This window comes from Emys orbicularis, chromosome 1 (genome assembly GCF_028017835.1).
Source record: "Emys orbicularis isolate rEmyOrb1 chromosome 1, rEmyOrb1.hap1, whole genome shotgun sequence".
In the NCBI taxonomy this organism is placed as follows: Eukaryota; Metazoa; Chordata; order Testudines; family Emydidae; genus Emys; species Emys orbicularis.
The window spans coordinates 61,602,507-61,674,595 of NC_088683.1; the positions used below are offsets into that span (position 1 = coordinate 61,602,507).

General features: G+C 40.8%; 2 protein-coding genes across 6 annotated transcripts; one reads left to right on the forward strand and one right to left on the reverse strand.

The window, feature by feature from the left end:
• Nucleotides 1-2,543: 2,543 nt before the first annotated feature.
• RPAP3 (RNA polymerase II associated protein 3) lies at nt 2,544-41,021 on the reverse strand. The gene is made up of 17 exons (XM_065405587.1): nt 40,932-41,021; nt 34,103-34,261; nt 32,208-32,348; nt 29,274-29,396; nt 25,060-25,187; nt 23,681-23,802; nt 23,166-23,236; nt 21,662-21,796; nt 20,261-20,388; nt 18,878-18,999; nt 16,070-16,140; nt 15,826-15,942; nt 13,680-13,891; nt 11,299-11,494; nt 10,345-10,442; nt 6,461-6,561; nt 2,544-3,622 (listed from the first exon to the last, which is right to left on the reverse strand). The coding sequence occupies exons 2-17, from the start codon at nt 34,253-34,255 to the stop codon at nt 3,531-3,533; spliced, it is 2,010 nt and encodes a 669-aa protein (XP_065261659.1). The 5' UTR covers nt 34,256-34,261; nt 40,932-41,021; the 3' UTR covers nt 2,544-3,530.
• Nucleotides 41,022-41,240: 219 nt separating this feature from the next.
• Nucleotides 41,241-55,735, forward strand: ATP23 (ATP23 metallopeptidase and ATP synthase assembly factor homolog). 5 transcript variants are annotated; one of them, XM_065414603.1, is made up of 8 exons: nt 41,241-41,459; nt 41,843-41,918; nt 42,799-42,968; nt 43,990-44,035; nt 44,139-44,220; nt 48,092-48,229; nt 50,344-50,427; nt 55,195-55,735. In XM_065414603.1, the coding sequence occupies exons 1-8, from the start codon at nt 41,258-41,260 to the stop codon at nt 55,396-55,398; spliced, it is 1,002 nt and encodes a 333-aa protein (XP_065270675.1). In that variant the 5' UTR covers nt 41,241-41,257; the 3' UTR covers nt 55,399-55,735. The 5 variants fall into 5 exon arrangements, with proteins under 5 accessions (XP_065270675.1, XP_065270643.1, XP_065270658.1 ...); XM_065414586.1 differs by lacking the exon at nt 42,799-42,968 and having other exon boundaries at nt 41,349-41,431; XM_065414578.1 differs by lacking the exon at nt 42,799-42,968 and having other exon boundaries at nt 41,374-41,459.
• Nucleotides 55,736-72,089: the final 16,354 nt, after the last annotated feature.

Here is a 72,089-nt window from a genome sequence, read left to right on the forward strand (position 1 = left end):
TTTAAAATGTTAATTAAGCATTCCTATTTAAGGAATTATTGGTAAGTTGCTAGGCAGGAAGCACGCAGCATCATGGTTACCATCCACCACGCTTCTAATTAGATTAAATAAGTGATTGAGAAGGTTAGCAGATTCGGAACAAAATTGGTGGGAGACGTTATTGAGATGGTCCCCCACAGCACTGGAGATTTAATTTGGCCTTACATTTAATTGTGGTGATTCTAATGTTTCAGGTGGCATTGGTTGTTGTGCATCCAGTACTGATATGCTGGATTCGGAGGAAGATCGATCGGTTGCAAAGCCAGCGGTTCTATAGACCACAGGTACGCCCTGAAGATATGTACATGAAGTCGGGTCCTTAACAAGGCAAAGTCAGGAGTGAAACCGGAGAGTGTCAGCAAGAAGATTTTTGCTCATATATGTAAAGGCCTTAATATTAAAAATATATCACCTTTAAGGAGAGGAATGTTGCGCTGTATTTGAGGGGTGTGTATACCCCAGAATGTGGTTAAGCTAACTGCAAGCATATTACATGCATTCAGCCACCCTACAATAATGAAATAGAACACCACCTAGTTAAGGGTTAATTTGGAGACAGGCTTTCAGAAGCAAGGTCATATCTAGCTGGCAGTTTTCTGCTAATCAGAACAGGAGGTGACAGACAAGAAAAACAACTGAGACTGAAAACTTTGGTGGTTGGAAAACCTTGAGTCTAGACACCTTGGATATTAAAAGTTTATTGAAAGTTTTAGAAAAGTGATGACATAGTAGGGATTATTATGACCTATGTGTTTTATAGAAGTTAGTTATAAAAGATTAGCTAATAGAGAGTACTTTGGAGCAGTCCTCGGAAGCCAACTTGAGAGAGGTTTTTCCTGACACTCTTTCTTCCCAGTGGGTGAGCAATTGGCCACTACGAACCTGCTGTTAATTACTCCAGATATTAGGCAAATATCTGGGATATTCTAAACCTATTGCTTATGTTTGTGTGTGCTTGAATCTAATAAACTGCAGTTTTAGATAGAGTACGCTTACTTGCATAAATCTTATCAGATGGAATTGCAGTGTTCCTATTGATTTATTCCTAACACTGCCTGGAGTGAAAGTTAAGTTGCCCCTGTTGGGGGTTCTGAAGACCCCAGGTAACCGCATGACTACCCAGGGCTAATTAAATAGCCTTTATCCAGACCCAAATTGTCTTCATGGTTGCTGATTTATGGAAGGTGCATGAGCGTTCTATCCTATGCAGCTGCAGAGGCTTCTTGCAATTTCAGCAGGTAACTTCACCTTTAGTAGTGGCCACATAGTGGGACTGAAGTCTTCCTAGGCCATTCAGTCAGGGATGAAATTTTAATGATGTCACATAGCTTAGAAATTGAACTAAGCCAGAAAGAAGATAACTGGAGGTATAGGTTCTCTCTCATAAGACCCAGCAAGGCAACCTTCTGCCACAGGGCTAGGGTTTTTCCCTCCTCACTGTGAAGTGGGTCACCACCACAACACCATACCCCAGCTGTTACCTGCTAGTCTCTCTCTAGTGCATTATACTACATAATGATACATTGTCCAGCATTTCTTACATAGAATACAGCAATATTATTGCCCACAGGGCTTGTCTACAGGGGGAAATGGCCTGGAATAGATATTTCACAATAGCTCCTCATATGGACTCTTATTGTCCTAAGAATGCCTTTGTGCAATTTAACTCAATCCATTTTAGTGACAAATAAGAGTGTCCACACAGGGAGTTGAGGAATAGCAATTGTGTTTTAAATTCATACTCTAGCTTATTTCACAATAGATAAGCCCACAATGTTGCCCACATTTCTTTCACAAAACGAAAAACACATTTGCCAAAGCTTGACCAACCCTGGCAACAGGACTCCTTGTAAAGTTAAAGGGTTGTACAGCTACAGTACACCATGAAGACATTGGTGTGACAGATTCCAGTTAATGCTTTTGATCTATTGCTATAACCTGAATATCTAGTAGGTAGCAAGAATGCAGCAAAAGAGAACAAAAAACCCTCACAAACAAAGAAGCAAAACTCCACATCTCAGCTCTATCCATCTTGTTGTTCTTAGGTTTTATTGGTTTGTTAGCTGTTCTGCATTTTTACAAAAAGTAACTTAAAACACTGAGGTTGAAAAATCAAGAATTAAGTTTGCCTGTACAACCTGAATGTGGACCTCTTGTGTGTAGGCATTAGGATAAAGGGTGGGATTTTCAAAAGCATCTAAGGGTATGTCTACACTGCCGCGCTAGTTCGGCGGCTGGGGATCGAAGTTCCGGGTTCGATTTATCGCGTCTGGTGTGGACGCGATAAATCAAACCAGGAAGTGCTCGCCGTCGACTGCGGTACTCCAGCTAGACGAGAGGAGTACCGCGGAGTCGACGGGGAGCCTGCCTGCCGCGTGTGGACCGCGTCTGAACCGCGGTAAGTTCGAAGTAAGGTATGTCGAATTCAGCTACGTTATTCACGTAGCTGAATTTGCGTACCTTACTTCGACTTGGGGGGTAAGTGTAGACCAAGCCACAGTGACTTAAGAGCACAAGTCCCATTGAAAGGGTGTGGCAATTAAGACCTTTTTTCGATAGAAGAAGAAATCTCAATAGTAATTAGTTAAAACTCAATATAAAAAGAAATACTGCATAGCTACCAGCTTGTAAAGGAGATGGATTAATAGGACTGTTAAGAATTGTGCTCTCTGTGTGGTGCAATATACATTCATATTTTTATATATTTTCATTCTGCCACAGGTACAATTCAGGGTCTTAGTGACTATTTTAAAAATCTTACATTGTCTGGAACCTAGTTATTTAAGAGAGATTCCTTTTGTACTACTGCAATGGTTGAGGTTCACTGGGGTATCTCAGCTGTCAGTGCCTAGAACTCAGCTTTAGGGCAATCTCAGCTAAAGAAATTAGGAATTTACTGGCCATCAGACCCCAAGTTTGCTGAGCATCAGATGAAGTTTTCATATTGTCCTGAGTGGAATCTATTTAAAGATAAGTAACAATTTAGCTTATCTGAGAAATGCAAGTTCATTAAGTAGTACATTTTATGTTAAAATAAATTATACCAGACAATTTTGATATTTTGAATTAAACACTGTTAAGTTTATTTCCCAAAATAAAATTAATGCTGATCTTTTAATAATCATCAAGTTACCAAATTATTCTTACCAAAACCCATGTTTATAAATAATTAACTTTATTTCTGAATAACTGTCCGGCTACAGCCGTTAGCCTGCCACTCAATCTACTCAAGTGGACTCTTAAAACTGGGGAGAGTCCTCCTGGTGCCCCAAGGTTCTGAAATAATGGGCACAATTGCAGAATCGGGACATAAGCCATTATCCTTTCTAGGCACTTGCCATTTGGTTTTGTCTGGTATAAGGATTTCATTGTCTACATAAATGCAACTTTATGGATGTAACTCTTTCACTGACTTCAGTACAAGTAGCTCAGAGAAGAGGTGCGGAATCAGACTAGTTTACATATATAAATACGTAACATCAGTAATCTCATTAATACTGAACACCATATTTCTTCTTCAACTCTTCAACAGAATTATCCTCCAATCCTGACTGGTTCATGTGACTGAACAATACATGTGCAGCTGTAAGAGAAGATAAAAATTAATATGACTTTCCATTTTTAGACTTTCAGACACACTTTTTAAAATGTGTGATTTTAAGGTTACAGACAAACTGTTATAGAACATAAATATGTCCTGTCTTAAAACTGTCAATACATTTAATATGTCATTTGGATTTGATAGAAGAAGAAATCTCAATAATAATTAGTTAAAACTCAATATTCTGTCTATAAGAAACTGAAAACAAAACAAAACAAAACCCCACAAATGGCAACAGCCACCATTTTTGTTTTGGTGTGTTATACAATGACTAAAGGTCCTTTTACAGCAAGTAGTTAGCCAAAAAAACCCATAATTCCTCAGGTGCATATTCCTGATGACAAAAACAGAAAAACAAACAAGACACAAATTATCTTTTCTTTATGCTATTAAAAAGAGAAGGTTAAAAAGTTTGTGCCAGATAGACAAAATTGGCATAAAAATAAAGTTGTTTATTCAAATTTATAAGCTGTAATGAAGAAAAATATACTGAAGTAAAAAAGTAGAAAAAAATGAATAGTTTCAAAACATGAAAATGTCTTTTACAACGAAACTATTTGTCCAAGAGGCTCATATTTGTTTTTTATTATAAAGAAAGAGTGGTAGCTGTAATGAAGCTCAGCTATATGCAGTAATTTCCAAATTTATTTTTTAAAATGTCCATTTAGCAGCGATAGATGTCGTAAGGCACCAAACAGCTTGTGCGCACAAAACTGGTGGTCTCAGTCCAGGTCTGAAGTAGACAAACATTCAAATGACAAACACACACCTCAATGGGCCGTATGAAAGGAGGGTCAAGGCACAAAGAATAAAACTCCTGTGAACTAACTGTGGTGGTCCTTCAAGAACAGTGCTGACACATACTGGCAGAACACTTTAGAGAAGCTTGCATTGTCTCTGCTTAAATGTGTTCTGTGGTAAACAGAAGAGGTCAATCTCTAGGACTGAGAAATCTAGCACATACATGAACACTAATTAAAAATAAAAAATCAACTGAAAAAATAGATGTCAAAACAATTACAATGTATGACAAATGTTCAAAAGATGTTAAGAGGGATCCAACAGAATCTGAATCATGTAGCAAGTGTGAAAACAACCAATATTAAAAAAAATAAATTTACTAACAAGAGTATTAGGGCAAAATTCTCAAGGTGGGTCACAGCCCTTTGCACCACTCAAGTGGTGCAGAGGGATCATAAAGTAGCTGCATATGCCCAGAGATGTCCCAGAAGTACAGGAACTCTGTTGGAGTATGTGTGCTTTCACAGGCCCTGCACCATACATCCCACAGCAGAACCTAGAGGGTCTAAAATGGTGGGAGAACAGAGGTGCGTCAGGGGCACGGAGGAGCTCCATCATGGCAATTATCCATTGGCAGGGTATATCATATTAGTGACTCTTTTCCAATGGCACGAGTTAAAACTGCCACGAAGCAACTCTAAGTTGCATCAGAGCTGGGGCCAGCCATGCAAATCAGGGAGCTGTTTCAACCCACCAACCTTCTCCCGTGCCAAGACAGAATCAAGCCTTTAGTGCCTTGATATTACAGTGATGGGTAAAATGCAAAGGTAGCAGCATTAGAACCTGAGTTTGACTCTACAACATTTTGAAAATTTTCTTCCCAAATTTGATTTAGTGAGAATCAGATATGACATCATGCATTTTGGTACTATATTGTGCTCAATTATAATTGCAGCTACTAGGGTTTGTACACAACATTGCTATTGAAAAAGGTAGTTATAACCAGCATGTCTTTTCTGGCTGTTAGTTTGAGTTTGAAGGAGATCCTAAAAACAGTCTCTGAGCAGCACATTTAAAACAGCTGATTTGAGCAAGTGTTCATGTCATTTAAAATTATTTAGATGGAATTTCAAGTAATCTATAATAAATCATTTACATTTCAATGACATTCAAAATGTTGTCCTAAAAGATATGCTCTAGGAATTATTTTGGGGAAGTTCCATGGCCTGTGTTATACCGAAGGTCAGGCTAGATGATCACAGTGGTTCCTTCCAGGCTTAAAATCTATGAAGAATAATTTGTTTTGGGAGGGTCCTTCAAGCCCTGCACAGTACCCCAAGGATTTGTCCCCATTTCTTCCTTTATTTTTCCCACTTACAAAAGCCCTAAATAAACTGATCTCCCAGCCAAGGAGGATATGATTTGCCTGGAACCTGTCAGCTCCACAATTGCACAGGCAAGAATGGTCACTACACAGTGGTGGAAAATTTCCCTTCTCAGGCCTGGTCCACACTAACCCCCCACTTCGAACTAAGGTACGCAACTTCAGCTACGTTAATAACGTTAATAACGTAGCTGAAGTCGAAGTACCTTAGTTCGAACTTACCGCCGGTCCAGACGCGGCAGGCAGGCTCCCCCGTCGATGCCGTGTACTCCTCTCGCCGAGCTGGAGTACCGGCGTCGACGGCGAGCACTTCCGGGATCGATTTATCGCGTCTAGACAAGACGCAATAAATCGATCCCAGAAGATCGATTGCTTACCGCCGGAACCGGAGGTAAGTATAGACCTACCCTCAGAGTGGTTGAGTTCACTGCTCAACCACTCTGATCCACATATCTCCCCCTCCACCACCCACCCCCAACCTCCCAAAAAAGAATCAAACTGGAGACCTTTTTAGAAGCACTTAGTTAAAGCAGCCTCTGAAGTGTAAATAAATAAGATTTCATGTGTATTTCCATTACTGGTTGTAAACTGAGTTGATACTGAAGTTCATTGTATCTGACTGAAATGAGACCTATGCCAAGATCCAAGTTTGAAAAAATAAAATAAAAAATGATCCAGCTTTACTTTGTACTTACTTTTTTTCTCCAAGTCTGACATAAACATCACTGCCATATCAAATCTTTTTAATTCAGATAGCCTCTGGAGAATTTCAAGGATGAGAGATGGTTTCTCTTTCCTAAAATAGCAGATTATTAAATATATATGAAAATAACTACCTCTGATTAGAAAGATCCAATAGCTACAAGCAGGATTATGGAACTCAGAAAATTCAAGCAACAGGAACAGATGAACTCAAACAAACAAACAAACAGTCTGTATACAAATATTTTTAGTACTAGAGAACAAAGGTAAAAAAATACAGAAAGGAGGAGGAAAGTTGACAAGGTGTAAAACATTTAATCATGCACTAGTTATTGCTATTCTAAATATCAAATCATACTTTTCAGTACCCAAAAGGTTGGTGCTTGTGGTGTGTGTTTCTTTCATAACCTTTCCATAACCACAACACCTTTCTGAGTTGTTATTCTTAGCTCATAATAATGAAGAGAAAAATCAAATTCCTCGTTTCCAACCAAAAATGGAAGCAACAGATAATGTCACTTAAAAACACCATCTCTGGCTTTCCTAAGGAAGCACATGTTCATACAAACTATGTCAAATAAACTGCCTTAGTAGTAAGAAATCCATTTGATTCGCCACTTTTGACATCTACAGATCATGATCTATTGCAGGGGTCGGCAACCTACGGCACACGTGCCAAACACAGCATGTGAGCCGATTTTGAGTGGCACTCAGCTTCCTGCCATGGTCCCAGCCCCCAGCCCCACTGCTCTCCCCTGCGGGGGCAGGAGGCAGAAGCTTGGTTCTGCAGCAGCCAAGCTTCCCCCCTCCCCCGCTTCTTCCCCCAGCGTGGTGCTTTCCTGCCCCGCCTCCTCTCCGTCCCTAGCCAATCAGCTGATGGCCCTAGTGAGGGGGAGGGGGAAGAGCGGCAGCCTGCACACAGCTCCACTGAGGAGGCAGAGAGAGGTAGGGACGGAGCCTGGGGAAAGGGGGTGGAACAGGGCATATCCCTTCCAGCCCCCTGCCATGAGCCACTCAGGCAAGGGGCTGGGAGCACCCCCACGAGCCGAGCACCCCATCCCTCTGCCCTGAACCCCACACACACACTCAGCCTTCTGCCCTGCACCCCCATACCCCAATCCCTCTGCCCTGAACCCCCCACACCCCAACACACACCCAGCCTTCTGCCCTCCACCCCCGCAGCCCCATCCCTCTGCCCTGCACCCCCCCACACTCAGCCTTCTGCCCTGCACCCCCATACTCCCAGCCCTCTGCCCTGAACCCCCTCCCCCAGCCCTGACCCCGAAACACCCACCCCCAGGTCTGGGGTCCCGGCCGAGGCCTACTCAGCCCGCTGCCGGCCTAGGTGAACAGAACCCCAGGCTGGCAGCGAGCTGAGCAGGCTGGTGGTGTAAGATCAGCATTTTAATTTAATTTTAAATGACGCTTCTTAAACATTTTGAAAACCTTGTTTACTTTACATACAATAGTTTAGTTATATAATATAGACTTACAGAAAGAGACCTAAAAACGTTAAAATGTATTACCGGCACGTGAAACCTTAAATTAGAGTGAATAAATGAAGACTCGGCACACCGCTTCTGAAAGGTTGCCTACCCCTGATCTATTGATTAGTGCAGGGGTCGGCAACCTATGGCACGCGTGCCAAAGACGGCATGCGAGCCGATTTTTAATGGCATGCTGCTGCCTGCCGGGGTCCGGCTCAGCCCGCTGCCGAACCCCGGCAGCAGGCTGAGCCGGACCCCGGCAGGCAGCAGTGTGCCATTAAAAATCCTGCCCGACCCAGCCTGCTCTTCTCCGCCCCCCGCTCTCTCTGGCAGGGCCAGGGGGCAGAAGCAAGCTTGCTCCTGCCGGCTGCTGCTGTACCGCAGGCTCCGCTGGCAGCCAAGCTTCCCCCCGCCTCTTCCCCCAGCGTGGTGCAGGGAGTCCCGCCTCCTCTCCCTCCCTGCCGCCAATGGCCCTTGCGAGGGAGGGGAGAAGAGCAGCCCCAGCGCCCTCACTGCTCAGACCGGTAAGGAGGCGGGGAAGGGAGGCAGGAGCGGGGCCTTGGGGAAGGGGGGTAGGAGCAGGGCGTATCCCTCCAGCCCCCTGCCGTGAGCCGCTCAGGGCAGGGGGCTGGGAGCACCCCCCTGATCCCAGCCCACTCTCCCCCCCCCAACCCTCTGCCCTGACCCCTGCACCCTCCACACATACCCAGCCCCCCATACCCCATTCCCTGACTCTTGCATCCCCCACATCCCCACCCCCCACCCTGAGCAGCAGGTTGGCAGCTGGCTGAGCGGGGCCGGCAGCTGGGACCCCAGCTGGCAAGGGGCTGGCAGCCAGAACCCCAGACCGGCAGCAGGCTGAGCGGGGCAGGCAGCCGGGACCCTGGGTGTCAGGAGCCAGTGGACGGAACCCCAGACCGGCAGCGGGCTGAGCCGCTCAGCCCGCTGCCGGTCTGGGGTTCTGGCTGCCGGCCCCTTGCCAGCCGGGGTTCCGGCCGCAGGCCCTGCTCAGCCCGCTGCCGGCCTAGGTGAACGGAACCCCACGCCCACAGCAGGCTGAGCAGGGTTAAGATTAGCATTTTAATTTAATTTTAAATGAAGCTTCTTAAACATTTTGAAAACCTTGTTTACTTTACATACAACAGTAGTTTAGTATTATATATAGACTTATAGAGAGAGACCTTCTAAAAAACGTTTAAATGTATTACCGGCATGCGAAACCTTAAATTAAAGTGAATAAATGAAGACTTGGCACACCACTTCTGAAAGGTTGCCGACCCCTGCATTAGTGTATGCAAATCCAGAGGGTTTCAGGAGGAAAGTAAAGTAATGATATTTTTAATGGGAACCTAGTAATTTGATTGTGAGGATTTACATAGTGATGCATGATTGCTGTCATTTTCAGCAGTATGGAAAAATCTCATGATTTTTTTTTTTTTGGACAGTGAGAGCATGTGAGACCACCTGCCTTCCTCTTTCACTACCAAGGACTACAAATGATCTTTTTTCTTTATACCTCACATTCCCCTCCTTTTTAAAACTGGTTTAACTTTCTGCTCTCATCAAATTCACTCTCTAGAAGCCATGCACATAGTAACACTGAATGTAGGACATGCCTCTTCGGGTGTGGTGATTCACCCTTATGATTTGTTATTGGTTGGACAATACTTGCTACCGGCCTATAGCCTGGCCCCTTTAATTTACACTTGCTATTCTGCATAATAGAAAACCATAACATATTTTTAGAGCTCAGATTAATTAATACGCTGTTCATAATGAGCAGAATTTTAGCCTCAAATAATGCAGCACTGAAATATCTCAGAAATAACTGCCAAGTGCTTTCTATTTTCTTAATATTAAGATTTTAATTCCCATACACATGCTTGCTACTTTTAAGTGTTCTGTTACAGAATACAAGCATATAATTAAAGGGGAAAAAAATAAAAACTAAGACACTGAAGGCATCACAATGAAGATAGCATAAAATAATGGAATTTCTTAGTTGTTTGCTCTTCTTTGAGCTACATTTCATTGTTTTAAAAATGAATTCTGTGCTCATGGAATGTGCTATCTTTCCAATAGAAACAAATCACTTCACATAGGCCACCAAGTAGTCAATCAGTGGCCAGTAATGACACAATCTGAATTTAAACCAATGACTTAACGCAAAAGGCTTTTTATTTCATTACCAATTTTCTCCTAGCTAATCCTTCTGAAATATTCTTCTGTACTAAGAATTAATTTCTTGAGGAATACATTTAGATAACTACATCCTGATAAGCCAGTGTTATATACTATAGACAGTTTGTTCGGTAAACTAAACAGAAAAAGCCTCTGTTGGCAGCAAGCAATATAAAACCCTAGGATAATGAGTGAGGAAATGAACTTACTCAATGTAAAAGTCTTGCAGAATTTTCAAAATCTGGTTAAATACATCTGGATCTAAGGATTTTTGGAACAGCTTAGGGTAAAGCGAAGGCTCTATTTGCTTTGGAAGAATAAAAAATACTGTTATTTACAGACAAAAAATATTATTCAATTGTGAAAACTGAAACTAGTAATTTTAAGTTCTCCTAGCAGGATCCATTCCCTTCCACATATTTTTATAGTGCCTACCAACATCATGGGTACTCCTGGAAATAAGTTAAAAAAAATTACAAGAATAGGTTTTGGTCTATTATGCATACGGCCTTCTACATTCTGTTGAAAAGATAGCTGTAGTTACAAGGAAATATATTTTTCTTCTTAGAGCTACTCATTTTATTTTATTTACTTGTACCTTTTTGCAAGTGATTGTTAAAGGTTTTTAAAAAAATGTAGATTAACCCTTGGTAACAAGGAGGAACTAAAATTACTTTTTTCCTTCAAAAATATTGAATTAAAATATACATTAAAGTAGTTTGAGGCACTTTAAAATATCTATACAACCTATACAGGAATAAGAATGCTGTATTCTTCAATGCTACAGCTCCAATCCAGTAAACACACATGTGAGTAACTGGAGTTCAATGTGGATACCAAGATGTGTGTTTACATAATTTGGGCCTAAATTAGAAGGAAGGGATTTAAAAAAAAAAAAAAAAAAAAAAAAAAAATAGGGCATCTTTCCTAGACTTATACTGTAAATGTCAAATAAAACAAAATCAAGCACAGAATGAAAATTATTTTCACATGGAGTCAAAGCTCCTAGTTTCATGGGAAAGGGGTTTAAATTAAAATAAAGATACTGCCATTTGTGCACTGTTAAATCATTCCAGATACAATTTCCCAATCCACCAACGTAAAAGGGCACTATTTCTTTAATTATTTCTACAGTTGCAGTCACAGAATACTACTTCTCTTACCTTTAGGTACATGTACATCTTATCCGGGCAGCCTTTCATTTTTCTGAAATCAGATTCAAGCTGGAATGAATTTGCAGGGATTGCAGGGACATCAGATGTAGATGCAGGAAGTAATGTTTTTTCTTTTTCTAGATGATTTCTCAGACTGGACGATTGAGGTGTAGCTGATGGCATATCTTTCATACTGGTAGGAGGTCTAAAACATGTGTTTAATTATACATTTTAAAATAAAAATTCTGGCCATTTCATAAAGGAGTCTTAGTTGGAGCTATTGGGTGCCATCTCTTTTGCAAACCTGAGCCTTAATAAATATCCTCACTTTCAAGGTTTTAGTAATATTTTGTATAAAAAGCAATTATTTTCTTCAGACAAAAATATTCCTAAGCTTTGAAATAAAAGCAAACAAACATTTAAATGGAGCTAATTAAATGTTTTTTTAAAATATGATTTTACTGGTCAATGTAAATGACTTTCCAGTCCTGTAAAAAAGTATATGCTACATATTTACTATATTTCCAGAAACAACTGTTTTTAGAGCACAAAAAACTTCTACCATTCAATATATATCAGCATTACAGAAATTCTTTCCCCCACAGCTGCAAGAATAAGAAAATAAGTTTTCTTTGCAATTTCATAATGCAAAACAATAAGCATGTCAAATGTGAAAACATTTTCAACACTGATTACAGTGCAGCCATTTGTTCTCCTATAATTTATTTGTCATTTCAATCAGTATATTTTTAGAGGTTAGAACATGGCTGTAAAAATGTACTTTTGCCCTAAAAACACTACAAACTGAATCCATTCAGCTGTTCAGGGGAGGAAAAAAAAGAACTAAATTTTTCCAGACAGTTTTCCAGTTAGTAAAAACCACGTTAAAAAGGCGAGGAATACCATATTAATATTCTCTGACAGTTCAAAGAGCCTGGGAAATTAGCTTAAACAGCCAATCAAGGATTCCCAACACCTAGGTGTAGGGAGCTATCTCCATTGGTTCTATATCACCCAGCCCAGCACACACCCATTTTAGGAGTCATCCCAGGGATGATTCCAGCCAACGTAATGACTCTGTCACAGGCTCGCTGGCGTTTTAAGGGGAGTTGGGCTCAGCCTAGTCGAGACAGGTCAGCTACCCTCTCCTTCCAGCTGATCCTGATCAGCTAGGGAGCAAATAGTCCTGTTAGTCCCAGCTGAGAAGGGGTTACGGGATGACCCCAAAGGGTTGCAAGAGCTTGGTTGGGGGAGGCGGGCTGATTCCTCTAGTAGACTCTGGAGAAGGGTAGCTCCCAGACAGACAGCCTGGTGGACTGAGGGTTTCAGGAAGGAGACTGGTTCCTATGACTGACCCTGGAAGCAGGGAAGCGCCCTGAGAGTCAGTGCTCTGTGGAGAGTGGGAAAGACCTGAGAGTTTAGGCCAAGAAGGGTGGAGAACCCTTCTGTTATGCTGCACTTGGGATTACTGTTTACATTCGTTACCAGTACCTTGCCGGGTAAAGCTGATGAAGACTACTCCCTGGGAGAAAACTGAGGCATGGTGAATAGTGCTGTGGTGGGCCACAAGGGGGTGCTGTGGAGTCTGACCCTGCCACAGACTCCTTGGGAGCTCTTACCAGTCAACAGAGCTTAGAGCAGACACGAGGCACCTGGCTGCCTCCACAATTGGAGAAGTGGTGGTAAAATGCTTTAATACCTCCCCTCCCTGGGTGTGCAGAGCAGACCTCTAGCACTCCTGAGAATCTGCCCTAAAATTCCCAACTGACCTTCTATAAGTGAGATAAGATGTAGTGCATAGGAAATGTAGCATATTTTCTACATCAAGATTACATAACTTTCCTCAGATATTTGGAATACTTGAGCAAAAAACAATCCAAGTTAACAACTTGTCCACCTGTATCTAAAAGGCTCATATTTGTTTTTTGGGGGGAGGAGGGGAGAGAATAGCTCAGTGGTTTGAGAATTGGCATGCTAAACCCAGGATTGTGAGTTCAATCCTTGAGGGGGCCATTTAGGGAACTGGGGTAAAAATCTGTCTGGGGATTGGTCCTGCTTTGAGCAGGGGGTTGGACTAGATGACCTCCTGAGGTCCCTTCCAACCCTGATATTCTATGATTCTATGTTTCAGAAGTCTCTCTCCCTCTCACACACACATACATTCTGTGAACCTGTGTTTCTAAAGTAAATCTTCAAACAAGGTATATACAGCTACAAGACTATTTAATAAAAACAATACAGTAGTTACATTTTCAAATTTCAATTACAACTACATTTAAGCAAGGTTTTTTGGTGCAATATTCCAAGCATATAATAATTTGAGAAGGATTACATACCCACCCACATTTGCTTATCAAATCCGAGAACACCAAAGAATTTATTATACTCACTGGAAGGCTGGTATATCACTGATTTCTTCTATTTTCAACTGTTTTGCTCTAGGAATATCAGATGTGGTTAAGAGGTCATCTTGACTTAGATTCTTTGTTGTTTCTACGCTTGTAGAATTAATCCAATTATTGACTAGAGTAGTAGTGTTAGGCACATCAATATTCTGCATCTCATCATCTACTTCTTCAATGAATATTCTTCTCAAAGGTTTCTAAATAGAACAAACACTTAAGGTTAGTGGGATACTCTTCTTTATTCTTTGTAAAGACTACAAATAAAAGATTATTGTTTACAATGGACTAGAACCCCAGAGCCACCATGTTAGTGTGCGCTGGTGTCCAGTGCAGATACTTTACAATAAAAATATACAGTGTTTACATATTTATTATAATTTGTGACTTTAAAACTCATCATAAAATGAAAAATATTCTCTCTCATTTGGCCTTTTCCCTGCTACCATTTTACTTTATTCGTCTGTATCATGGGGCATTCTCACCTCAAAGTCATTCCATTTCTATATTCTGTTCTCCCAGACAACTAAAAGATAAAAAAAAACCAACAACAATACTTCTTCTGAGAGGCCCTTTAGTCTTTCAATTTAGGATCTATGATATTTGGTCAGTCCATTAGTCAATCAAATTTTGTATCCTGACTTCAAAAGAAAGATGTAGCAATGAGATTTGACTAGCTTTATTTTGCTATATAAATATACTACAATATAAATAAAATATAAATAACTACAAATGGGTCTGTGGTCACATTTAAAATCCAGCCATACTATTTGACTAAATGACATCCTGAGGCACTGAATTCCATAGTTTACCTACCCATTGTTACTGAAATAATTTGTTTTATTTGTTCCTGTTTTGTTAATAATTACTTTGATCCCTGCCTGATCTCCAACAATTGCAGGCATCATATTACAGGCCCTCCACAGGACCTGAGGGTCTTTTACCAGCCACCCAAATGAAGGGTGAATTCCATCCACTGAATGTAATCTTTTGGGAGCAGAGTGTGTTATGCATATTTGCAAGGCTATATACAATTATTAGTAATCTGACTCAAGTTCAAACAGCCAATTAATCTGTTAAAGGGAAGAACAGAAGAATGCAAAAGATTCTGGGGCAGATTCTCTGTCATGACTGAGATCTGCTTAGCACAGTGAAGAGGCCATCAGGGAACCAGTTATGACTTTCCAGCCCCCAGCTGCGGCCCAGCTGCGGCCCAGCCCCACCTTAGGTTAGAACAGTGTGAGTTGCTCTAACAGCTATGCTAGCTAGCAACAATCTCCAAAGAACAGTCCTCCATCTTGGGATAGGCAGAGTGCAATCCATTATGGACACAACCCATCCTGCCCCATGTCAGGAGAGGTGTAGGGTCTCCACTGGGGAGATACAGGTGGTTTCTGTTCTCTTTGTACTGCAAGATCAGTGAAAAGGGAGCAGAGTAGGACAGTACATTTGTAAGTGTCAATAAATGTCTAACATTAATAGAACCATGAAGGACAAATTAATCTATATTTAGTATCTCCAGTTAGTGCAGCTTTAAGCTGAAAATTAGCATGTCAATAATGCTACAGCTGATATAACCAAGTGTAATTTAACATTATAGAGGATATATTCTATTACATTTGTATTATACAATATCTTTTAATTGGATGTAATTAATCCAATGCTTATTTTTAAAATTTAAAGTAAAGGACATTATTTTCTACCTAACTTTAGTCTGTTACCAATTTTGGTTTATATTACAATTAATGGACTCAAGAAACAAAACTGTTTGGAAGTTATTTATTAAATTAAGAGAAAATGTATTTGTTAAACATTAGTGTGCTTTGCACTGTACAAGATACAGTAAATACTCTCTGTGTCCCAGGGAATTTACCTTATATTTATAAGAAAAAGAAAAGAATTAAAATGTATGAATAGTGCAAGTCTAATGCATGCTGAAATCTGTATCTGCAAATTACATTTATTATCTTAATATATATTTAAATAAGGCATTTTTACACTAAAAGCGTGCATGCCAAATATCAGTTTACATTTACAACACAACAGGTAAGAAAGGAGTTAAATGTTGAACTCCACTACTTCTCCATGCCCCTCTATATTTTCAAGATGTTTTCCCCAATTCTCTCCCACTTACAGTTGATCTAAGATGTAAGGGTTTATCAATGGGCTGCACCAGGTTTCGTATTTCTGTTTCTTCTGCGGATGGTTCAGGACATTCCTGGTAAGTCCACAGCCCTTTCTCAACTAATTCCTTAAAGATAATTGTTCAGATAATTAAAATTAAGGTTAGTTATGAAATTCATTACATTTATACATATAATCTAAGCACAGAAATATTCTGTTAATAAACTGCAACATATTGTCACAAATATACATACATTCTGTATTTTGGTTAGTTCATTTATTGCTTGTTTATTGCCAGGTTCCAACTTCAAAACTGTTTCAAAATCTAAGTGAATAAAAAAACATGAGAAAAAAATGTATAAGTTTCAAGTTGAAGTATTTCTGGTCTTTTTCTTTTTTTTATTAAACTATCTGTTTTTCCCCAAAGGTAACCGCCTCCAAAATAATTAGTTTACAAGTAAATTAGGGCTGTCAGGTGATTAAAAAAAATTAATAGCGCTGTTAAACAATAATAGACTACCATTTATTTCAATATTTTTGGATGTTTTCTACATTTTCTAATATATTGATTTCAATTACAACACAGAATACAAAGTGTACAGTGCTCACTTTATATTTATTTATTTTTGATTACAAATATTTGCACTGTAAAAAACAAGAAATAGTTTTTTTCAATTCTCCTAATACAAGTACTGTAGTGCAATCTCTTTATCATGCAAGTTGAACTTACAAATGTAGAATTATGTACAAAAAAATAACTGCATTCAAAAATAAAACAACATAAAACTTTAGAGCCTACAAGTCCACTGAGTCCTACTTCAGCCAATCGCTCAGACAAACAAGTTTGCAGGCGATAATGTTGCCTGCTTCTTGCTTACAAGGTCACCTGAAAATGAGAACAGGCGTTCGCATGGCACTGTTGTAGCCGGCGTCACAAGACATTTACGTGCCAGATGCGCTAAAGATTCAAATGTCCCTTCATGCTTCAACCACCATTCCAGAGGACATGTGTCCATGCTGATGATGGGTTCAGCTCGATAATGAACCAAAGCAGAGCGGACCAACGCATGTTCATATTCATCATCTGAGTCAGATGCCACCAGCAGAAGGTTGATTTTCTTTTCTGGTAGTTTGGGTTCTATAGTTTCTGCATCGGAGTGTTGCTCTTTTAAGACTTCTGAAAGCACGCTCCACCCCTCATCCCTTTCAGATTGCAGACGGCACTTCAGATTCTTAAACCTTCGGTCGAGTGCTGTAGCTATTTTTATAAATCTCACATTGGTACCTTCTTTGTGTTTTGTCAAATCTACTGTTAAAATGTTCTTAAAACAACATGTTGTGGGTCATCATCCAAGACTGCTATAACATGAAATATATGGCAGAATGCAGGTAAAACAGAACAGGGGACATACAATTCTCCCCCAAAGAGTTCAGTCACAAATTTAATGAACACTTTTTTTTTTTTTTAACTAGCATCATCAGCATAGAAGCACGTCCTCTGGAATGGTAGACGAAGCATGAAGGGGCATACAAATGTTTAGCATATCTGGCACGTAAATACCTTGCAATGCTGGCTACAAAAGCGGCATGCGAACGCCTGTTCTCACCTTCAGGTAATATTGTAAATAAGAAGCGAGCAGCAGCATCTTCCGTAAATGTAAACAAACTTGTTTCTCTTAGCGATTGGCTGAACAAGGAGAAGGACTGAATGGACTTGTAGGTTCTAAAGTTTTATATTGTTTTGTTTTTGAGTGCAACTATGTAACAAACAAAAAAATCTATATTTGTAAGTTACACTTTCACGATAAAGAGATTGCACTACAGTACTTGTATGATGTGAATTGAAAAATACCATTTATTTTATCATTTTTACAGTGCAAATATTTGTAATAAAAATAATAATATAAAGTGAGCACTGTACACTTTGTATTCTATGTTGTAACAGAAATGAATATATTTGAAAATGTAGAAAACATCCAAAAAATTTCAGTGGGTATTCTATTGTTTACCAGTGCGATTAATCGCAATTAACTTTTTTGAGTTAATCGTGTGAGTTAACTGTTTGAATTTAAATTAGAAAAATATAAAGCTAGACTATTTCCTAGTAGCTAATAATATGTAATATAAGAAAATTTGTATAACTAGGTGGGAAAAAGACATTTTATGTTAAAATAAGACTTATTATGAAAGCATCAGTAACAGTTCCATATTTAAGATTGACTGGCATGTTATACTTAAACAGGAACTACAAATGCATAATTAGTGCACCCAAACAGCCATAACTCTGTCCTGTAGTGATACCACAAGGCAGCAGGGCTGAGAAAAAAAAATATTTTTACCTAAAATGGAACTATAAATACTAAAATGCTTTAATTATAATTATGTGGTTATTGCATGGTGTCAGTACAGAGACTTAAGGTTGTTTAGGTGCCTTAACTGTGCATTTCCATACCTTTAACATGTTTGGATTTCTTTTAAATTTAATCTTAACTCTGAATTACCTAGTTTTATCATATTTGTTTCTGGAACAGTTACACTATTCCTGTGATGTATTTTCCTCTAAATTACTGTTCTCAAACTAGACTCCATCTTAATGTAGTTTTTGGCTAGAGATAATACTAAAAACACATGCTGAAGCTTGAAAATTAGGTTGGTTTAATGATCACTATGGTATCAGTCTTCATATCTCCCACTCTCCCAATATTCACATCCCATGCTGTTGAGCCCTAATTTCTTGCAGGAATCCAAACCTAGAATCCTTCTACAACACTCTTTAAATAATACATTCCATTGCAATCTTTAGAGAGATAATTTTATCTGTTCAAATGAGTAAGGGGTGGTAGGTGAAATAAATCTTCAATTTGGCCTACCAATGCAAAAAATTAGAGATTTGACATTCATGGTACCAAAAAAGTGCTCTTCCTAGAAGTTGTGCCCCAATATACTGGAAATGCCAATAAATTGGTGTAATTGTTTATTGGGTGTTTAAAGAATCAGGACTAAATAAATCTACATATGGTACCTAACCCATCACAAATATTTGCTTGCATACAAAGTCTCACCTTGCATAGCTTCTTTTAGCTTTCCTAGTGCTGCTCTGGCAGTCCCTCTTCTGGCAAAAGCTTTAGAATAGGAAACATCTAGTAATACAGCTTGTGTGCAGTCTGCTTCTGCCTCCTCATATCTCAGCAGAAAATAAATTTTAAAAGATTAGTATAATAATCATGTAATGAAAACACAGTTTTCAATATTTAAAAAAAAATAGTTTCTCCAAGGTATAAACATTTGGACCAAAGGCTTAATATCCGGATGCCTAAAATTAAGTCCTTAAATCCATATTTAGACCCCAATAGAAGTGGCATAGTTTTTAGAAGTGTTGAGCATCCCCAGCTCCCGTTAAGTCAATGGGAGGTTCAAGAGCTCAGTACACCTTTGAAAGTCAGTCCTCTTTTATTAAGTGATTAAATATCAATCTAAGGGTTTAATTTTATGCACCTAGGTTTGAAAATGTTAGCCTTAGTTTTTGTTACATCCAGTGACACATCACAGATCTAAATTCCCAGCTTTTGTCAGAGTCTGTCTACAATATTAGTTTATTTCTAGACTTTTTTTTTTATACAACAAACTACAGAGTTTTTAGAAAGCAATATTTTTCCAAATAAGCATAATCTAACAGACTTATTAAAAACATTTATATTATATACTTTAATCTATTGGTTCTGTACCTGAATTTTGTGACAGCCACACAGAAGAACAGATACTACATGGAAAGAGCCTTTACAAATGGTAGAAACTTTTGTCTCATTTGACTGTAAAATTCAATTCCAGAGACAAGTATGCGTGTCTATTGTTACTGGGACTTCTTGGTTTACTCAAACAGCAAACAACAACAAAAACCCAACTACCTTTCTACGTCCATTACTGAAAAGAGTTTGTATGGTTAAAAAAATATTTGTTTTTATAGACTGCTTATAACCATTCCTTCAGAAGTTTGAAATCTGAATCAATTTCTTTAGCAAAATTAGCTCTCTTCCATCCTATATGAGACATCTAGCAACTTGCTATCTTTTTGTCATACATAAGCAGCATTGATCCGGGTCCTTTGAAGAGGCGAGTATAGTTGCACAGAACTTTAAAAAGTAAGAAAAACTGGACTGGTTAAATTGTGAGAAAATGATTCAAGGTTCATTGTGGTTTCAACCTAACCCTATTTTTCTCTCTTTCAAAATGTTTTCATTAAAAATTAATCACAACATGACATATGCATATATTAAAGGAGACATTGAAAAGAACAACTGAACATTTGTTTGCGTATATTTTATACTGAATTCTAAGAAGAGTGTAGAATGAATGGCAGTAACAGTTTGAATTTAAATGAAACTGATGTATCATTTTTTGTTCCCAATTTACAAAGAATAGAGAAGCATACACTCAACACCACTTACTTCTGAATCTTTAGATAGGCCATAGCTCTGTTAGCTGGCAGAAGTGCATTGGTGCCATCTGCTGCTATACCACGTGTATAACATTCAATTGCTGCTTCATATTTTCCCTCTTTGAAATATCCATTTCCCTGATATATTTGGATGGAAAAATTGTGCAATATTAAGAAAGTTCTGATAGACATTAGATATACTAGTGAGCATTTAAAAAATACTAATAAGGCGAGTCACATTAATAAGTGATGCACTTTAAAATTTGCTAGAAATGAGAAGTACTTTACTACATTAAATGGAAGACATTTTGTAGCCAGATTACATTCCATTGCAATTTTAGAGAGATAATTTTATCTGTTCAAATGAATAAGGGGTGGTAGGTGAAATAAATCTTCAATTTGGCCTACCAATGCAAAAAATTAGAGATTTGACATTCATGGTGCCTACTTAGTTTTCATATATAGAAATAACACACTGGAAAAACTGTCAAACATGGATTAACTTTTTAACCTTACCACTACTCAAATATTCTTCACAAAATTAATTTCTCACAACAGACCAGCGCCATGGGATGAGATGATTATATTTAATAGAATACACACACACACACATATATATATACCCACTAAAATAATAGTTTTTTATATAAATATAAATAAAAATGAAAAATAAGTGATGTAGTGATACTATTCTAAGTTGCAAATTTAAAAAAAAATGTTTTACTACATTTACATTACTACATTTCATATAGAAAGTTCTTTAAAAAGAGTATAAACTTAAAGGACTCAATCACTGCTCAGATAAGGGTGGTGGTGTGCAGTTTATTTGTCAGATTCCTGCTCTTCGGAAGAAGACTAGAAGAAATAAAATCTAGAATAAAAAATAATGCATATGGCAAAACATTCTATTGCATTACGGTAGAAACCTACATCTATGATGCATTTTTTTTCCAGATAGTTATAGGACATCAGCTATAGAAAAGCTTACGGAGTTACTTCAAGATTATATGGCTCCATATAACCCAACTGTAACCTATAGTACCACCTGTTGCAGAAATAAGTGAGAAGGAAGGAAATTTATAAGCACAGAGGAAAAACAAAAGCAGACAGATTTCAGCATAAGGAATCCTTAGCAATAGTTTATTATGACTTAGCTGAAAGAAAAGACAAGAGTTCATCTTTCTCTAGGTAGGCCCTCTAACTCATCTTCTTCAGATCGCAAAATGCTTTGTCAATGCACAATTTCTCCCCCTGACTATAGAAGTCTGTATCTCTAGTTATTATGGCTATTCTGAAAAAAATATACCTGGCACCACTGTTGCTTGCACAGTAAAATTATAGTATACTATTACTTATCTCGAGTAAATATTTTGTTCATTTTCCCCTCATGGGTAAAGGTTATGTGATTTACCAAATCTTTCTCTGCAATAGCCTTCTGCTTGAGCTGCTGCTCTTCTATTTGCTTCTTTTCTTCTTCTGTTAATTCAAGCTTCTTTCCAACTTCTTCAGCTTCGTTTTGTTGTGAATTTTCTTTTGATGTTAGAGCCTGGGAAAGATAGCATCAGCAATATTTATTCAACTCATTTTCTCTCACACACACAGCTTGTCTATATGGTGGCTTTGTCCACACCAGGCAGAAGTGTAAATTCTAATGTGCACTAACATGTCACTCACTAAGTTGAGTAGGTATCTTTTAGTGTGTGCCAGCAGGATCCACACAGGCCATTTAATGTGCAACATGCTGGCGCGCATTAGCATTTACACTCCTCCTGGTGTGGACTAAGGCACCATGTAGACAAGTCTACACACACACACTTTTCTTCAACTGGAATATATCACAATTTGTAGTCTAATCAAAACTCTATCTTGGAAAGCATTTCATTTATTTTTAAGGAAGCTACTTTGTTATAACTTGGATGCATACAATTTCTCACTGTTAGAAATAAAAACATTTAAAGGGACTAGCTCTTTAAAAGGGACTAGAGCTCTTCATTGTGTTGAAGTGTCTACCTACCACATGCTTCCATCACAGCGTCTCTGTGAAGCACAACTTTGATTTTTGTTAAAATATTTAGCAGAGGGCAGTAAAATTCTGATTCTGATGTTCCAGTTTCTGAAGAATGCTTGTAGCTTATTCCCAGCACTGTCTGTACAACATTAGCTCCAGCTGGCAAATCATTTTAGAGTTCATTACAATGTTTAAAAGGCAAAGATTTGTTTTAAAAGTAACTTTTCCAAATGCTTCCAAAATAACAGGGGTATTATTTTTGGACTCTGAGTAACTTGTATTTACCACAGCTAATTAAAATCAACATTCTCTCTCAGTACACTGCTTGCGTGGTGGACCTACCATAGATTTTAATCCACATCGATTTTTGATCTCCTGCCATGCTTACACCCACTCACCACGCTTCCCAATTTGTATCAACTACAAAAATTAGTCTGAGGCATAAGTAGAGCGCACTCAAATATACGATCAGCCAGAATTACTCTGTAGCTAACGGAACACGTTAAGTTCTTCCACTTATATACAGTGCTACTATGTGACTTGTGCTAGACTGATCACAAACATAAAAACAAAAACAAAAGAACAGATGGGAGGATGAAAATCGTTTGAGAAATCAAAAACAGGTTAGAAACATGACATGGTCAGAATATTGGTATCCACCATTTTTTTTCACCAAGATTTATATGGGTTAGTCCACTGTAGGCCAATGAGCTACCATTTCTTTGGTCAATGCTTATTAATTTGCAAGAAGTAGACTAAAATTTTTCTTAAAATCCTGACGGAAAATATGCCATGTACTAAAAGCATAAATATAAAATTAACAAAGGATTTCTTGGCATCATGAATCAAGTTAAATATATAAAAAAAGGTGTTTATTAGACTGTTAGCAACGATTCATCTCTCTTACCTGATCAATTTTCTGGAGTTCATTTTTTGCTTCAAAGTTATCTGGATCCAGTTCTAAAACCTTTTCATAATCTAAACAGTAGATAGGACATCAAAATTCCATATTTTTATATAACAACATTACAGGTGAGAAATTAGAAACTAGCATATTTAACTATTACCAAAATGTGAACTGACAGCTTCTATCAAGTCATTTTGTGGTACTAAAAAAAAAACTGGCTAGCTGGCTTAAGATGTCACACAGAGTTTACTATTCTAAGCCATTTAAAATCCAATTATTTCATATACTACTTGTAACTACTCTTCTTAGACTTGCTATCTCTTTTCAACTTGCCAGATAAACTCGATCTGGCACCCATTTGATTTCTTCTTGAAAATGGAAATCAAGAGTTCTTTATCAACAGGGATAAAAACAAACAAACAAAAAATCTACAAAAAGAAGCTTTAGTGTATAAAAGAGTTTGCATTTACAATAAGGATTGTTTTAAATAATAAAAAAAAAAAACCACAACTAACCTTCTTTGGCCCCCTCAAGATTTTGCAAAGAAAAGCGAGCAGCTCCTCTCCTGGAATAAGCCTTTGTATAATTCTTATTTAGTGCAAGTGCTAAATTGCAGTCAGATTCAGCAACAGAAAACCTATAACAATACTGCAAATTATTTATTTTGAATACATTTAGATTAAAGAGAAACATAAGTATGGCTCCAGATTAAGCTAACAGGATTTATCCGAAGTATGACAGAACATTAGAGAGAGTCCATTTTGGGGGGTTTCAGTGACATTAACTCTCTAGATAAAGACGGTGCGTAGAGGCGGTATTCAGCATTAGTTGTTGACATGAACTCTGACAATTTTAGATGTACTCTTCCTCAAAGTATTTTCAGCACTATTCTGATGGTAATCCCCTTTGGGAGTAAAAAGGCAAAAACCAAACAGCTTACTCTCTCTGCCCCAGGGCCACCTGGGACTTTTCCTGACATCTGGAGGAGGCTAGAGCAATACCTGCTGCCCAATAAAGACTGAATTCCCAATAAAGGGCCTGGATCATGCCCAGAAATGAGGTTTAGATCTCAGTTGAGGTACCTGATAAAGGGAGCAGTAAGGGCTTGTATACATGAACACTTAGTTCACAACAAGCTGGGATGTAAATCAACCCCAGACTAAACTGTTGTGCACTAAGTGCCCATGCGGACACTGCAGCTGCGCACTAAAAGTTGCCTAGTGAGCTTTAACCTAGCCCGCTTTGAAATGGGAACAGACTGAAGTGCGCTAGGGAACTTTGTGTGTATGCTGCCACATACTAGAAATTCCCATGTGCGCTTTAATCTACTCCCAAACAGGGTAGATTAAAGCGCACTAGGAAACTTCTAATGTGCAGCAGCAGGGTCCACATGGACACTTAGTGTGCGGCAGGCTAGTTACACCCCAGCTTGCTGCAATCTAAGTGTTTGTGTAGACAATCCCTAAGAGACAAATATTTTTTCCTTTTCTTTGTTACGATGCACTCCAATAGAATAGGTGTGCAGGGTCTCTAGACACCACAGTACCTCAGCAATAGGGAGAAAAGCAATCTCCCTCTGCCAAAAATGGGAAGCCCTGGAAGCACTGTGAAAATTTGGGGCTATTTTAGAGGGCAAAAAAAGAGTATCTTTACTCAAATATTCTACAACAGGGAGGTTGGGATTTCAGTCTGAAGCTGTGGAGGCAGATTGAAACTGATAACTTCAGAAAGACACTTTCCACCCTGGCAAATCAAATTCTACCTCCAAAGCTGCAAGCAGGCTGAAAATGCACATAAACAGACCTGTGGATCTTTGCATGACAAATAATATATTTATGACTACAATTCAAAGCAAAATAGTATTCCAAAGAAAAAATTTGATAACAAGTCTTACTTTTTCATTCTAAAGAAAGCAGATGCTCTGTTTGTGGGGAGGACTGGATTGTATGGATCAGCATTCATCCCCTTTGTGTAACATTTTATTGCTTCATCATACTTTCCTTGTTGAAAGTACATATTGCCCTGTTTATTAAAAAAAAAAAAAAAAAAAAAAGGGCAGCTTGTTGTCAATTTGTCACAGTACAGTCTTTTGCTAAATAAACATTTTGTACTCACTTCAGTTCAGTCTCTTAATTTTGTGGTGCAAAGAGAACAAACATTTTATACGTTGGGTTAAACATTCCAGTTTAAAGTCTCCAAACATTGCTATCATTAGTCTGTTACTTAGAAAACATTTCTAAAATGTTTCTCACCTTCCTACAGTCAATTTTTATTATCCCTGTAATAAAAATGGTTTACTTTGTCATACTCTATTATTTCAAGTTCATCCAGCTTGTTAAAAGACTCAACTTAATACAGACCACTGCTGTTTGAATTTCCATAATTATTAAAATCTCCTCAGATGTTGCCAATGAAAATCCAACCAAATATCACAGTATTTTAGCTTTCCAAGAAGGTTTATGACATCATGCCATAGTACATTTTGTATTTTCCTTTTATGTTACAAGTTATTCTGAGGCCAGAATATTGGCTTGCCCAAGTATAATTTGGAGATATTTGGAGAAGGGATGGGAAAAAAGAACTTATTGTTTTGGCACTGTTTCCACAGTTATTGAAGCAGCTTTCTATTGGCATTCAGAAAAGTCAGTCTGGGTTAGATTTTAAAGGAACATTTAAGACACAATTGACACCACTTTGAATTGAGATACATCCTGAGAGTTGTGTATATTTTCTACATTAATCTGTTTTCTGCCAATATTACTCCAAGAATAATTTACATAGCATCTTAAAACAAAATCTGCTAGAAAAATAATAGTAGTATGGGAAAGAAGCCAATGTAAAATCTTGTGAGGAATATTTGTCCAGCCCATCAGTCAAGATGAACTGTCCCAATCTATAATGGAAGAACAAAGTGTCCCACAAATAAAAACAGTGATCATAAGGTTAACTCATAAATGAGAGCGACTAAGATAATACAGGACACCGTACAAGAGAAATTCAGAAGTAATGGAAACCCTTTTTTTTTCTTTTTTCTCTCAGATGGTTGGATCTAGGACAGTTGTGGGAACACAATCTCTAGGAAGGAGGATGACATACACATCACACTTTTTTACTCTTAACAGCCTGCTGCTGCCTCACAAGATTACCAATTCTGCAAGCTACAGAATGAGCCCAGTGATCAACTGCTGTACAAGGCAACAGACTCATACAGGTAAGCTGGAAGCTCAGAATTGAGAGAGTGAATCAAAAACGTATACTTCATAAAAGAAATGGAAAGGTCAGGAGACTGACAACAGGATATGAAGACTTTCAAGTCCAGCCAAGGTTGATAGTGACAAAGAGTTAGTACTGTACCATCTGAGTTCTGCACAGTCATATACAGTGAGTTGGTGTTCCCACCTCAAATCCTGATGAACAGATAGTCAAATGAAAAAAGAAAAAAAAAGAAAAAAACTCCCATCAGAATTGGCACCCTTCTTCGAAGTCAACAGAAAGACCAAGGTTGAGACCTATGGACAAAGACTGAACTACTCTCACTCCTAGATTTAGCTACTTTAGGTCCAGGATGAGGAATACTGGCAAGGTGGTGGAGGAAGGGAAGACAACAGTATTTCCAGGGCTGTGCTATATTTAAGATAGGGAAGCTCAGTCTCAACAACCTATCCCCTTTAACAAGCAGAAAGTTGACTTAAATGGTGTGCAAAGATCAGGAGGGAATCTTCTCACTCAGAAGAATATAATGAATCATGGACCTTTGGCAAAATGAAGACATCATACATTCTAGCTGAAATTGGAGGGGAGAGAAAAAAGAATGGTTACTTAACCTACAGTAACTGAGGTTTTTTGAGCTGTGTTGTCCACCCAGATTCTGCTTCTGGTGTGCATGTGTCCCATGCATGTGAGATCAGATCCTTTCAGCCACATCCACTGGGGCCACATATATGCCTTAGATACCTTTGTGATGTTCCCACCCACCCAAGGACATCAAAGACAGAATGGGCTCAACGATCCCTCAGAGGAAACCTGATATTGCTTGTCGGCTTTTTTCGAAGTCGGTGCCATTGGTGCTGGGGTCTGCCACAAGATCTTAGCTATTCTAACAAGCCTTCATTAACAGGCATGGTAAGGCTACTTGAAGGCATGAAAGAGTGCAGGATACCTAGTAATTTGTGTCAAGTATCAGAGCGGTAGCCGTGTTAGTCTGGATCTGTAAAAAGCAACAAAGAGTCCTGTGGCACCTTACAGACTAACAGATGTATTGGAGCATAAGCTTTCGTGGGTGAATACCCACTTCGTCAGACGCATGCGTGTAATTTGTGTGGCTTTTCCTATACTACCTCTACCGGAATTTCTAACATATCTGCTGTGTGCCTTAAAAGCTCTCAGAAGGTCCTGAAATCATCTGTCTAGCTAAGAATAGAAGTGATTGCCTCATCTGGTGAAGAGAAGGCATTGCTGTTGGGAATAAGTGTTCTTCCATCTTCAGCTGCTATTCTTCATTGTCATGGTCTTGTTGTTGCAGACTATGAGACTGTACTAACTGACCCTGCTGAGTAAATCTACGGTGTCTTGTAGGAGATATAACTACAGAGCAGGGGAAGAGTAAGGGTAAGGGCAGCACAAGGTGTCCTGGAATGACACAGGGGTGGAGGCCATGGGGGTGAAGCCACAAAGAATGTTCTCCTCAAGTTTCCTGATGTCTGTGCCTATAATGGAATCTATCTGGCCAGTAAGATTTATAAAAGGCAGAGTGAGGTGTATGTGGAGATATCTTCCTGCTATGCTCTAAAGGGCAGGAAGAAAATGAATATGCTTCCTTTAATGGGGGAGCTATCTTGTCAGGTGTCCTAGGGTCCTCCCACAACCAAGTGACAGGATTTAACAGGTGAGTTCATCACTACCATGGCCACATCAGAAGTTGGCAGTGAGGCAGAAGCACCTCTGTTAAATGATGCAGATAGTCTGGTGACCATAAGACGAATGGATACCTAAAAAGTCAGTGCTGGAAACATCTGCATTGCGGAGGTGAAGTCTGAGTCATGGGCACTGAGGCTCAAGGCTGGCAGTTCCAATGGCAGTACTGAGGGAAATGAAGACCGTGGTTTCAGATGGTGCCATGAGTTCCTGGCGACTAACTATACCAAGGCATCAGAGGGACCCAGTCTCGGTTACCGACTGCCTTTTGGCTAAGGGGCATCGGCTCGAGTCACGGTAGGTCTTTTGTCTGTTTTTATTGGGCACCATGATGGGTGACCATGTTTGTGCTTGACCCTGGAGCGGCGCTGCTTCCAATCACTTTCAGACAATGACTGGGTAGAGGAGTTCTTGTTTGTACTGCCAGATGCAGTAGTCTTAGATTAAGAAAGTGCCTAGGAGCTTGGTGTAGGGCCACAGCTCAGCAAGGTGCTCATTCAATTAGACTGAGGAAGCAGGACTTTTTAGCCTCGGGCTCTGAAGAGGCCCTCATGAGTGCTCTAAAAGTAGAGCTTAAGATGGGCCTCGGTGGCTTTGTGCATCCTCTTGGAAAAGGAACAGACTGAACACTTATCAGGATTCTGTCCCTCACCAAGGCAGAAGAAACACCAAGACCATCCACCATTAAACAACGTAGCAGCCTCTCAAGAAGGACAAGTTTTAAATCCCAGGGATTTAGTTTTAGCCATATCAACTAAGTACCAGGTAAACTCCAAATCTAATCTAATTTTTTTTTAGCCAAATGGTGTAACAAAGTAACTATTAACTAACTACACTAATAAACAATTCTAATTATCCTGACAACTAACAGGTTAGTGCACAGAGTATGCGGACACTGCAAGCGTTCTCTCTTGTTGTCAGGAGCAGTAAGAAAGAAGTGAGGGATAACTGGGCCCATTGCTCCCTTTATGTCCTTTCCGAAAAGGAGTATGAGTGTGGAGAGGGTGGTGCAGTTCAAGTGTATGTGGGGCATGGTCATGGTCCCAACGGACACTGCTGTCTAAAAGAATCTGTTATTGGGCACATGCTCACCAGAAGTGGAATCCATGTGGACAATGACTTGAAGAAGCAGCCAATGTTCAAATGTCTCGGTCACTTTTTTTTTTTTAAATGGTCATTTAATGCTGCAATAACCTTTTCTTTCTCAGCAAGAGCTTTTTCTGCATCTATATGAATTCCATCTTCTTCAGAGTCCGATTCTGGAGATAAGGAATCATGGGTACTATCTTCTTTGTCAAGTTCTTCAAGTATTTTGTCCTAAAAACATAAAATAAATTCACGTATATAATGTTCATTATAATCCATGACTCTATACAAATTATAACTAGATATCAAAAGACAAACTAGACATAGGATTTTTAAAAATACATCTGTCAATTATTACAAATACTACTGATAGTACTTTTTGTCTTTATTTAACTAAGGTTGCGATGTTGCTCAGCCACGGGAGTTCACTTGTGCAGATCTCTATACAGCATTGAGGCCTAAGAATGTATGACTTATAATTTTGTAAGCTGATTTTGAAATATTGACAAAGGTAATAAAACAACTTCCTGACAACACACACTAAAAAATAATAAAACTAAGTTATTCTACTTGGGTTTTTGTAAAATGCTAACTGTTATTACAGATATTTAAACACTGATAATGGTGCTTAGTAACAGCTGTGCATGCAGTATAAAATTGCATAAATTTGAAAATATACACCATAAATGTTTGAAATACAGAATTATTTTCTGTGACTAGAACATAGCCATACTCCACGAAGTTCACAAAAAACCCTGAACTACCTGAATGTCCATTCTACATCAGGGATTTTAGATTCCTATTCAGGTTTCTCTACTCAAGAAAACATTTAAGCACATGCTTTAGTGCTTTTCTGAATTCAGGCCTTAATGAATTGCACAGATTTTTGAAGCAGGGCTTGCAATGCATGTTTGGAGACCACTCAATTTGTAATCCGTAATCCAAACTGTAACATTTAAATTGACAGTGGTATAGGTTTTTCATGATCATTTTTAAATTTGTAAGTGGCACAATAAGTCATAATTAAATGAAAAGCTTTCACACTCAGTTTTGATTATGAAATCGTGATTTGTTTCACAGTATTTCAGTGTATTCGCTGCACTTAGTTTTAGTGAATCTCAGTTTACAATTTTGTACTTGGAAAAATTTATTAATATACAAACAAGATGTCTCTCTGCACTTACCATGTCTAATTTAGTATATGTACAGCCATGCTAAACCCACCACACAGCAAAGAAAAAGTTCACTCTTACAGGGAAATATTTGTCATCCCAAAAACCCACACCACGCCCAATGCTTATTCAAACATTTTAATCGCTGATAACATGCTAAACCTCACAGATTCTACCCTTTTCTGAATGTAAATAAAAGTGGGATGAGCTTAGTATCTTAATACTTATTCTACTGAGTATTTTATTTTTTAGATCAGATTAAAGTTTTAAAAGACCTTAAATACTGGACTCCCATCATAAGACAGTTAATCAGTTACACCTCTACCTCGATATAACGCTGTCCTCGGGAACCAAAAAATCTTACCGCGTTATAGGTGAAACCGCGTTATATTGAACTTGCTTTGATCCACCGGAGTGCGCTCTCCCCCCCCCCCCCCGAGCACTGCTTTACCGCGTTATATCCGAATTTGTGTTATATCGGGTCGCGTTATATCGGGGTAGAGGTGTATTTTTAAAACATAGCATTATCTACCTCAAAGCTATAGAAACATTAAAAAATTGTAATCAAAGTTAATTTTTAAAAAATAGCCATCCTCAAATCTCCAGCTTCTGTAAGCTGTTACCTCCTTGGGTAAACCTAACTGTGTAGCATTAGTCAGACATATCCAATGAGAAACCTGAGACTAAAATTCATAAGAGGCATCATCCTATTGGTATCCTGAAGGTTTCCATTCCTTTTAAACACCATGCTGCTTTCACTTCAGGAACCTAGTTAAGAGACACTACAGTAGTAAGACTTCAGCTCCAAAACTTTCACAGGTTAAATTTGTTTGATTCCAAATAATTAACAGAACGTATTCAGCCTTTACACAACAGCTTAATTCAATACACTTCTTGCATTGGTCTGGATGCTTACAATGTCAATAGCAGCACAAGCAGCATGAGCTCAGGGTTTGGCAGGTACTTCAAGAAACTATTTTCCGAATATTTTGTTTTAAAAACATATTAATCACAAAGCTTATTCACACATACTACACCTCTACCCCGATATAACGCTGTCCTCGGGAGCCAAAAAATCTTACCGTGTTATATCGAACTTGCTTTGATCCGACGGAGCGCGCAGCCCCGCCCCCCTGGAGCGCTGCTTTACCGCATTATATCCGAATTCTGTTATATTGGGTCGCGTTATATTGGGGTAGAGGTGTAGTAATAAACTGAGATGCCAAAAATGTTTTAAAAATACACCTCTACCTCGATATAACGCGACCCGATATAACACGAATTTGGATATAACGCGGTAAAACAGTGCTCTGGGGGGGCGGGGCTGCGCACTCCGGTGGATCAAAGCAAGTTCAATATAACACAGTTTCACCTATAACGCGGTAAGATTTTTTGGCTCCCGAGGACAGCATTATATCAAGGTAGAGGTGTATATGAACACCACCTTTAACCAATACTTCCATAAAAAGTTACAACATATATGTTAAATATTTACCTTACACGCTCTTCTCCTATTCTGAGCCACTTCTTGTAGAATTATTTTACATTTAAAATAAAACACTATTTTTAAAACCATTTTTTCTTAAAGACAAAAATTCATCATATGAGCCAGAGCAGGGCGTAACCACTGTGGAATAATTCACACCTAATGTATTTTAAATAAATTATAGTATCCTATTTCACATCTTTTCAAGGACCAAAATGTAAGCTATTTGGGGGAAGGAGTGTTATTTTCTGCTTTTACAATACCTAGTGCAACTGGGAACCAACCTAGCAGGCCTCTAGGCACTAATGCAATATAATATTAAGCAATAGCATCAATTAGGTATGACACATGCGAAAAGTATACCATATGCCTGGAATAACATACCACATCAAGCTTTCCCCATGCTTCATAGTCATAAGATTTTATCTTGTTTTTTTTGTTTTCCTCAGTAGTTTTCTTAGAAGGTACTTTAGCTTTGCTCTTCTTTTTTTTCCTATATGCCTCATTTCGAATTGGTGGTAAATTCTAGGTAGAACAAACAGTTATTTCAGTGTAGTTTTAACTTAACAGAGAAATAGTTATGAGATTTTTTTCAGATAAGACAGGATAACGTTTACAGTAAAATACTTTTTTTTAAAACAAAGAATGATTGAAAACTGCATGTCTTAAAGATGAAGGCAGATTTAAGGTGGTACAGCTTTTGATACTAACAACACATGACTGGCTTTATCTTCTAAGACAGGGGTGGCCAACCTGAGCTGGAGAAGGAGACAGAATATATCAGTGTACATTGCCAAAGAGCCACAGTAATACGTCAGTAGCCCCCGCATCAGCTTCTTCCCCCCCCGCACTACCAGCGCCTCCAGCCCACCAGCAGCCCCACCGAACAGCGCCTCCCCCTCCCTCCCGATCAGTTGTTTCCTGGCGTGCAGGAGACAGGGGCGAGAGGGGGGAAAAGAGTGGGAGAAGCAAGGGCATAACAGGCTCAGGGGAGGGAAGAGGTGGAGTGGGGGCAGGGCCAGGGGTTGAGCAGTGACCACCCCCCAGCACATTGGGAAAGTTGGCACCTGTAGCTCCAGCCCCGGAGTCGGTGCCTATACTAGGAGCCGCATATTAACTTCTGAAGAGCCGCATGTGGCTCCGGTTCTAAGAGAATCTGTAAACTTTAATACTCAAAGTATTTTGAAAAATGAAAATCTTTGTAAATAAATGTAAATGAAAGACTTTACAGTGTCACAATTCTGAAGTAAGATAGACTCAAGTTTAGTTTTAGATTAGGTTTCCCTGAATCCAAAACATTTTGAAGAAAACTGTTTGTCACCCAGCTTTGCAGCTCCACTCAAATAATGTTCATGCTGATGCTGCTCCAGAAGCTGACAAAGATTTTCCTTATGGATAATATAAATCTAATAGGATGTGTTAAAATGCAATATCAAAAATACACACATTAAGATGTTTACCATGGTGGAACCTCTTTGTGACTATGTAAAACAAGATTCAGTTCATTTTTGGATTTGAATTTCAGACATAAATAGATGTATAATATTTTGGATAAAAAGGAAAGAGGAGCAAAAAAAATGGTAATATGCATGTTTGACTGGGAAATGTGCTGATTCTGTAAATCTCCATGTGTTTTCTTTCCTCTGAAACATAAAACATTTTAAAAGCCAGTGGTGCGTTTCATACCAATATTAATTATCCACGTGACTGCAGAGGGTGAAACTCTGTCCTCACTGACATCAGTGGGAGTTATGCCATTTATTTCAATGGAGCCAGGATGCCACACAAAGTTACTCTGCATAGAAATAAACCATATACCTCCACACATGTTAGTGGTTGTTAAATTTTTACAGTTTTATACTGAAGCATCAGTTTACTCGTAGAGGGCCAAATCCTATTTGCCTTACTTATGCAGGGAGCCCTGTGATACCAACAGGACTTCTCAGAAGAGTACATCAAAGAGGATTTGGCCCAGCATAAAGAAATACTTTAAACATATAGCAGGGTAGCATTGCATGTACTTTGATCATACATGCTGCTGGTAAAAAAGAGAGAGAGAAAGAAAAGAAAGGGGGGAGGGTTAGGAGATACTGATCCTTAGTCTTTATGAAATATCCTTGAGGAGCAGCAAGAATGTGTCCCTAGACAATTAAAATGAGAATCACTTTGAATATTAATCTGTGCAAAGAAAAACAAAACTAAATGATAAATTATTAAACAAATACCACCACTTTTTATTAATAGCTGTGTTAATATTGAGATTGGACTCTTGAATTTACCTCTTCTGGGGCACCACTCTGTTTCCTCAAATCAGAATCCATCTGCTTAATATCTTTTTCCCAGCTTTCTAATTCTCTCACAAAATCATGCAGCTCTTCAGCATTTTGCTTCATTTGCAGCTGTAGCTCTAGTGCTTTATTTGGTGAAGTCATTGTTACCTGTTGAATTTGGGGGAAAATAGGTTTTTAATGAGAATCAAAAGCATTTACTGAAGAAAACTAGTTTCAGTAAAATGAGAAAAAAAAAAATCGACTGAACTACTTTGCATGCATGACTGAATCTTCCCACCAGTATGAGCAAAGACATTGTGAGAAAAAGTAAGGAGACGAGAAGAGAACAAGTTATTAAAATGAAAAAAAGTTATAACTTTTCTGACATACCGCAACATTTCAAAAGAAAGAAACAAGTCATGTTTTTCATTATTGTGAATAAGGTGTATTGCCTCTTTAAGGAGCAAGTCAAGGAGGTATCCAGAAGGTGACAACTATGTGATCTTGTATTAAAGGAAATGTGTCTTCAATAATTTTTCAAAACATTGTAGTCACACCATCTTGTGTGAAAAAACAAGGAAATTGGCTTTTTAAAGTTAACATTTAACAAAAAATCTGCAACTATAAAATGTACTCATTCTATAGATGCTACCTCGTGTCTGTGTATGGGCAGAAATATGACCAATTTAATATTTTTAGGTAGGTTTAAATATGTATGTTCATTTTAACTACCAGGAAGGGGGAGGCTCCCAGAGGTGAACCGCGGCCACTGGTAGCTGCAGGGGGCCGTGCCTGCGGACAGTCAACATCAGCAAAATGTCTCGCAGCCCGCCATCAGATTACCCTGATGGACCGCAGGTTGCCCACCACTGCCACCACACCCTTGTCAGTTAGCAGCTGGTTTATGCCCTGAAATGTGGTTTTATCACTTACAGAAAAAAAAAATATTGTTTACCCTATCCAACATCACTGTGGATGTTCAATATTTTTGAACCCTCCTAAATTCCAGGTCTCAGTTTGTGGTGATGCAAAACAAATAGTTGATTATTGTTCAACTGCTATGTAAAAAAATATTTATTTTTATCCATTTTAATTCTGTTTTCTTTACATTTAATTTTATATGACCTTTGGTCCTGCATTGTGATAGAAGGTAAACAGAAATATCCAATTCACTGTCTCTGATTCCAGTCACTATTTTGTATATTAACGTTATGTCCCCTGTTATTTTTATACTTTCTCAATTAGATACTACTAATCTCTTTACTCTTTCCACGCCTTCAAGTTTTCAGAGTCCTAGACTCCTATTTCTGGTATATCTGTTTTGAGACAGGATGACCAGAATTTAACATTAGATAGCCTTACCTAAAACAAAGATAATATTTTCATGATCATTAACCCACATTCTTTATACAGTGTAACTTATTGCTTTCTTTTTTTGACCTCGGCTGCACACTGAACAGATGCTCTCCTGGAGCTATCCTGAATGATGCCAAGGTCATTTTCCTAAATCGTTACAATGAATTTATAACTCAGTGGAACATAGGAATTGCAGCATTGGATCAAACCCATGGTCTCGTATCCTGTCTCCAAAGTGACTGGCACCAGATGTTTCAGAGGAACTGCAAGAAACCCAGCAATAGACAGATGTGGGATAATCTGTCTTCCATGAAGGTTTTATCCTAATCTGTAAAAATTAGATTGTTTTAAACCTATACAAATGAAGTGTTCTATCCCTTCTTATTTTTTTGGTAACCATTAACTATTATAACTCTGGATATTCTTGCTATCTGTATAAATATCTTTGAATCCTGCTAATTTCTTGGCCTAAGTGACATCCTGTGACAATGAGGTCTATAATCTAATTACGTGTTGTGTGAAAAAAAATATCTTAGTACTGAAATTTGGCACCCTTCTGTTTCTCTTGTTCTTGCTATTCTATAGCCTGTTCCTTATGCTTCCTAACATCTTGTTTGTTTTTTGCAAATGAGCAGAGGTCTTCATTGAGCTGAGCACACAATGGTCAGGTCCCTTTCTAGCATTGATCCTGTTAATTTAGAACCCTGTAAAGTGTACTAGCATGTTTAAGAGTTTGGAGGATAGGAGCCTAAGCAAAAAACTTGGAATTCCATTGCATATTAAAGTCTCTCTATTTATACCTCTCAACGCAGAGGACAATAAGAGATATTAATTAGGGAAGCCTTTAACCAGGTGAACACAGTAAGGGTCCTTTCTGACCAAATTATGATATTTTGGCTTGTTATTCCTCAGGCATGTGCTGAAAAGACATGCTGCTAAAATTAATGTATACACTTACATACATAAGGGAAGTGGGGAGGAAAAGATGGTCTATGGTGGACCAATCACTGGAGTCAGACGGGACCATCGTGATGATCAGTCTGACCTCCTGCACATTGCAGGCCACAGAACCTCACCCACCCATTGAAATAGACCCCCTACCCTCTGGCTGAGTTACTGAAATCCTCAAATCATGGTTTAAAGCAGAGTAGACAACCTATGGCATGCGTGCCAAAGGCGGCACATGAGCTGATTTTCAGTGGCACTCACACTGCCCGGGTCCTGGCCACCGGTCCGGAGGGCTCTGCATTTTAATTTAATTTTAAATGAAGATTCTTAAACATTTTTAAAACCTTATTTACTTTACATACAAAATAGTTTAGTTATATATTATAGACTTATAGAAAGAAACCTTCTAAAAATGTTAAAATGTATTACTGGCATGCGAAACTTTAAATTAGAGTGAATAAATGAAGACTCGGCACATCACTCCTTAAAGGTTGCCGCCCCCTGGTTTAAAGACTTGAAGTTACAGAGAGTTCACCATTTACACTAGTTTAAACCTGCAAGTGACCTGTACCCCATGCTGCAGAGGAAGGCGAAACCCCCCAGGATCTCTGGTAATCTGAGCCAGGAGAAAATTCCCGACCCCAAATATGGCAAGCAGTTAGACCCTGAGCATATGGGCAAGACCCACCAGGCAGATACCCGCAAAAGAATGATCTGTATTAACTCAGAACCCACCCCATCTAGTGTCCTATCTCCAGCCGCTGGGCGACTGCCAGTAGCAAAAAACCCCATGGGCCACGTGCCATTGTAGGCAGTCCTGTGATACAAGCCCCTCCATAAACTTATCAAACTCAGTTTTTTGCCCCCACTGCTCCCCTGAGCTGTTCCAGAACTTCACTCCTCTGGTTAGAAATCTTTGCATAATTGCCTTTGCCTAAACTTGTTGATGGCCAGGTTATATCCATTTGTTCTTGTGTCCACATTGGCACTTAATTAAAATAACTCATCTCCCTCCCTGTTATCTAGTCAGGAGACCTAGATTCAATTCACAGCTCTGCCACAGACTTCCTGTGCAATCTTGGGCAAGTCACTTAAACCTTGATCCACAAAGGTACTTGAGTGCACTTAAAATTCAGCTTTAGGCACCTAAAACCCAGTTTTAAACTCCACCATGATCCATAAAACTCCCACCAAACCCCACAGGTGCCTAAACGCACTTGGTGCCTAAGTTTACAGGTTCCCTCTGCATCTAAATTTCTACCTCTGGGCACTTACACCGCTGCTTCACTCTAGGCATCTAGATGCCTAACGATGCACAAACCAGTCAAAGATAGGCATTCATCTGCCTATTTTATGCGCAGAGACCAATCCGGTAGGTGGACTGAGGGTACCTATCAGATCACTTCCCATTCAAAATCTGCTCGAAGGAGGAGTTTTCTTACAATATTTAGCCCAGTGGTCACCTGGGATGTGAACGATCCAGGTTCAATTCCCCGCTCTGCCAGATTGGGAGGAAGGATCTGACATCTCAGGAAGATGCTCTAATCACTGAGCAATGGGATATTTTGATGCGAGGTGTGACACTGTATGCAAGCCACATGCCAAAGGATATAAAAAGCAGCTGCAGCATCTCCATTTTATCTTCAATCCTGCTTCTTACCTCTGGAGTAAGTTCTTTGCAAACTGAAGTTCTGAACAAAGGACTGAATGACCCAGCCAAGCTTTGGATGTGTTCCAGATAGGGATGTAAATACACCTCTACCTCGATATAACGCTGTCCTCAAGAGCCAAAAAATCTTACCGCGTTATATCGAACTTGCTTTGATCCACCGGAGTGCGCAGCCCCGCCCCCTCGGAGCACTGCTTTACCGCGTTATATCCGAATTCGTGTTATATCAGGTCGTGTTATATCAGGGTAGAGGTGTATCATTTTAAAAAGTACCCGTTTAAACTATAAAAATTATATTGGTTAACCATTTAACCGGTTAACCAATTTGGGCCTCACAATGCCTAGGATGGCATGTCTCCCCTCTCCCTTGCCCCGGACAGATGGGGAAGGGCAGCGGGGGGTACGGGGGGATGCAGGACACAACAGGCCTAGCCAGGAGAGCTTGGGGCAGTTGAGGGGGCCCAGCATGCCCCTTACATCCTCACTAACCAGGAAAAGGGAGAGGAGCCCCAGGTATCTAGTTTGTCCTGATGCGGCCTCCACAGATGCTCCATGCCACCCCAGCAGCAGCTTCCTTTCCCTTCAATTATCAGCCAAAACCGCAGCACCGACCAGTGCGTCGTCCGCCTCCGAACTCCTTCCAGTGGCACAGGGGGGATGCTGGGGCCTACTTTACCCCCAATGGGGCCTGCAGCCCCTGCCCCCCCCCCAGCCTAAACACACTCCCCCTGCCAGGCTGGCTGCCTCCTGCGAAGCCCCCAGACTGGCAGTTTCCTCGTCCTGCTTACCTGCGCTGCCAGGCGTTTCTTGGCCTAGCGAGCGGTATCCTTCCGCAAGGGTCCTCACCCCTAGGTCTGTGGAAGTATTTCCCCTCAGGTCTGTGGGGCTGGAGGGACTGTTTTTACAAACTAAAACAGGACCCTCCTCACAGCTGGGGCAAAGACCCCGCTGGGCTAGAGCGTTAATATCAACGTGGCCCCTTTATTAGGGGGCTGGGCTCCCAGTGATCTCTCATGATGCCTGCCCCTTCCTGATGCCATAGCCACCTCTTACCAGCTTCCCAAATGGCACCTCTGCTGCAGAAGAACCTGTTTGAGATCTGCATGCAGGCCCCGGCCCTCAGCAAGGACTTCTACCAGCTGATCGGAAGGAGATGGGTGAACGATGGAGGATTAACAGTAAAACTAATACTTATTGGTTTACCGTTTAACCGTTTAATATTTTACATCCCTAGTTCCAGAGGGACTTTCAAGCCAGCAAACTCACCAATATTGCTAAAGATCTGATATATGGACTTCGAAGTCTTATGTATGTATCTGACTTGGACCATTTAGCAACTCCCTTCTTGTTCTTTTCTTTTCTAATAAACCTTTAGTTTTAGATACTGAAAGATTGCCTGGCAACGTGGTATTTTGGATAAGATCCAAACTAATATTGGCCTGGTAATGTGGCTAGCCCTTTGGGGTTCAGAAGAACATTTTGTATAGTGAGCAGAGTTTTTAAAATAACTCACCTTTCTGGAATACAATAAAGGGAGCTGTGTGATCCCCCCCCCCCCCCCCCTCCAGTTTCTTGACAACCAGTGTGGGGAATCAGAAGTTTGGTTGGTGAGTCTAACGTCAGTGTTCACCACCATTTTTGAGAGCATCTGCTCTCCTTTTCACAGCCTGCCCTGACTTTGGCATTTTCAGTGAGGGCTACCATAGGCACCCCAGGTCACATGAAGCACCCTCAATCTCTGCTGTGGTAGCTGCTCAGCTTTGGATAAATACTTAAATAATCATTGGCACAGGGAGGCTGGACCCGAGGTCTCCTGGGGTGCCCTACCAGTTTACAGAGTCAGTCCATTTTCTCTGTGGCCCAGTGGCTATTTAAGCATTGATTCGAAGTGGAGCAGCTTCAACAGAAAAGACTAAGAGCACTCATCTTATTATTCCAAAAGATGGGGTCTTGGCTATAGATCACTAGCAGAGACAGGTGCCTCCTCACTGCCCAAACTGAGGAACCTACCCCTGTGAGAGCAACTAAGCTTAGGACACACACACCCCTGGCTATTTCAGGCAGGTTTCACCTTCCTAGCTCTGTAGCTCTCAACCTTTTCCAAACAACCCCATTCAGAAGTCTGATTTGTCTTGCATAACCCAAGTTTCAACTCATTTAAAAACTACTTGCTTACAAAATCAGACAGAAAAATACAAAACTGTCACAGCACTCTATTACTGAAAAATTGCTCACTTTCTTGTTTCTATCATCTAATTATAAAATAAATCAACTGGAATATAAAATTTATACTTACACTTCAGTGTATGGTATAGAGAGCAGTATAAACAAGTCACTTACTTCGTACTGACTTCGCTAGTGCTTTTTATGTAGCCTCTTGTTAAACAAGACAAATCTCTAGATGAGTTGATGTACCCCTGGAAGACCTCCACGGACCCCTGGTTGAGAACCACTGGTGTAGATCACAGTTTAAGGTGCCTAACTCTCCCATGCATCGTAGCGGCGTCTAGGCTCCTGACTCAGGCCCAGTGGCTCCCAGTGCTGTTCCTAGGACGCTCGGCGTTGCGACACCTACGTGCCTTTGTTGACGCCAGGCCTTACTCTCTCCCCGCCTCAGTTCCCCATCTACAGACTGGCCAGCAGCGCTGCTCACAGCCCACTGGTGCCCCGAGGGGCTCAGACGCTGCCCTGATGAGGGCGGGAAAAGGGACAGTCCAGGGGCCTGGCGCCTCATGTGCCCTCAGCAAACGTGGCTCCTTGGGCTCATCCCCCCGACAGGCGGCGCCCCCCGCAAGGAGACCAGGGACCCAACCGCCCCGCCCCCGGACAGGTTGAAACCGCCGCCCCGCGCCCTCCAGACCCCACCTTGCGCCTGGTATCGCCTCCTCCTGCCGCCGCTAGCGCCGCAAACCGCGGCCGGCCCTTCCCAGAGCGCACCGCGGCTGGGGCTGGAAACAGTCACCCGCGCGTCTAGTGCCGGCGGCCGTGACGGGGCCTCGGCCCAGCTGCCGCCCGCGCAGCACCGCTCCCTGACCACTCACCCCAAGCGACCGTTACCTCTGGTGTCATGGCTGACAGCGCCGCCCCTCGGCTCGCAGCACGTGGTGCGCAGCCGACCCTGTGATTGGCGCGGCGGGAGTTGACCTTTGCCCGGGAACGGTCGCTGCCGGGGGCATGTCTCGAACCTGCCCATGAGCGCCCGGGGAACCGAGCCCATGGATCGGAGCGAGCCGCGGCCGCCGCCGCAGGAGGTGGCCGAGGGGGAGGATTTCGGTTACCGGCTCTTCCCGGAGCGGCGCAGCGAGGCCAAGCCGCAGCGCAGTTTCCTGGCCACCAGCCTCCTCACCTTCAACAACAAGTGCCAGGTGATGCTGAAGATCGCCCTGAACACAAGTAGGCACCGAGGGGGGCGCTCGGGCCCTGTGGGCGCGGCGGGGTCGGCTCTGAGTGCGGGGTTTGAGGGGCCTGCCAGGCCGGGGCCGCAGAGATTCTCCTCCCGGGGCCGGGTGTAATTTGCTACCAGTAGCAGTTTCTGATATTATTAAACTGCTGTCTGACCTAATCTGCTACTGGAACGGGGTAGCGAACTGCAGCCAGTAGCAGTTCCTGAGCTGTGAGGTTGTTCTTATTTGCTGACTTGTCCTAATTTGCTCAAACCTGAGCTTGGTGTGGGATGGAAGCAAAGTCTTCAGCTTCCAAACGACCCTGCCTGGTGTACATAAGTATCAATTACTTCTTTATAGAGTGAGGTCATTTAAACATCATTTATTTTGCAGCTTCATTTACTGTGCTAACAAAACATAGCAAGTGCAATACTAGAAACACAGATGTCATTGCTAAAACTACTAGCAAGTACGTATACGTATTTTCAATAAGTATTTGTTATTAAAATATAAATTAAATATTACAGTGACAAGCATCTGCACAGTAACTAAGGTAAATGATGAAACGCTAAGATCGGTGGGCAAACTTTTTGGCCCAAGGGCCACATCTGGGTATGGAAATTGTATGGCGGGCCATGAATGCTCACAAAATTGGGGTTGGGGTGCAGAGGGGGGTGAGGTCTCTGGCCGGGGTGCGGACTCTGCGGTGGGGCCAGAAATGAGCAGTTCAGGGCGCGGGAGGGGGCTCCAGGCTGTGGCAGGGGGTTGGGGTGCAGGGGGGGCGTGAGGGCTCCGGCTGGCGGTGCGGGCTCTGGGGTGGGGCTGGGGATGAGGGATTTGGGGTGTAGGAGGGCTCTCTAGGCTGAGACTGAGGGGTTTGGAGTGTGGGAGGGGGATCAGGGCTGGGACCTGGGGGAGGGGCGGGTTGGCTGGGGTTGCAGGCTCTGGGGTGGGGCCATAAATGAGGGGTGCGAGAGGGGGCTCCTGGCTGGGGCAGGGGAGTTGAGAGCTCTGCCTGGGGGTGCAGGCTCTGGGGTGGGCCAGGGGATGAGGGGTTGGGGTGCAGGAGGGATCGAGGGGTTCGGAGGGCGGGAGGTGGATCAGGGCAAGGGCTGGGGGCACGGGAGGGGCTCAAGGGTGCAGACTCTGGGCGGTGCTTATCTCAAGCAGCTCTCGTAAGCAGCAGCATGTCCCCCCCTCCAGCTCCTACATGGAGGCGCAGCCAGGCCTCAGGGTGCCTCATGGGCGGGGCGCTCACAGCCAGTGGCTCTCCGTCCCTGCTGCTCCTGGCGGAGGCGCGGCCAGGCAGCTCTGCAAGCAGGCATGTGCCACACTACCTCTGTCTGCAGGCGGCGCCCCCGGCAGCTCCCGTTGGTCGCAGTTCCTGGTCAATGGGCTGGAAGCCACGGAGTCAGCACTCGGGGATGGAGGACAGAGGCAGTGTGCCTGCAGAGCCGTCTGGCCGCGCCTCCGCTAGCAACAGCTGGGGTGGGGAGCTGCTTGCGGGGAGCCGCCGGAGGTGAGTGCCCCCCATCCGGCACCCTGTGCCCCAACTCCCTGCCCCAAACTCCCTCCCAGAGCGTGCCCCACAGTCCCTCCCACGCCCCAGCCCCCTGCCGGTCCCACACCAACCGCACTATAAATTGGACTTTCAGTGCAGATCAGAAATGCCAGTTTATAGAGCTTGCCGGCTGGTGAAGTGCTGGATAAAAGAGCTTTTACTGTATTGATTTTGGCAGTGCAGTGGGCGGAGATGGGGGGACATTTGGATTTTTTGGCATCTGTGAAGATGTAGGAATTGGTTTAATTGTGAGTAACTGGATGTTTCTGTTTAAGTGATAACCTCTTAAAAGCCTCTTCATTGTTCTTGGGCTTTTGTCTTGCTATATAACGTTCCTTATTCATCTTCCATATCTGCACTAATTCTGGTTAAGGAAATTAAGAAAATAACCTTCCAGAAGTGGCTGCTATATGTTCTTTTTACCCAGAAGGCCTTTTTCTGTAGATTGAGGGCATATACTAACTCTACACTTAGTCTCCGTTATTCTACACTGAGGCTGGGTGTACAGTACAAGTGCTACAGCACTGTAGTGTAGACACTCACTACAGTATCGGAAAGGGACTTTTCTCGTCGTCGTAAATCCACCTCTCTGAGAGGCCACCGCTAGGTCGACCAACGTTTTAGCGTAATGTCAGGCCAGACCTCCACTCCACAGGACTCAGAAGTAGTGGCCTCTACACAAACATTTGCTATTTAAATAATGTCTGTGTGTGCCCTGCAGTGAATTGAGCATTGTATGGCTTTGAATGTCATTTTTTATTAATCTGAATTGGGACAATTGTAAATTGACTTTTTCATCCAGTGCTTTTCCAAAGAAAGTCACAATGCACTTAGTTTAAGATGCAGTGTCACTTCGTCACCATATAATTATTAATTGCATAAATCTCACTTCGTAATTCTCTTATATAATAAAAAACTGAACTTTACTTGTTGTACAAAATTTTGTATAGAGAAATTGATTGCAGCACTGTTTTTCTAGGTCCATATGCTCAACTTCTTCTTGATGCTATGAAGCAGTCTGGCTGGTAGGTCAACCTCTGACTTGTGTGTTCTATATTGACTTCTATAGAGATCCTTAGCAATCTTATTTAAAACTTGCCTCTAACTTCATACTTCTTGACCTTTCAGCACTGTTTATAACGATCGGCACTTTGCCTGTGAAGACTGTGATAAGTGTGTCAGTGGAGGTTTTGATTCTGCAACATCACAGGTGAGCGTTGATTTTTTGACTGTTTTAATACCCTACAAAGTGAAAAAGAAGCTTGCAAGAACATGTATTTATAATCAGAATCAGATTTTTAAATAATGTTGGAAGTTTGATTTAAATCCATAAAAGAAAGTTAACTTTAAAATCTGGTAGATCTATGCTTGTGCTTAGATACTGATGCTTCTTTGTAAAGTGCTTTGAGCTCTGCTGATGAAAAGTACTATGTAAGAGTTATTATTTGGAGATAACACCACTAATATTAGTACACCGCAGGTTGAAGTGATGGTTAATGGAGAAAAATAGTGGGATCCTCAAAGTCCTCAGTGATGCAGATGACCTGCCCGGGATCTTTGAGGGATTATAGGATAAATATAAAATGAAAGAATTAGGATTAGCTTAAATTTGTTTAAGGAAATATGAATTATAAAGAAAGACCCTGACTAGTATTTTCAAGGCCTTCTTTCTACTTGCTAAGGGAGGAAGTCTGGTTCAAAGAATAACTAATAAAATAAAAGAGAGTTTCTGAAAAGAAGGCCTCTAATTGACAGGGGTGACTGCAGATGGTTTTAAATAAGAAAGAGAATCTGTCTTAAAATGAGCCAGCATGGCCTTAACAACTCCACATACCAGTGTTACCTAAAAATTAGGGCCTATGTAAACCCAGATGCAAAGGAAAAACCATTGGTCAGCAAGAAGAAGGGGAAGAGATTGTAAATCTTATGTGGATTAAGACTGGAAATAAGGGTGCACAGTCCCAAGTTGTTTTTTAGCTGATGTCAGTAATTGGCAATGACATCTCTTGATTGTTAAAGGGTATAAAAAGTAAACTTTTAATGGGTTCATTGCTAATACTTGCCTGACCATGTTGGAGCCAACCAATATGATGGAATACATCCAATACTCAAGGAGCTGACTGAGGCGATATCTGAGCCATTAGAAAAAAGATGGAAGAGATTCCAGAGGATTGGAAGGGGGCAAATATACAGTAGAACCTCAGAGTTACGAACACCTTGGGAGTGGAGGTTGTTCGTAACTCTGAACAAAATGTTATGGTTGTTCTTTCAAAAGTTTACAACTGAACATTGACTTAATACAGCTTAAAACTTTACTATGCAGAAGAAAAATGCTGCTTTTAACCATCTTAATTTAAATGAAACAAGCACAGAAAGTTTCTTTACTTTGTCATATCTTTTTTTTTTTAAACTTTCCCTTTATTTTTTTAGTCGTTTACATTTAATATAGTACTGTACTTGCTTTTGTTTGTTTGTTTGTTTTTGGTTTTTTGGTCTCTGCTGCTGCCTGATTATGTACTTCCAGTTCCCAATGAGCTGTGTGGGTGACTGGTCAGTTTATAACTCTGGTGTTTGGCACCACAGTAGAATCTCAGAGTTACAATCTATAAAAAGGAAAATAAGGACAACCTGGGGAATTACAGACCGGTCGGCTTACATTCAGTACTCGGAAAGATAATGGAGCAAATAATCAAGCAGTCAATTTGCAAACCTCTAAAAGATAATAAGTAACAGTCAGCATGGGTTTGTCAAGAACAAACCATGTCAAACCAACCTAATAGCTTTCTTTGACAGAGTGAGTAGTGGGGGAGCAGTAGATGTGGTATATCTTGACTTTAGTAATGCTTTTGATACTGTCCCGCATGACCTCATAAACAAACTAGGGAAATACAACCTAGATCAGGGGTGGGCAAACTTTTTGGCCCCAGGGCCACATCTGGGTATGGAAATTGTATGTCGGGCCATGAATGCTTACGAAATTGGGGTTGGGGAGCAGGACGGGGTGAGGGCTCTGGCTGGGGGTGCGTACTCTGGGGTGGGGCCATAAATGAGGAGTTCAGGGTGCGGGAGGGGGCTCCAGGCTGGGGTATGGGGGATGAGGGCTCCGGCTGGGGGTGCAGGCTCTGGGGTGGGGCTGGGGATGAGGGGTGCAGGAGGGTGCTCTGGGCTGGGATTGAGGGGTTCGGAGGGTGGGAGAGGGATCAGGGCAGGGGCTTGCGGTGTGGGAGGGGCTCAAGAGTGCAGCCTCTGGGCGGTGCTTATCTCAAACAGCTCCCAAAAGCAGCAGCATGTCTCACCTCCGGCTCCTATGCGGAAGTGCAGCCAGGAAGCTCTGTGTGCTGCCTTGTCCTCAGGTGCCGCCCCTGCAGCTCCCATTGACTGCAGTTCCCGGCCAATGGGAGCTACGGGAGCAGTGCTTGGGGCAGGGGAAGCGCGCGGAGCCCCCTGGCTGCCCCTAAATGTAGGAGCTGGAGGGGGGACATGCCGCTGCTTCCGGGAGCTGCGACCTGGAGCGCGGGAGCGGAGCAAGCCTCAGACCCCACTCCCCAGCAGAAGCTCGAGGGCCAGATTAAATCGGCTGGCAGGCTGGATGTGGCCTGCGGGCTGTAGTTTGCCCACCCCTGACCTAGATGGAGCTATTATAAGATGGGTGCATAACTGGTTGGAAAACCGTTCCAAGAGAGTAGTTATCAGTGGTTCGCAGTCGAGCTGGAAGGGCATATCGAGTGCGATCCTACAGGGATTATTCCTGGGTCTAGTTCTGTTCAATATCTTCATAAATGATTTAGATAATGACATAGAGAGTATACTTCTAAAGTTTGCAGTACTTCACTTAAGAAGCAACAATCAGTTGCACACATACAAAATGGGAAATGACTGCCTAGGAAGGAGTACTGCAGAAAGGTGGATTACAAGCTAAATATGAGTCAACAGTGTAACACTGTTGCAGAAGAAGAAAACATCATACTGGGATTTATCAGCAAGGGTGTTCTATCTAATGAAGAAACAAGAAGTAATTCTTCGATTCTATTCTGTGCTGATAAGGCTTCAACTGGAGTATTGTGTCCCGTTCTGGTGTCACGTTTCAGGAAAGATGTGGACAAATTGGAGAAAATCATTTTTGTTGCGCTCCTCTGGACTAAAGGTCTAGAAAACATGACCTATGAATGAAGAATGAAAAAATTGTGTTTGTTTAGTCTGGAGAAAAGAAGTCGGGCGGGGGGGGGAATATGATAACAGTTTTCAGGTACATAAAAGGTTGTTCCAAACTATCAGGATAGTTAAGCACTGCAACAGATTGCCTAGGGAGGTTATGCAATATCCATCATTGGAGGTTTTTAAGGTTAGATGAATATCTGTCAGGAATGGTCTAGTTATTACTTAGTCTTGCTTTAAGTACAGGGGACTGGACTAGATAACCTACTGAGGTCTCTTCCAGTTCTCCACGTGTATGATTCAATGATTATGGATCTTAGGGTAGGTCTACACTTACCCCGTAGTTCGGCGGCGAGCGATCGAACTTCTGGGTTCGACTTATCGCGTCTTGTCTGGACGCGATAAGTCGAACCAGGAAGTGCTCGCTGTCGACTGCGGTACTCCAGCTAGACGAGAGGAGTACCGCGGAGTCGACGGGGGAGCCTGCCTGCCGCGTGTGGACCGAGGTAAGTTCGAACTAAGGTACTTCGAACTTCAGCTACGTTATTCACGTAGCTGAAGTTGCGTACCTTAGTTCGAATTAGGGGGTTAGTGTAGACCTGTCCTAAGAACCCCTGGGTTTAGCCCATTTGTAAGTATCTTGATCAAATGCTTGTAAAATGTTTTTTTTTACTATAGGGATATAGTAAAGGGCTTATTAGTTAGGCTTTCAGGCATGTTTAGAGCAATTGTATAAATACCATTTGACCTTTGAATTTAATAAAGGAATTATGGTTAAGTTAGTGTTGTTGTGGTTGCCTGCATAAATAATTCCAACAGGATAGGGAGAAATTGAAAGCCAGTAATACTGTTCAAAGCTAGTATACTCTTGCAATGAAAATTCCTTTAACTTTTTTCTAAAGACTTCCTATATTTTTGTTCTACAGATTGTTCTATGCCAGAACAATATTCATCAACAATCCCATATGAACCGAGTAGTTACACATGAACTGATTCATGCTTTTGATCACTGTCGTGCACATGTTGACTGGTTCAGCAATGTCAAACATTTAGCCTGTTCAGAGGTAAGTCAACGTGCTTGTCACACATGAGTAGGCTTCTTTCTTGAGTTTAAGTGTTACTTACTGGTGGTTATTAGAGGTTTTGGTGCTAAGCCAAACATTCTGTTCTATCCATACATAATTCAGTATAACTCCCTTCTTCATTTTTGTTTGTTTGTTTGTTTTTTTGTTTTGTTTTGTTCTGTTGGCTCAATCTAGAGACCAGTTTTGTTCAAAGTACAAGTTGAAATAGAATGTTTTGGAGTTTAACAAACAAATGTAATACACAATACACATTTATCTGCTTCTGATACGTAATTAAATGAACATTATCACGTTTCAGTAGCTACAGAATAAAAACGTGTAGTGATAGTACAGTATTTATAAAGTTCCTTTTTCTACAAATATTGATATTTTGCATAACCTTCATAGTAGTATATTAGAGTTCAAAAGTAAGGTTATTAACAAAAGTGACTCTTCCTGTAAAGATATGTACTTATTATTTCATTGACTGTAGCCTTAATAATCATAAACCTCTGTTCATGACACTCTAATCCTTTCCTGGAGAGTGGTTATTACCAGATCATTATTGAGTGGCACATAGTTGCTTGTGTAGCATGGAGAACTTGATGGATTATGAAACGAAACTAAGCTACTTACACAGGTTACTAATAGTTGGTTTTGGAATATGAACGAGAAATATGTGAAGTATATTTCCATGTAAATGTCATCTTTGTCATTTTGATAAAGTAGAAAATTTCCTCACTGTAACAAAAAAATTATTCAATGCCAATAAAGATAATGTAAATATATAGAGCTAAATGGTGTCCGTCATTTTAGTTTAAAACATTTAGGAATACTTTCCAGGAACTGTAAAGAATGATATCTGGAGTTGATAGCAGAAACTTACAGGTTTCATTGTAAAACTGCAGATTCAGTGATCTGCCCTAATGAGAGAAGTAATGTAATGAATTTGCTACAAAAAGGTCAGATTTTATAAAGGTACATTAAATTGTATATCATGTTTGCATTTGTTTTACCTGGAGAAGATGCACTTTAAGTGGAAGTCAGCTGTGATTTCTTTAATTCTTCTTAGAAATGAATTTGATTTAGTATCCAGTAGCCACATATACAAAATCATTAAAGCCACCCTGGAATTCAGAAATTTCATTATCTACCTACCTTCTTTTTGTCTCTAAGGGAGTTATAGAGTGCCAATCAAAGTGTCTACGTGCTGAATGTAAAAAATTAGAACTTAAGATTTAACACAAGATTGGGCTCATGCTTTTCTGGGAATTGCTTGCTTGTACTTTTTGGCCCATTTTTTGTATCCAAACAACTTTTGCCATTTCAATCTTTTTTAAATTCACCAGTACAAATACTAGCTTTTTCCTCTTATGAAACAATGATTTATTTTTTTCTACACATGATTTCCATAATCTTTTTTTTTAAACTACTAGAGCAGTGTTTCCCATCCCAGAAGGTAGGCTATACCAGGGAAGCCCCAGACTAGTCTGGAGGAGGGAGGGAAAGTGCAAAGCAGAGGAAGAGAACATTGAGGGGTAGAGAAATGTGCATGTCTCTACGTCTGTACTTCTCTTAATGCAGCTGTGTTCCTGCTACTGTGGAAAATGCAGCAGGTGGTTCTTTGAAAGCCACTTGCCTGCCTTCCTTGCTCTTCTAGCAGCCCCTAATGCAGATGGCAACAGGAGCATTTCACAGGGTTTTCAAGTTCAAGCAATGGCTCACAGAGCTAATTTTTTCTTCTCTACTCCCTGATCACTCATTTCAGCCGCAAGAGCATGTGTGACTTGGCCCCCCAGAGTCACCAGTGGATATTCCCTCCAGAACAATATGTAGCCTTGTATAGAAGTGAGGGTGTGGAACGGTTACTGTGAAAAGAAAAAAAGCAAAAAAGTACAGGAGAGCGCAAAATCAGGGGAAAAGATGGTGGTCAATGAACCATTCCCTGGCATAGCTGACACCAAGAGGGCAAAGAAGGGTTCAGTCTTCCCCAGTTCAGCACAATGAGGGAAAATCCACGAGAAAACTACTGGAAACTACTTCATTATATTAAGAATTACTGTAATGCTCTGATTTTTCCATTTATTTTCTGTGGTCTTTTGTTTTCATGATAGATTCGAGCTGCTAATCTCAGTGGAGACTGCTCACTCATAAATGAAATGACCAGATTTAAATTTGGATTAAAACAACACCATCAGGTAAAGAAGACTGCCTTGTAGATAATGCTGACTTACGTTAAGGAACAGTACCGTATGGCTTTGGACTTTATTATTGTAGTCCATCAAGCAATATACCACCTCCTATTAAATTCCTAGCCACAATCTTACCACAGGAAAACAAGTAGATGACTGGAAATCATTTTAATCTTTTGTATAACTTTATATTGCCCACCTACCCATCCACCCATTCATATCTGACTTTCTCCTCCCACTCCCCCAAACCCACATTTTCCCCTCCAGCTCCCTCGGCTTCAGTCCTTTTCCTCTCTGCCTCTCCTACCTTCCCCTTCCTCAAGCCATCCCTACCTTCCCCTTCCTCAAGCCATCCCTACATCTCTGTTTGTCTAAGTTGCCTCCGTACCACTGTTCCACACTCCCCAACTCCCCACCCACCTCCCTTAGCTCACCCCTGTATCTGAGGTGTTGGCTGTCATTCTTGTCAATTTCATGGTTCCGCTGGGGAGCCTGACTGCACGGAGGAGTGGGGAGCTGAGAGCCATGGGGAGGGGGGCGCCCTGGGATCCTGGTGGGGAGCCAAGAGTGCAGGGAGCTGAGAGCCCAGGCGGGGAGCCAGGAGCTGGTGGGAGGCAGCTGGGCTCCTGGCGGGGAGCTGCGTGCGGAGCTGAGAGCCCACCCAACCCCATACACACACTGCTCTTCTTAATAAGTAAGTGGAAGCACTCCTTGTGAGGATGCACACCACTGACGGAAGGAGGATAGTGTGGACATGAACCACAACAGTAGTTACTGCAGTGGCTGTAAGTCGACCTAACATAGGTTGACTTAAGTTTTTAATACAGACATGCCTCCAGTGTCTCCTCCATTCATTGTCCTCTTTGCAGTTTCTCCTTGTACCTGGCTCCTCTCCTTCCTTATATATGTCTCCTAAGGAGGAGGGAGAGAAGAAATTGCTACTGGATGGAAGCCTGATTGGTAGTGACTCCTGTGATGGGTTGGATCACAGAAACCCCCTTGGGGCTGCCAACTGATGTGCCAAGACTACTTCTGCCCCTGCTTTCCCTGCCAGCTTGGGATTCCAGAGCCCTGCCTGGCTGTGCCAGACACGCTTAGCAGCACAAACACAGACCCAGGTCTGAACCACATCCCACAAACTTCAGGCTTAACTGAAAGCAACTTAAGAAGTGTTCCTGTCTTTAACACTCAGATGCCCAACTCCCAATGGGGTCCAAACCCCAAATAAATCCGTTTTACCCTGTATAAAGCTCATAAATTGTTCGCCCTCTATAACACTGATAGAGAGAGATGCACTTTGCCTCCCATAGGTATTAATACATACTCTGGGTTAATTAATAAGTAAAAAGTGATTTTATTACATACAGAAAGTAGGATTTAGTATTCCAGGTGATAACAGACAGAACAAAGTGAATTACCAAGCAAAATAAAATAAAACATGCAAGTCTAAACCTAATACAGTAAGAAAACTGAATACAGATAAAACCTCACCCTCAGAGGTGTTTCAGTAAGCTTCCTTTTGCAGACTAGTCTCCTTCTAGTCTGGGTCCAGCAATTACTCACACCCCCTGTGGTTACTGTCCTTTGTTCCAGTTTCTTTCAGGTATCCTTGGGGGTGGAGAGGCTATCTCTTGAGCCAGCTGAAGACAAAATGGAGGGGTATCCCAGGGGTTTAAATAGACTTTCTCTTGTGGGTGGACACCCCTCCCTCCCTGTGTAGAATCCAGCTACAAAATGGAGCGTTGGAGTCACAGGGCAAGTCACATGTCCATGCATGACTGAGTTCCTTAACAGCCAAGCCACATTCCTGTGAAAGCTCAGATGTGGATTGGTGTCTTGATTGGGCACTTACTGAGAATAGTCTTTTCTCAGGAAGCTGACCAACTGCTTCACTGAGGCTTTTTTAAAATTAAACAAGCATACAGCCCATATTCATAACTTCAAGTACAAAAATGACACATGCATGCAACTAGGATGAATATATTCAGTAGATCATAACCTTTACAGAGATATGTTACATGGCATATGTAGCATAAAACATATTCCAGTTATGTCATATATACATTCATAAGCATATCCTATAAAGCATTATGGGGTGCAACGTCACAACTCCTCTTTGTCCCCCTGCTTCTATTGCTCCCAGGCCCTTTCAGGGGAGGGGCACAGGCAGGCAGGGATGGAGCTGAGCTGGCTGCAGCCTCTCCTGCCTGGTCAGGATAGAGTAGCTCCTTCTGGCAGTAGGCTCCTGTGAGACTCCTACTCTGTCCAAGAGCTAAATGGCAGCTGGCAGGAAGAGGAGAGATGGCTGAATGCTGCTGCACAAAGCAGCAGCCTGACTGCTTTCTGTCCCTCCTGCTATCCTTGCTCCTTCCCTTTCTAGCCAGCCAAAAGTTTGGGAGACAAATATCTTGTTGATTCCCTCCATCCTACTTTGAGAGCTGCCAGGGACAGCTATAATTAAGCCTGGATTCTGTTGTCCAACTCTTTGCCTAGTCATTTACACCTGTGCAAAGTTATAGCATTCTCATTTGGTATCATTTTACATTCACTGGCATGGAATACTACTGTGTCTCTACTCCAGTCCCTGGAATGCCCTGAGCCGTGGAGGCCTGACCACCCAGTGATTGTGCAAGAGGCTTCTCTGGGTCGGAGGTTGGGAACATACCAGGGATTTGCTCCCTTCCCTCCGCTACCTTTGCATCTTCTCTGTCCATTTTCTACCAGCTTTTGTTTTCCTCTATCATTCTAATTTGGGTAGGGAGCATCTGGCCCTGAAAACAGATTCCAGAGCTATGCCATTGAAGATGGAAGGGCTCTCAATGAAGGACAAAACTGAAAGGAGAAGAACACACTTTTAAAAGGGTTACATTTTTTAGAAGAAAAATTCCCACCCCAAAAAAAAAAAAGATATTTGCATTGGTAGAACCAATGCATTTTTAAAAAAGGCTAAATTAGGGGCTTGTGGTTCTTCCAGCTCCAACTACTGCTTAATACATTAATTACAGTGGGTAGTCAGTAAGAACAGAAGAAGAATGACTAGGGTTGACCAGAAGTGTCTTCTGAGTTGCTATGTATGGAAAGACTCAAAAGGATTAAAAATAAACTAAAGCCAGTTCAGAATATAAATTTAGTATAGAGTCAGACATGCAGCCCCTTACTCAGGAAAGGCTCCCCTAGACTTCTGTGGGACTCTTACTTAAGTACAGATTACTGGACTGAATTTGAATAAACTATTCCTGGCTGACCTAGAGCAGCAATTACTGATGGTGGCTTGGGGATCTTGTGTATCCTTTTCTTTTTTTAAGAGGAAAAGCCCAATAGGTAGCAGTTGCTACAGAAAGGTGGGATCAAGGAAAAGAACCACATGAGGGGAGAGTGATGGCAGAGGAGTCGATTCCTTTAGATCTTCTATTTTATGATAGTTGAAAAAGGCTAACTGACACATGGCTGTTCAACTTTGAGCAGATTTTCTCTTGTGTGAATGTCTGTTGTACACTTTTTTTTTTGTACATAAAGCCAGAGTTTTAAACTGCATTTGAATTATTGCTAGTCAAAGAAAAATAGCATTTCTTCTTATTACATGAAGATTTAGGTGTATAATGAAAATTAAATAGTTAATTTTAGATTGAAGAAAAATATATTTAAATGATCACAAGTTTGTTTTTAAGATCTGTCTACAGTAACTCCTCACTTAACATTGTAGTTATGTTCCTGAAAAATGTGACTTTAAGGGAAACTATGTTAAGCGAATCCAATTTCCCCATAAGAATTAATGTAAATTGGGGGGTTAGGTTCCATGGAAATTTTTTTTTTGCCATACAGTACAGTACTATAGTTGGGAGGTGCCCCTGCCTTACCCCACACAGGCACAGCCCACTGGCACTGAAGACAATGAGGCAGGCAAGGAGGCTGAAGGTGCTATAGGATAGGAGAAGCACGTTGCGCAGCAGCAGTGGCAGCTTTCCCTACTCTGCAAGCACCAGGGGCGGGGGACTCAACCCTCGGCCCGCCCACGCCCATGCCACCCCTTTCCCCAAACCCCCACCCTTAACCCGCCTCTTCTTCCTGCCTCCTCCTCCCCTTTTACTCCGCATGCCGCGTCCTCGCTCCTCCCCCCTCCCCCCTCCCTCCCCTGCCTCCTGCCCGCAGCAATCAGCTCGCTTGCAGTGTTCAGGAGGGAGCGGGGAGGAGCGAGGACTTGGCGCGCAGGCTCCCCCCTCCCTCCCCTGCCTTCTGCCCACGGCAATGAGCTGGTTTGCAGCGTTCGGGAGGCAGAGGAGGGAGGGGGAGCCTGCGTGCTGAGTCCTCGCTCCTTCCCCCTCCCTCCTGAACGCCTCAAGCCAGCTGATTGCCGCGGGCAGGAGGCGGGGGGAGAAGGGGGAAAGCGCTGATCTGCAGGGTCTGCCGGCAGGCAGGAGGCGTTGGGGGGGGCAGGGGGGCGTAGGGGAGCTGATGGGGGGGGGCTGCCAGCTGTGGACAAAGCAGGCAGCCAAACGACATTATAGCGAAGCATTGAACAACTTTAAATGGAGCATGTTCTGTAATTGAGCAGGGACGCAAGATCGAAACAACGTTAAGCGAGAGGACGTTAAGTGGGGAGTTACTGTATTTGGAATGGTGTCAGTTTTCTGTGATACATGATTAACTGTAACCTTTATGTTGATGCACGTGCAGTAGGAACTAACATTTGGATAGATCTGTACAAAAGGGTTTGTAACTTGTGACCTTAAATCCTCAAATCGTAACTACAATTTTTTTCTCCATTTCTCTTAGACCTGTGTACGAGACAGAGCCATTCGCTCCATTTTGGCTGTTAGAAAAGTTAGCAAAGAAACAGCAGAAAAAGCTGTGGATGGAGTTTTTGACTCCTGTTTCAATGATCATGAACCATTTGGAAGAGTCCCACACAGTAAATCAGATGCCAAGTATGCTTACAGAAACTTTCAGAACCGGGATCGATATTATGCAAATTTGTAAAGGTGACTGTTAACCATTAGCAGTGCTGTCACACTGAAAACATAGCATATATACCTGTTGCTGGTGGAGAGAGGAAATTCTGGCAAGTAAACTACAATTTTGTACGGAAAGCTTACACAAAAGCCAAGTTCCACTGATGAGTTAGAAATAATCTGAGTAAATGAACAAGAGCTGTAAACCATGTATTTCCTCGCCTGTTTTTCAATGTTTCTTTTGACATATCAAATTTTTAATCCACACATTTGAATTCATGTGTAAATCTGCTCAGTCCAATTAAGAATGTTTCAAAATGTCTTTTATCTTTACTGAATAAAGTGATTTAAGATGTTCAGATTTTTACAAATTGTGTTGTGTAGCTATGTCTGCATATGATACTGATAATTGAGCATTCCTTTTTCAAAGTGGGTACCTAAAGTCAGAATCTTAAATCCACATACGGGCACTTAAGGCTAGGTCCACAAAGGGATTTAGGTGCTTAACTGCTGCTTCAGGTACCTAAGTCCAATATTTAGATCCTCAAAACCTCTGCTTAGCTGCTGCCAAACCCTGTAGGTGCCTAAATTTGCTAGGCACCTAAATTTTTGCTGGTAGGCAGCAGTGCCCATGCTCAAATTTTGACACTCAACACCTAAGCCCTGGCAGGATTCACAAACTAGGCATTCCCCTGCCTAACTTGCTGATGCAGTGGTAGTGCTCAGAGGCCACCTTAGAGGATGCCTACTAGATTGGGCTTCATACAAAACACAGCTGGTGGTGGTGGAGTGATTCCATCAGGCGCCAGGGCACCTAGTTGGGTGTTGCAACACTGAGCCTAAGTCTCCTTTGTGAATCTTCCCTTTAGGGCTTGTCTACACGGTACATTAGTGTAGAACCAGCAAGCGTGTAAATTCTAGTGTGCACCAGCATGTTGCACACGAACTGTCTGTTTGGACCCTGCTGCGTGCACTAAAAGTTACCTAGAGCACATTGACGGAGTCCTACTTGAAACACGACTATGTCAACATGCAGCAGGGTCCACATGTCAGTTAGTGCACAACTCACTTATGCATGCTAGAATTTACACCCTAGCTGGTGGGCAATAATGTACTATGTAGACAAACCCTTAGACTCCTTTGAAGATCCAAGCCCTAAATAAATGACTAGATTTTCAAATGAGCACAAAAGCTCCCACTGAAGTCAAGGGGAGCTTCTAGGCATTCAGTTTTTGAACATTTAACCATGTATTTAACAAGTTTAGGCACCCACTTCTAAAAATCTTAGTCAGTCTGTTTTATGCTGTTAGTGGTTGTTTAAAAATAGTGACTTTTTCTTTTAAATTTTTTAAAGAGGACAACGAGATACTCTTTCATCTCAGGTGATTACTTACAAATATACAGTTTTGGCCCTTCTCCCATGCAGAGTGCTCCATGCAGTGACTTGTGGGGCTCTTCTCGGATATAGGAATCTATCTGCCCATATTAAATTACTGAATCGCAACCTAAAGTTTGGTCCTACACTTAAAACTTCTTATGGCATAACTGTGTCAGTCAGGGGTGTGAGAAACCCCAAGCCCCCTAGAGACATAGCTATGCCAGCATAACCCCCAATGTAGACACTGCAATGCCAACAGAAGATAGCTATGCCAACAGAAACAAACATCATCTGGGGACAAGATGTTCCTGCACCAGCAGAAAAACTCCTTTCACTGTATGCTGCTTCTGCACTAGGGGGCTCTGGTGCCATTGTTGTGCTGGCACAGGCTCTGCATTGTAGACATAGCTAAGCCTTAAGTCACAAACAGCATTATGTAAAGGGTGTCAGAAAGATAAGGTATAAAACAAATCTTAATTAAGTAAAATGATTACCTGTACTGCTTTTCTTAGGATTATTTGAATTTCAGTTATTTAACTAAAGAAAAACCAACTCAACAGGTTTTATAGAGTTTTAGTAACTATCCTTAACAATATCAACTAATAGCATAGGATATAAGGTAAAAGTAGTAATGGACTATGATTTTACTAACACTGGCTAGAAAATTGATTAATACAATAACCATCCAGGTTTTGAGAATCAACACAATGAAAAACAATGATACTCAATCACTGTCTTGGGAAGGTGACTGTTTAGATTTTGACTCAGTCCCTTTTGACTTTTGCCAATTGGTTATCAACTGGGAGGTGTTACCACAGAGGAACCACCACCCAAAGTTAAAACAAGACAGTTTGGTCAATTACTTGCACACCACTCCCCTCCTCTCCCTAGGTCTCCTTCCCAACAGATCTATAGTAGTCAGCTCTTAACCTGCTTCCACATAAATTATATTAGCACCAGGATCTTATTAACACTCCTAACTAACAAACTCCTACTTTCATATGTGATCTCCTTTTACATTTGTATACACTTAGAACTTGAAAGCCAGTGTGAAATCATTAACTGAAGTTATGCTTGGCTGAATTCAATTTTTATTTTTTTATAATTTTGATGGATAACATGCTTGTTAAGCATTTTTTATTATCAATTTAAATTTTCACAGCTGTGGGAAATTGGGTTAATTTTTTTCCCTATTTTTATTTAAATTTTCACAATTGCAGAAAATTGTGGGTCGGTCACGCTTATTTAGTGACATTGAGATTTAAAAAATTAAAGCTTTGTAACGATTAAAACAAATGTCCACATCATATGTCAAAACATACAAAGTAAATAGTCTTAAATCAAACTAATAATTTCAAGCAGAATTTTCTTACTTTGCCTTTCTGTAAATTTCAGTCATCAATGGAAATATTGTCACTTTGTGCAAGTATGATGAAATCAACATTTATTCACATTTACCAATACAAATCTAATCTTTTTCAAAGCTAACTATAATAGACACATGCAGACTGTTTCACAATCCTAGTTAGCAACAGTAACTTGTTCAATTTCAAAGCTATTTTACAACTATTTTGATTGGAACCTATTACAAAACAAGAACACATACTAATGCTTTGTCTACATTACACAGCTTTTAGCGACATGGCTGTGTCGCCACTGCCGTGCCACTAAAAGTCGAGCAGTGTAGCTGCTGTTTGTCGGCTCTCCTGCCAACAAAAAACTCCCATCCCCAACAAGCAGCGTTTGTGTTGTCGGCAGGAGAGCGCTCCCGCCGACAACGCGCTGTTCACACTGGCACTTGTTGTGGCAAAACTTTTGTCTTTCAGGGTAACACCTCTGAAAGACTAAAGTTTTGTCGTTCAATTGTCAGTGTAGACAAAGCCTAACTCTGTGACAGTCTTTAAAGCACATACGCAAACATGGAAATGCCCTTAGTAATTAAGTACCCAGTTTCAGGAAGTAGTCAATTGAGTGATTTGGGTTGTCACCAAGAGAAAGTGTGTGTTACTTATCAACAGATCTTTGCTCAGCTGTCAGTTTTCAGCTCAGTCACTATTCACCACAGGAGTTGATGCTGCAAATACAGGCGGAGCAAAGAATGGACATGACTATAGTCTTGTCCTGATGTGCTAGCAGGCAATCTGAATTCCTGGAAAATAAAAGACAGTTAAATGTGCCTATCCAAGGTAGCCGATGACATCAAGTACTTAGGTGGCCAGCTCAGTCTTCTACCTTCCAGGTGTCTTCAGCTTTCAGGAAGTGATGCGTTGAAGGAGCCATTTTATCCCATTCCTGTTGGGTGGTCCAACTTGGCTCCTCTGGTTGGAGTGCTGCTGTGGACCAATTAGATGATGACCCATACTTCTGCCAAAGATTTGAAATATTCAGTCAAAATGAGAGTAGTCCTCTCACCATCTAATCAGGGAATGAGACATCACCGTTGAGCTTTTGCAACTGGGGCTGAAAATTTTCCAGTCTCTTCATACAAAACATCTTGTCATACCAGCTTGTGTAAGACAAGTTAGGCCATAGCTGTTGGTACAACCATCTTGGGACAAACATTGAGCATGGGCTGGATTGCTCTAGTCAGTAACTTACTTCTGCAGTTCGCTTTCCGTGGGCCCCTCTGTGGTGCATCCCTTGGCAAACTTTACAGGCTATGCTTGTTCAAGGTGAAGTTTCTCCATCAGCACTCTACTAGCTGCTGAAATGTGAAGTTTCAAGTTCATATAATTTATAAAGTCCCAATGCATTCTTTGATGCTCTTTAAACTGGTCTTAAACAGTCCATTGTACAATTCAAAGTCACTTCAAGAACTGCTATTCTCCAGCAGGCTGGAACAGGTGTATAAATTTTCCATTTCTGTGCTCCTTGTTTTAATAATTCTAGGAACCTTTTTATGCATAGCTGAGCTAGAGCTCTACATTATTGATCAAACATTTTTGATTATTCCACTCTCATTATGTCTTTATAAGATGCTATTTGGTTTCAGTCCTTTTTATTTATTGCTTTTTTCAGCACATGTGTATTTCACCAACTTGATAGCATAAACATGCTTGATTGCAAATATTAGCCTTGCTTCTTCACTTTATCACTAAACTAAAAGAACTCAATATGAATGCAACCTGCTTCTCTCCTTAACAGGATTGCCCAAGAGGTAAACCCTGTCAATAAAGTTTGCAATATTTTGCCCCAAGCTGTATCACTTGTAGCCAACTTCCATTTTAAAACATATAACTTTTATGTAATCACAATAGTTGATTCAATCTGATTCCCTATTCCCCCTCCCCACTATTTTATATGGCAATATACTATAGTATCTTAATATTTGATAGCTATATTCCAATTCATTATTTCACACACGGGGGAAAAAGGAAGTCTCTTTAGCTGTGTCAACAGTACCCTTGTGAAAGGCTGCTGAAACTATGAGTTTCCTTAGGCTATTTGGAAAGTGAAGAAACCTTGCCATTAAGAATTGTTTTTTTATTCTCTGAGCTCTCTGTCTTGTCTTTTCTATAAAGCCTCGATGCCAACACAGTTCTTAAGTAATAATAACTCTCAATTTTGGGGCCTTAACCATTAGAAGGGGTTGTTGTATTTACTCCCTTTGGGCCACTGGCCGATCTTGATCTGTTAGGAGTCCTGGTCTTCATCCTGGCTTTCAAGTCCTGTGTGGGATAAGCTCAGAATACTTAAGGCCTCAATTCAGGAAAGCATCAATGGGAGTCAAGCATATGTTTAAGTGCTGTCCTGAATCAGGGCCTGAAAGATCACTTCTCTGTACTACCACAGCTAGTGACACTATTGCTTGATAGTAAGAGATTCATGAGCAGCAACTACAGAATTTTCGCAGGATCTGGACCTAGGCATGGAACTCTCTGCCACAAGAGGTGAGAAAGACCACAGGCTTCACAGTATTTAAAACTAAATTGAAAATATCTCTGCAAACTAGTTTTCTTGCAGTAGGTATGACACACACAGAGTAATAACCTCTTAAATTTAAAAATAGCTTTTTTTTTCAACCAGAAGAGAGATGCCATCACTGTAGTCTATGTGGACCATCATACCTTGGGCTTGATTCCCTGCTGCCTTCCAATCAGTTTAGTCATTTACACTTATGCAAAGTAGAGGTCTTAGTAGTGTTTGATGCCTGTTTTGCACGCGCTTCATAGATGTAAAAGACTACACAGGGGCAAGGCAGTGGAGAATCAGTCTCCAGATTGATGTAGGATGCAAGGCTATTGACCAGTTGGTCAAATGTGTTCTCCACAGAAAACTCTTCAGATGAACTGCTAAGAATCAAATCTGTGCTACAGATCCTAATTCACTTCAAATTAGAAAGCTCACCATTAATCATCCAGTAAATCACTTATGGACTAATTCTACAACTTTTACATTGAGTAACATTCACTTGTGTGAGTAGTCCCATCAATTTCAGTGGGACTACTCCCACAAGTATTACTCAGTGTGAGAAAAGGTTGCAGTAATAAGCATTTAGAGAAGACAGCAACTTCACCAGTTAGCAGGAGCAGATTCTGTATCATATAGGCTTTTTTTTTTTTTTTTTTTTAAACCTCAGCAACAAAGCATTTGGAGGGCAGGATTCAGAGACTGTGGGCCACAGACATGGTCAGTGCTGTTCCAGAGGAACAATGGAGCAGGTTAAAATGGCATTGGAATGTCAAGAGCTTTTATTTATTTTTTTGTTCTGTACAAGTATGATGAGAAGCTGCCCCACATTCTCAAAGGCAGCATATGTGGTTAGTTGGTAACATTGCTGCTGGGGTTGCCCATTGATGCAGTCCTTTCACGATCACATCCTAGCTCTCTTGGAGATGGTATAATCTAGTCCAAGGCTCCCCAAAACCTGTGTTTTCAGTAATTTTTCAGAATTTCATGTGGAGAGCTACTAATCTTATTTTTTTCGAGTAATTCTATCAGTGACTTGCTGTTGCATAGCCACAGGTTGCATAGTGGCTGAATATCCAGCAGAATAAAATGGTTAAAGAAAGGACATAATACGTATACCCCTATGGAGAAAATTACACATTGAATTCTAAGCTTTCCTTCTTTGATGTAATCTAACTAGACCTTCTGCATTTTCTAAAATCCCCTGTGAATCACAGATGCCTTGGAACAGCATAATCTTGTGTGTTAATACTCCCTTAACCTTTGCTTCTTTTTCAAATTCCCATTTTACTCAGTGTGATGTGATGCTGCATTTTTCATAATGCATATATCATGTATTAATTCCAGTAATTCCTTCCCTTCCTTTTACACCTTATTTAACATAGTTCTGTTGTGATAAGTATATTTTAATATTGCACTTTGACAGCAACATACATTGTTTTGAGTGTCTACTGCTGTATTCTGACGGCAGGCTGGTATAGGGGAAGCTGTAGATAACCTATTTAGAAATGCAGAAACAATGACAGACAGGTATGCAAACTGCTCATTTGATTTTATTTAGCATTTTTCGTGGCTGTACACTGTAAAGCATTAAGAGGTAAAGTATTCCAGAGATACAGCTGAAAGTGACACTTGGGAATAAAATAGTACAAAGTACAGGAAGGAACAATTATTAAAAATAATCAGTGAGAATTTACATAACAAGGTAACGTGATGCCAGCCTAAGCTACTGATAAATTCCTGTTACACCAAATCAGACTCAAAATATAATGACAAAATATGCACTGCAAAGTCATTGAAAAGCAATCAGAAGACTGGGGCTTTTTGCTAGTCCCTGAAAAGACGAGGGACAGTAATTATACGAAACTTTACACACTCTGTTTATCAATTCAAGCAATCATTTCATTGCTTTAGGTGCAATTTTAATCTGCATCATTTTTTCTCAGCAAAACACAGAGATGATTAAAAATACAGTAAAACTCATTGCAAATCTGAAATATTAAGGCAATCAACTAAACAGCAGAGGGAGCTGGAGTACCATGATGCACACAGGCAGATGGAAGTAGAATGGCAAAGATATGTAGTTCATTGTGCAATTCCATTTTTATTTAAATCTCTATTTTAATCAAATTTACATAACTCTAATGTTAAAATAGATGAGAAATTAAACACATTTCCCTTACATTGTTCAGCTCCTATATGGTTCAAAATGGAATATTTACTTTCCCTGAATCATGTGGAGGATGCAAATGGAATATATTTTGCCATCTGTAGCATTTTGGAGTGTGAATGTGTTTGAGGGGGCAGTGAAAGAAGTAGGGGAACTACTGGGATGGGAATTGCAGGACGAAACCCTCTGGTTACACAAATCTGTTGCTGAGAATCACCGATCTATGAGTTCACGTCACATTTTACTTAATCCCTTATTCATCCTGACTAAAAAGCAATTACATTATTACTTTTTCCTCTCATTTTTGAATGATTCAGGATTTTGGGATAAAAAGTTTCAAGCCTATACAGATTTTATTAGGACTAAACTCCATGTAAAAGCATATGAACCTCCTACATCTCTGTGCTGAGGTAAGAGGCATTCTTCTTTTTGAAACACACCTGCACACGCTATTTCATTCATTCACTTGCTAGGTGAACAAAAACAAAGAAAGGATGTCTTGAGAGAGTATTTGTTCAAATAGCCAGGGGTCTAAAGAATAATTTTGTGAGCAGTTTTGTGTTGCTTTGTAAAGACGGAGTGATAGCTCTGACATATAGCTCACTGACATTTCTCTTGCAAAAATGCATTACTGGAGGGGACATATCAGAGCTACCATAAGAAGGTGTGGGGGGGTTCCCCACAGTTATTTTGTAGAAGAGAGTGACTGCAAGTGTAAGTAACAAAAGTCAGTTGCAAACAAAAAAAATACTAAAAGAGATTTTTTTAAAAAGACACTTGTATATTAACGGCAGTGTTTGTTCAAGGGGACTATGTGTCCCCCCAGTCCTTTATTGCACTTTGGTAAGTTACTTCAGGTTACTCAAGGTTAAAGGGCTTGATTATGTCTGGACCTATGAGAAGCACAATGGAAGCAGGGCACCCATGGTGCCTCCCCACCTAATGAACCCAGGCAGAAACTAAGCACACATTGCCCTTCCCTGAGTGCAAGGATTGCTTCAAGCTAGTGTTGCTGCCAGCACTAGCTTTCCCAGAGAGTGGCTGGGGATATCCCCTCCTGCACTGGCCAGCACAGCTGGTTCTGTGCAAATGTTGATGGTGGGAAATGCATAAGGCCATCAGAACCTCCTGCTTGTGGGGGGTGTTTTAGCTCCAAGCTCTCTCTACTTCTGCTGTGACCTGAATCCACATTACATGCTCCTTTCTACCTGCCTCACTGTGGTTGGATTTCTGTTTTCTGAAGGATACCTACCTGCTTGGCTGAAACTTCCTGGGCTTTGCCATTTAACCTTTTATGATGTTTAGTCATACACATACCTTCTGTGAATCCGTCATGGCAAGCTTAAGTAGCCTCCATGCTGGGGCTAAGGATTTTAATTTTCCTCACTTTGGACTTCAGGATCTTTTTGACTAGCTTCCTTTTTGTTTTTTTTAATAATCCCCCTTTCTGAAGTTTAGTGTCATGATGCTAGTTTTTGATATGATTTCCTTCTTCACCTCTGGATGCGTGAAATGTAAGTATATTGTGGTCATTCTTACTTAGTGGCTCAACTTCAGTTATTTCTAGACCAACTCCTGTGTGTTACTTAGGACTAAGCAGAGAATAGCTTCTCTTCTACAACTAGCTGACCCAGAAAGTAATCATTTAAAGTGTCAAAAAATTGCTTCTCTAAACCTTGTCCCATTTTGATGTTTGACTAATTTAGATATGAATAGAGAGATAAGGGGGTGAGGTAATATCTTTCACTGGACCAACTTCTGTTGGTGAGAGAGATGAACCAATAAAAGATATCACCTCACCCACCTTGTCTCTGTAATATCCCAGGACCAACATGGCTACAACACCAACACAAACATCAATTAGATGTGAATAGTAGAAATAAGCTGTAATTACTGTTTCGTTAGACTTCGCTAATGCTTTCCTCTGCGTCAACGTTGTGCACTCAATATCCTTTCCTCATCAGAAGGCCGGTAGCATAATCCTTCTAGTATATTTGTATTCTTATGACTTGGGATTTGTACCCATACAGATTCTACTGTCTAGACCTCTCCACTCAGAAATATCTCATTAGACTCCATGGAATCTTTTAAACATAGTGCTACTTCCCCGCATCCAATTTGGCCTACCTGTATAGTTTATGAGCAGATGTTATAGCATCGTATTAATATGTCACTCCAGCATATTCCAGTAATATCTATTATGCAAAGTCCTATTTCATTGTCAGGCATTCTAGTTTTGCTTTTACCATTCTCACATTTGTATATAGCCATTTATAGGTTTATGTTTTGCTATGTGGCAATTTTTATTTTACTCTTTAGTCTGACACCCTCCTACTTTTTCTGGAATTTACCTCATCCCTTATGTATTTGCTCTCCCTTTCCCCAGTGCTTAATATATTTAAATATCCTTTCTTTACACCATCTTCTCATCAATGCATTGAGACTGAAGTTCCTACTGTCTAGCTGGCTCTGCACATGGAACTAAAAACATCTCAAAGAAAGCTACTATAAAGACCTATGCCTTTAGCTAGTCGTATAAATTTAACTTCCAGGTCCTCTCTATATCATTTATATTACTATGTACCATGATTATGGACTCCTCCCCAAAACTCACTAGAAAATTGCCTAAAAACATATTCATGAGATCCTGCAACCTTTGCAAATAACCCAGTGCTTCTCACTTTCACAGCTTACTCAGCTATCAATAGCAATATCTCCAATGACCAAATCTCCTATCATCACAGTTTTCTACATTTCAAGCTGTAACCCCATCTCGTGGCATGACCTGATTAATGGGTGAGGACGGAGTAGACTCATCTACCTCTGTTGGAGGGTTGGTCATGGTCCTGCGCTGCCATGAAAATTGACAAGACAGCCAACAGCACATGTAAGGGACACTGTGTCTACACAGACATTGTGTTGCCCTAACTACACTGACATAAGCCTTACGCCTGTTGTGGAGGTGGAGCTAGTATGTCAGTGTAGTAGGGCACTGACATCGGCGGGAGAAAGGCTGTAGTGTAGACACTGACATAATTAGGTCTATATAAGCTGCTCCAGAAGCTTTCATCAGGTGCATAGGTAGCCGCACATTCTGCACTTTGTGCAGTAAGTTGGGTATTCTCCACCAAATTAATCTGCTGACTTTCTATATGGTGCAACAGGTTTGTCTCTGATTGATTGCTTATTAGGCTGTACTATGTTTCCTTTTAAGTTAGAAGCTATGGTATCTTAGCTGTTGATATAATTTACCATATTTTTTACAAGCTATATTCAACTAATTAAGTTGCATTCTCTCTCTTTCTTTCTGCCAAACTCCCACTCAGACCAAACTCCCCTGTGGTTTCTGTCAGTGCCTCTCACTCTGACTGGAGCTCCCAGCTCTAGAGAGGTAGTTGTTAAGCCACTGCTACAGGGGGAGTTAGACCTTATAAGTCTTAAAAGATAAAAGGCTCTTATTTTAGGACAATCTGTTATATTTCCATTGGTCAGAGGCATGAGGCTTGAATTTGCAAGGTGTCAAGTACTCTGGCTGAGATCTTAACCACATGCTTAAGTTTAAGCACCTCATTAGAATGATTTTCCAGTGCTTTGCTGGATCGGAACCGGAGTGCTCAGCATCGTGTAGGACTGAACCCTAAGTGCTTCAGTAGGTAGCAGTCATTGCACTGAACTATTGAACTCTCTGTCCTTGTGATGAAGCATAAAAGCAACATCATTAAATATCCCGTGACGCACTTTCTAAGAAGAGGGGTGTTAATCCTCATGTCCTGGCTGAATTCCCACTTGAATAGTTAGTCTGTCTTCCTATATTCTCCCTGCATTTTGGAGGAGAAATTCATTTCCTGTCCTAAAGAGACACAGAGTTTTGCTGTGCACTGTTAAATACTGATTCACAACAGAGGTTGCTGAATTTCAGTAGTGGATGAAAAGATCATTGCATAATTTGTAACATTTGTAAAGCACTTGGGATCCTTTGGCATGAAAGCTACTATATAAATGTAAGATCATCATCATTGTAACTTATCTACTTGGAAGGAAAAATAAAGTGACAGTCTCACTGCTCTCACAAATCTTAGCAACTTCCTCATCCTATTAAAGCCATAGGCTTTATTCATTCAGGTCACAAATTACTGAGCAGAAGAGGAAATAATAGGCTACTGGTAGCAAATTGTTTTTTCCACATCATGACTATAAATAAGTTACCTAAGTCAACTTTTCTGAAGCCAATTTCAGTATAACAGTTTAAACCTAAACTCAGTGGAAGGAATAATGCAGGCATTATTAAGAATGGTTACCTTCTCATTGTACTGATTACTGATTTATGCTTTGGGTATCTTAAAATAATGGACATTTCCAAAAGATCCATAGTTACAAAAATGATAGATATGTGAATTTTAGACTGTAGAATTTATTTAAAAAATCAGTAGAATGACAAGAGCTGGACCAATAGTAAGAAAAGATATTTGCAGACATTTTGGTGATTTCTAAAGAGATTTTTGCTTTGACTGTGTTCACACCCCCTTTTGTACTCTTTTTGCAAACAATATTTTATTCATATAGTTTGTGGAAAGTGAATTTCAGGCCTGTGACACTATGAAACAAGACACATTTTGGGTAGAAGCGGTTTTGGAAGGTTAGGTCATCCAATAAAGGAAGAAAAGCAATACAATGTGATTTAGGTGACCAATCACACAGTTCAGATATTGAATCATAAATATCAAACAAACACTTACAGGAATATTTGTAGGGAACAGTTCATGAGCAACTCAGAGGCTGAAATTTGGTTTGCAAAATGCATTCCTTGAACAATTTCAAACAGCAAACATAATTCTTAAAAATTGCAATCTGTTTACCAAGTAAATCGTTTATCACTTATGAACAATTCACTGAACTAGGTTTAACACTACTTCCCCTTTAACATACTGACTGTTCACCATTGAGGCTCACTGTTTGGCTTTGACTCTGCATCAAAACGCACACAGTCCCCCGCAATGTCTGCTCTAAATTATACCAGCTCTGCTGTGGTCCCAGAAGATCAAGGATCTAGTGGAGCATCAGGAGGTCCACACCTCCTCTCCTGCCCTTGATGCCCTCTCCCTGCTCCTGAAATACCCCCTACGTGGAGAATAGTCAGTGGAATAGACTTACAACACCATCTGAGTATTCCCTGTGTCAGGGATAATCCTTGCTTGCTCAGTTAGAGCTGTTTTTTGGGTGCTTGGGAGTGCAGGGTCTAAGGCCAAGAATCTGGCCCACTGTATCCTAAAAACAGACTGAATACCTTATACTCTTTGAAAAAGCACACTTGCTGTTACTCAGTATAGTTTAAAATACAGATAAGCCTTACTTGGGAGTCCATATTCCTTGTTCTTAAGCTGTCTAAGTATTGGAAACATAATATTTTCCTTTTTTTAAAAAAGTCCTAGCAGTCCAATGGTTAAATATTCACAATTGTTTAATTTCTCTCAACTACCGCATAGTAGTAAAACCAAAGCATTTAGAATAAAAAGATCAGAATGTTAAAACCCAAAAGGACCTCAATGTATTAATGAAAAAATATACCAAATATTTGTATATTTTCTAAAATCTAAATTACACAGCAGGGCTGTGTCTAATTGAATGTCACAATATCAGTGAGTAATTGCGCTGTCTATGAAAGAAATTTGTTCCAAAGTCAAAATGTCACCTTGCTGTCAAATAATCCCATAGATTACCATAAACAGAGCTAGAGAAATTGTACTGTGACTGAAAAGATATGTGATGTGAATTCTAGTCATTATCCAAGACATGACTTCCATTGTAATTATCTGCCTATCACAATAGCTTCCTTCTGCCATCTCTTGCTTACCTGCTGCCACACATAAACTCATTAACATTTTTGTGAATGCAGTACCATTTGTACAGTTAACCTTTATGCAAAGTGGGGTCACTTCTTCATTATGATGGATTCTGTAATACCACAACAACTTGTATTGAGGATTAATATTTCTCTTTTCTTCATTTATGGCTAAATTAGAAATTAGTCTAACACCTGGGTTCCATTATACGTGTTTGCCTTGTCATGTGTTGAGAATGTAATTTGATTTACAGGTAGCTTTGCAGTTCTTTGTCTAAATAGCGATTAAATAAACGGCTACCATTGATAACTGGTTTTAAAAACGGATATACTACTCGTGTTCACTCTGAACAACATTTTTGTTTTACACTAAAAATCACTGAGATGGACAAGGGTCTATTTTTCACTTGAAGCTATCAGAGTTCAGAAAGTACACAAAACTTTCTCTAAATCCAGATTTCCTAATAAGTGTATGTTACAGTCACTTTTCTAAATGGTGCTAACCTTGAGATTGATTTGATATTGATATTTCAAATTGACAGTAGCAATCTCAGGTTTTTACTTCATCTTTATGGTCCACAGGCACAGTGTCTCATTCCATTTGTTGGACCATTGTAAACTATGAATTGTTTCAGCAATACCCATAGAATACTATCCATAAGTAGTTACCTGATCCTGATAATTCTAATGTGAATTTATTACAGCATGACACTTTTAAGAGTGAATGTAAATGCATTTTTAAAATTCACCAGTATCAAGAATAATTAAGGTAGGATGGTGCTAGCAAGGGGATAGCTGTTACATTTCAAGTTTTGGGCAGATCTTTCAAGTTTGTTGCTGTTACTGTTAACACAAAATCTGACATTTCATCTAGTAATTCAAAGAAATATTATCCAGGCAGCTGGTGCCTAAATTAATCCTATACTTTTCACAGTGAGGTACCCTGTGGAACTAACGACAAGTATGTTACTCATTCTAAATTTGTCAGTCCTCCCACTATGCAACAGGCTTCTTTCCAGCTGCTGATCTCTCCCTCTTCTTCCCTATAGGAGATCAGACCCTCGCCTACCTCCTAACCCTCCCACAATCTCACCCTACAACTGCTGCTATTCCCTGTCTCAGGTAGGTCTGTCTCTTTCTTTATTCCATGTCAGTTCCTTTCCTAAGCCCGTGTGGGTCAGCTGGGAGTGTCTGCGCCCTCTTCCATTTGCTGATTTCCAGCTCCAACTGATGGGCTGTGAACTGGCAGCTGGGAGGCAGGTCACTTGGCGAATGCATGCTGGAGACAGGGGAGGGCTCTTGGCAGCAAGGAGATGTGTTAGGTCAGGACATGCTTTACACACTGATCAGATGAGCTCTGTTGAAATCCAGGGCATGTAAATTTAGCCAGACATTAATTCAGCGAAAGATGCAGATTTTGATATATTGATTGTCTCAAACCACCATCCAATGTAGTACAAAATGGGAACGAATATTCATGGCTATATGTAACATGGTTTTATAGTTATAACTTTAGTTATATCCTAGGGTCCAAATTCTGGCCACAAGTGTACATAAAACCCATGGACAGAAGGCAAGTGAGAGTCGAGGTTTTCTTCCCCTATTCCTGCTGCTCACAAAACCTGGAGAGGTTATTCCTCAGATCCCTTTACACAGGAGCTAAGGATAACATTACACAATGTAGTGTAGGTGTCTGGGGGTATGGCCTGCACATTTGCAGACCTATGCTCCTCACCCATGATCCAGGTTCCAGTTCAGGAAAATATCTCCATTCACGACCATGCTTTAACACGTACTTAAATTCCATTGAAGCCAATGGGATTTAGTCATGTTTTTTCCTGAACTGGAGCCTATCCCCATTGTACAGATTACTCATACTCCCAGTAGGAATCATATAGGATAGGCAGGCATGTCTTGAGTGCATGACCACTCCCAGTCAGAAAACAATCACACAATAACACTGTTCTCAAGTGTGACCGAATGCACCCCTGTATTCACACCCTACACACTACTGTAATAATCTTTGTACAAAACGTGGCTTGCGAGGTATCATTTGAAAACTACTAACTTGCTGGTCAATAATATCATGATGAAATGTGTATAGCAATATTATTAGTAAAGTTATGAACATAAGCTGAAATCATGACTGAAGTGTGTTTACCAGACAAGTCTGGGTAGTGGTTAAACCTGTTTCTTTAAAACAAAGGACAAGTTGACACCACTAGCCAGGTGTCATCAAAGTTACCAAGCTAACACCTATTAAGTGGCCATTCATTTTCAAGAAAGGGATGTAGGAACAAACAAATCTTCATTGTAGCAAACAACAGCATGGAACCTTTTTCCACTACCAGACTCTTTATCTCTGTCCTCACAGTGGACATGAACTTTATCTATTCTAGGGGTAACCCTCAGGAAAATACAATTTCAAAGGGCGACTGAACTATAAAAGTGAGGGGCAAGAACTCCTCAAGTTATCTCTTTCTATCCATCTCTCTCTCTTTCACATAACACCACAATAGAAACAGCCATTGGACTTTGGGAGCTGATCCTGGCTTGAAAATCTGGAAACATGTGGTAAGGGACTTCACCATGAACCAAGTCTAGTTTCTTAAGTTTTAGTACTAGGAAGCATTTTATCTTTTTTTCTTTTTTAACCATTTCCAACTTTAATGCCTTATAATTGTATTAAAACCTATCTCCGTGTAGTTAAATAAACTTGTTTTATTCTTTAATCAAAACGAATCAAGTGTTTTGAGCTGTGTGGGTAACTCCATTAAGGGTGGCCAACTGTTGTATGTTGATCCCCTTAGAGGGGCAACGGACTGTCCACGAGAGGGCTGGACAGTGCAGAACACACATTTGGGGGGAAAGTTGGGATTGGGAGTGTGTTGGGGTCACCCTGCAAGTGGTAACCAAGGCTGATGGAAGCCACAGTGTGACGGATGTGTGGCTGGCAGGCTGCAGCTATACACAGACTCTCAGCGTATGACCTGCATGCTGGAAAGCTGTTTGTGAGTGGCCCAGGTGGGAACTACAGCAGGAGAGCATTGTGAGGGACCCAAGTTTGCAGGGCAGGTGTGACACAGTCCCTCTCTGGTCTGGATTGCACTTGGAATGTCATATCAAGTAATTTCAGTAGGGTTACATAATTTGGCTCCAATCTCTGCATGTGAAATAAATGATTCAAGAAATGCAAGTTGGAATTTTCCATGTCTTATTAAGCAAGAAACTTATTTTTCACATTTCTTACATAAGAAGGCTCTGATCTTGCAAGATGTTGAGTACTTCCAAGAATTGCTGAGCACCCTCCACTCTGATTGGGGTTAGATGCTCTACATCTTGCAAGATCAGGCCCGAAAATGAATACATGCAGACCTTTTACAGTGCTTATTTTACAGTATAATGATCAAAAATAGTATTTGA

Excerpts from the sequence above, each read along its gene's own strand:
- RPAP3 (XM_065405587.1), bottom strand. The coding sequence starts at position 34,255 with ATGACTTCACCAAATAAAGCACTAGAGCTACAGCTGCAAATGAAGCAA. Across the intron at positions 32,349-34,102 it reads AGAGTGGTGCCCCAGAAGAG|AATTTACCACCAATTCGAAA; the intron begins GTAAATTCAAGA and ends TGTTCTACCTAG. Across the intron at positions 11,495-13,679 it reads AGTGATATACCAGCCTTCCA|ACCTCCTACCAGTATGAAAG; the intron begins GTGAGTATAATA and ends CACATGTTTTAG.
- ATP23 (XM_065414603.1), top strand. The coding sequence starts at position 41,258 with ATGAGCGCCCGGGGAACCGAGCCCATGGATCGGAGCGAGCCGCGGCCG. Across the intron at positions 41,919-42,798 it reads ATTGCTAAAACTACTAGCAA|GCGGCGCCCCCGGCAGCTCC; the intron begins GTACGTATACGT and ends CTCTGTCTGCAG. Across the intron at positions 42,969-43,989 it reads CTTGCGGGGAGCCGCCGGAG|GTCCATATGCTCAACTTCTT; the intron begins GTGAGTGCCCCC and ends CTGTTTTTCTAG.